This window comes from Callospermophilus lateralis, chromosome X (genome assembly GCF_048772815.1).
Source record: "Callospermophilus lateralis isolate mCalLat2 chromosome X, mCalLat2.hap1, whole genome shotgun sequence".
NCBI lineage: Eukaryota > Metazoa > Chordata > Mammalia > Rodentia > Sciuridae > Callospermophilus > Callospermophilus lateralis.
In genome coordinates, this window is record NC_135325.1 from 34,563,962 (window position 1) to 34,636,050 (window position 72,089).

Here is a 72,089-nt window from a genome sequence, read left to right on the forward strand (position 1 = left end):
AAGTAACACAAGCTCTTGGTGAAAACTTCAAACAATATCAAGGGAAATAAATGAGTAAATATAGAACCTCAGACAACACACCCCAACCCTTCTCCATTCATACTTCTTCATTTCTTCACCTTCACATTTGCAAAGAAACCTCCTTGGAGATCTTCCTCCTGGAATTGTTTCTCATCTCTGTCTCTGTTCAGACTCTCATTCACAATAAAATTTTAACACTCAAACAAACCGTCTAACTTCACCAAGGCAGGCTCCTATTATGTCCTTCCCACAAAGTGACATTCAGGATAAACAGGAGCACTGAGCCACAAGATTCAGGGTAGATGTGATCATGGTGGCTCATGCCTGTAATTCCAGTGACTCCGGAGGCTGAGGAAGGAGGATTAAAAGTTTAAGGCTAGATTCAGCAATTTAGTGAGACTCTAAGCAACTTATTAAGACCCTGCTTCAAAATAAATAAATAGATAAAAAGGTCTTGGGATGTGGTTCAGTGGTAAAGCCTCTCTGAGATCCATCTACAGTACAAAAAAAAAAAAAAAAAAAAAAAAAAAATCAGGGGCTCCGGGTCAAAAACATGGAATTCCAATTTCTGCTACAATACTTCCTGTCTCTGGGATACTGAGCAAATCCCAATCAAATGTTAGCCTTCATTTCCTCATATTTTGCCTATCTCCTAGGGTTCTAGAGAAGTTCAAGGGTACTCTTGTAATAAAACATTTCTAGAATATTGTTGAGTGTAGACAACCCTTTTCTCTACTCTCAATACACACAGTTTATCTGCTGGTGATCATTCATAAACCAGGAAGTTTTGGTATTGTAACCGAAGTTAGAAAGAAGAGTGATACTGGATGACAGGCGAGAGGGGAAACGGGTACAACTAACTGACTTTGTCAGTCTGGGTGACATCTGATGTGAATGTTCTTTGAATAACTTTGTTCAGATGTGGCCAAGTGGGAGTTGGAGGTGGAGGTAACAAAATGAGTGAGTCCTTCTTGACACTCATTGCTGACAGACTGCCTTCAGGGTGCCTGGGCTGCTCTGGTATAGTGGTGCATTCAGAATTTGAGAGGTAGAAATAATTGGGGAACATTCTGGTGGCAGAGGAGTCACCAGATTGTCATCAAGACAATCTATTATTGGGAGAGGTTGCCAAGTCCATTGGCCTTAGACTTGGGGAAGAATGTATTTTTTTCACTAGAAAAGACTGCTAGTTTACACCATTCAAACTTGACTATTTTGGATCATCACCAGGACATGGGTCTGCTTTGTCCTTTATTATATCACCAGTGCCTAATATAGTACATGGCAACAAGTAAGTGCTTAATAAATATTGGTTGAGTGAACTGATTATTCCTCATACATTTATCTCTTTTAGCCCTCAGGACCAAATGAATAATGATAATGTTCATATAGCCAATTTGTAAAGTCTGGTTTTCATAATCAGTTTCAATTTATCATCTCAATGGTCCAGTGAAGCAGATTTTTATCATCATTCTTTTTTTTTTCCTTTTTTAATGGTACTGTGGATGGGACCCAGGGCCCCGCACATGCTAAGCATATGCTCTACCACTGAACCACACTCCCAGTTCATCATTCCTACTTTATAGGAGACGTTGCTAAGGTCCAGAACAGTCAAAACGTGCTAAAATCACCCACTGAATAAGTAGAAAAGACTGAAATACATGTACTTTATCACCTACAAAGAGTTGTACTGAGATGGTGATAATCAGGTTGTGACTTAAAATATAAGAAGCCCTTATGGCTGCCAGGCACGGTGGTGCATGCCTGTAACCCCAGCAGCTCTGGAGGCTGAGGCAGGAGGAATACAAATTTGAGGTCAGCCTCAGCAACTTAGCAAGACTCTGTCTCAAAATAAAAAATGAAAATTAAGAAAAAAAAAGGTCTGGGGATGTAGCTAATTGGTAAAGCACCAATTTCACAGTACACATAACAAAACAAACAAAGCCTTATGGCTGGGTAATGGTGGTATCCACAAAGGTGGCGTACATCGGGGTAAGACCTACATCTTCAGACAGGAAACAGGAATAAGGAGAGCAAGTTTTACACAGACAGTATTCAGTAAACTCTGTATTTTCTGAGTTCCTGCTCTGTGCTAGACACTGTTTGGATGCAACGGTAAACAAGAAGCAGAAAAATGAGTTCTCTCAGGTAGTGGCAGGTGCTGAAATGGTATTCACTACATAGGAGGCTCATAAGGACTCAGGTTGGGATGAAGCCTGCGATACTCCTCCAGGGTTTTCCAAAGACTAATCTAAGACCTGGTTCCAAATTGTCCAGGAATTAATTTTTCCAAGAGTCTCCCTGACTTGACTCTTGTTTTTATTATTTATTTATTTGTGCTTGAAGGCACCCAGCGCTGTGTGTATGCTAGGCAAGTGTTCTACCTCTGAACCACTTCCCCAGCCCAGAAATGTGTATTTTAATTTTTCAAATATTTCAGTTGTACATGGACCCAATACCTTTATTTATTCTTATGTGGTGCTGAGGATCGAACTCAGTGCCTCACACATGCTAGGCAAGTGCTCTACCACTAAAGCCACAACCCCAGCCCAGAAGTCTGTATGTTAACACCCATTTCAGATGATTCTGATGCCCAGTCAGGTTTGGGAGCCATGGTCATAGGTAAGCTGGCTTCTTTTCTTGGCTCCTTTTTCTTCTCCAACTTTTAGTTAGCAAGTTCTACCCTGATCTCAGCTACAAGGCCTCTATAAGAGACATACTTGGACCAGAATATTAAAGAGTGGGGGTTGATGTCCACCATACCCCTAAGCCAATGAAGTAACCGGAAAAACATGCCCCTTAGGCAAGGAGTATGTTCTGGAAGCCAAGCCATACTGCCAGGCCCATGATCCCCTTTCCAAGAGGAGACTTCCTTCAAGGCCAATTTAGAGACCCTGAGTTTTGTTTAATCAAAAAAAAAAAAGGTAGTAATTCCTTTACAGTAAGTCTTGAGTCTAGGTCCTCTGGCTCCAAATCCTTTTCCCCATTCTTTCTATCTTCTATTTGCAGCCTTCTGACTTAAGATCTTAAAGTGGACTAGTAGAGACATGAACTGTGGGCAATGAACAGGCACCTTGAGGAGGACTAAGGGAACCCGAAAGTGGCTTTCTTATGAAATGAATGCTGCTCTCTGTTCAGAGCCCTATTATTTTGAAAACAATAAATTTTTCTTTTTAGTTGTACATGATAGTAGAATCCATTTTTATACACAAGTATATCAAGTATACAGGCATAAAATATATCTTATCCTAATTAGGACCCCAGTACCCCTCCTTTCCCTTCACTTTCCCTACCCTTGCTCCTTTCCCTCTATTGATCTTTCTGCCATTTACCCATAAGAACTTTTTTAACTTATGGTGGATCATTTCTTTAATCCTACATCCTAGGAACAGTTGTGAATGTTTATTATGAGGTAGGAGAGCCCATGGGAGGATCTATAGAAGCTCAAGAGAAGGGCTGAGCCTGAGATTCTAAGGGAAGGAACTTGGGAAACTTGAGCTAAAGTCCAAAGATCAACAGTTGATGATGCCTGAGGATTAGAATGATCAAGCTTCTTGTTTGCCTGGGATAACCTGTTTATGCCTCCTGTCCATGAGTGTCATGACTACCCTCCCCTTGTCAATTTGGCTTAGTCATGCAACAAATGATATGTCCACCCTAATAAGGGAGGGACTGGAACCTTCTTTCCCTATTGCTTTTTAAATATTTTTTAATTGTCAATGGATGTTTTACTTTATTTATTTTTATGCAGTGCTGAGAATCGAATCCAGGGCCTCACACATGCCAGGCAAGCATTCTACCGCTGAGCCACAACCCCAGCCCTCCCTGTTGTTTTTATCCAGTTTGCCACTGCGAAAAGAAACAACTTTCAGATATCAGGGTGGTTAAGCTCCTTGAAGGCAAGGACTGCCTTGTGATTGATTTTTTTTTTTTAATAATAAGAACCTGTCATATTAATTTTTAAAATAAGATCACAAACTTTATTATGCACAGTACAAATAGAATGTCTAATAAATTAATACCCACCATGTGATTGAATTCAGTTCTCTCAGCACCTAGCTATAGGTATGAATTTATGCTTCTTGCCCTACCTACCGTGGATACAGTTCCCTTCTGACCAAACCTTATCCACATCAGTACTTTAATGATTGCACTGACATCTGGTGGTCATTTCCACGTTTTTTTTTTTTTTTTTTTTCCTGGGCAGTTCCTGCACTAGATGATGGATCAGTCTTACCTCATACTCTATCAAAGCAATTTTTATCTGAGCCCTACACTGACTAGACATGAAAACCCTAATACTTAATAAGTTGTTGATAGCTGGTAACAGATGTATTGTTTTTTCCTCAAGAAATATTCACAGAAAGGGATGATAGTGTAGAAATGACTCACGATAAAATAATAAATAACATCAAGAACTGAACTTCAGGGCTGGGGTTGTGGCTCAGTGGTAGAGCACTTGCCTAGCAAATGTGAGGTCCTGGGTTTGATTCTCAGCACTGCACATAAATAAATTATTAAAAAAAACACTGAAGTTCATGGTGGGATTTAGGTTTGTGAGGGAGTTATTTTTACATAGAGATGTTCTTCCTGAAATGAAACCAAGTAGGCCAAAGGCTTTCAAGTTCTTTGTAGCAGTAAAATATTGAGTCATCTCCAATGCAGATGTGATCAAATGTTGGCTAGAGAAAACTCTTAAACTTGGATCCATGGCAAACTGCCTTATCAGTAGTGTTTGGCTAACAAGGACAGGGAGGGAGGGTGGAGGAGGTGGCTGATGTGGGGAAAATAACAAAAAAGTAGAAAAGCCATACTTCAAAGTATAGCTGTTCCTTTATTTTCTGTGTTCCAGAGATGTGTGGAAAGGGAATGGCTGCATATTCAGTCACCTCTCCATGCCCAATCCCACTATCACTACACGGTCACTACAGAGGGCTTTCCATAGGGCATATTTTATTCCCAACACACCATGAAAGGGATACTAAGAACCCTGGCATTCACTAGAGGAATATTTTAATCCCCAATCGCCCTCTTCATTTGAAGGGACTGTAGGCAAGAGCCCTGTCAAAGTCCACAAGCTTACATTATTAAAAGTTCAAAAAGAGAAAAAGGAAAAAATATAGCTCCAAGATTGTTCTCATGTCCTCAGGAAGGTATCACCAATGTATGAGACAGAACATTTAAGTAGGTATAATGAATGATGACATTCTTTGCCATGGATTCCAGGTATCTGGAATGTCTCAGAAAACACAAGCTGCCCTTCAAGGGCCTCCTTCTAGTAAAAAGAATGTAAAAATAAGTATTTAATAAGCCTTTGTTTTTAAGTGTGAGCCTCAGCCTGTTGCAGTGGCAGTACCTGTAATCCAGTGGTTTGGGAGGCTGAGGCAGGAGGATCGAGAGTTCAAAGCCAGTCTTAGCAGTGTTGAGGCACTAAGTAACTTAGTGAGACCTTGTCTCTAAATAAAATACAAAATAGGGCTGGGAATATGGCTCAGTGGTTGAGTGCCTCTGAGTTCAACCCCTGGTACCAAAAGAAAAAGAAAAATGTGAACCTTAGAGTGTGCAGTTCCTTTCTATACTACCCTCCCCCAAGCCCCACACCCGCTCCCATGTTTTCTTTTATGGTCAGAAGTCAGCAGCTACAAAGCTTAGGGTCTTCAAAAACACACCAGACACCATGCTGGATAAGGCTGTGCTTTATTACATGCATAATTACAAATATGTGCTAAGTGAAAATGTATAAAGCAATGGCGACCTGGATTTAAGCCACACAGAGAAAGGGCTGGATGATCCCATCAACCCTTCTGCCAATGTCCATTCCATTGCCATTAACATGATTGTTTCCATTTCTTACAATTTGCATAGTACTTACTTGTCAAAGTACTTTCAATTCATTGTCTCAGTTTATCCTCACAACAACCCTGTGAGGTAGGTAGGGCAATTAACACTATCCCCATTTTGCAGATGGGAACACTGAGGCACAGAGCGGTTAAGATCTCGAGGCTAGTTAGTAGAAGCATAGGGAATAAAAACCAGGTCTCCGAACTCCCCAGTCCATATCTTCCTTTTACACTATGTCACTATGCATGACCAGGGAGCAGGACAAATTGAGCAGTGAGCCACAGCTTTGGTTCAGGCTGTGCGTTTGAATAAGCAAGTGAGGATAAAGCTAAGAAAGCAAGGCTACAGGGTTGGCAACACTCAAATGACTGCTCTGAACAGCTCAGCACCAAGCTTCCCCTGGCCAACAGGCTCCATAGGCTTTGGTTGAAGCTAGCTTCGGGATGCCAAGCTAGTGCTGATGTCTATACATTAGCTTCAGCTGAACTCTGACCAACACTCAGGAATTAAAATTTCCAGACAGGTTTACTTTGGCTACTTCACTTGGAGCCGGCACTACAAATGAGCTTATTACAGAGATATTCACACAGTGGCCCGTGGGCTGGAACCCAGCCCCTCTGACCCTCCTGGCCTTAGTGGCTCACCCAATGGCTGGTATACTTCCCATAGCCAGAAATGAATGGGCAGAGGTATGAGCAGGAGGCTGGTCTTGGTCAAATGAAGAAGATTCACCATCATGACATTGTTGTCACCCTTAGGTGATGTGACCAAGATGCTATCGGGCCCATTGCCTTTCTGGCCTGTACCTGGTTAGCAGCATAGCTTCTAAAGATAGTTTAAGAGAACAAAATATTAAATATATTTTATCATGAATGGAATAAATTCATAATCATTATACAGTCCCAATGGACCAAATACATAATAAAAAAAGTAAATACTTATATAAAAAGCTGAGTACTAAAAAGGCAGGCTGATGGGGGAAGAAAGGGAATACGAAGGGGGGACAAAATGAAATGGAAGAGGGAAAAGGCGCATTCTCGAAGGATCATGTAATCTGAGGTACCCTCAATATGATAGTGAGGCTGAATATTCCCACCCTAGAAAAATCATCACAGGCCCTGCCTTCTTCCCCATTTTGCCAGTTGGCATTTCCCTCACCAAATCCTAGACTATCCATGAACTCCAACAGATGTAGACTAGTAGAAATAATGAGGTTTAGCAATGAATACTTCATGGGTCTGCCTGGAGGTGCTAAAGCCCTTAGGCTTCTTGACGAGTGTCTGTGGCTTTAGCCCCAATGGAGCAAAGTGCCCTCGGCCCCATCAATTTAGGAAGAGCTTCCATGTTCTGTTCTTAGAATCATCCTTTCTCTCCCTTCCAATGCCCACATTCAAAACAATTTACTTGTCAAAATGGATAGAAATTTGAATTCAAGGCATGATGGAGGGACAGACAGAAGAGAGAAAAGGAGGGAGAGGGAGAGAGGCAGGGATTTTTTTGTAAACTCTCATTTTTCTATCATCACATACCATTTCTCCTCAAAAAGCCAAACTCTAGGCAAAGCATTCATTCATTGTCACACAGACGCTGGAGGCCTTTGGTAGGAACTTAGAGGTAGGAATCTATGACTGTAAGATTGGGTTGGGTGATCTGATAGGTCCCATCATGGAAAAGCAAACTCTGCACATTCCTTCCTTCCTTCCTTTCTTGGGTGATTTGGCAAAATCAGATTACACCGTGGAAAAGCTACTTCCGTTGACTATATCTCTTCAAAACTTTGCCCAGATCCAGATGTTTAGAAATGAGAATGTAGCCAGCAAAAGCTGGGGGTGTAACTTCAAGTTGCTAACACCCACTTTTCCTAGAACATCTCTCCTTAGAGCAAACAACTGAAACTGAAGCAGAGCAAATTCCAGCCATCACTCAAGGTCCCTTGCACTGACTGAACTTCAAATTTACACAGCTCCTGAGCTTTCATCTGAGGAACTCTCATCTTTTTCTTTTCAATATATATAATACACACAGAGTAGGGAGCTAAAATATAAATGTAAAGAAAGATTATCATTGAGATGGTGCAAATGTCCTGGAGAGGCCTCTCTGAAGGCAGGCCCTTGAGCCAAAATGACTTTGAACCTCTAGTTTGCTTAGAAAGCACAGCTTCGGGGGATTGCTTGACTTTGTGTCTCCATGAAGTATACGATCAAGCACTTTCTGTTCATCCCAATGCCAGGATGCATGGCATGGGGTATGGGAATGTCTTTCTTCTACCTTCTTACATAGTTCATATACTTTCTCACCCAGACTTTTCTATTGTCCTCACTTTCAAATCCTTCCCCAAAAGAAATCCAGGTAATCCCAGAGGTGTTTTTTTTTTTTTTTTTAAATAATGTTTTAGAACATTTTAATTCAGCTCACATAGAGTATTTTTTCTGGGGAGGGAGGTATACTGAAGGTTGAACCTGAGGCCTTATACATGATAGAGAAGCACTCTATTACTGAGCCATATCCCCGGCTCTTTTTAAAATTTCTTTTGTCTCAGGGTCTGGCTAAGTTGCCCTAGCCAGCCTTGAAGTTGTGATTCTCTGGCCTTAGCCTCCCAAGAGAAATTTGTTTGTTTCTTTTTTTAAAAAAGGATTCTCACTCTTCCTGTAAAGGATTTACATTTAGCCTTGGGTGTCAAAGCAATTTGTTTTGAAGTTCAACCAGAAAATTAATCATTTCCTCTACCAGCTTGCAAATTCAAAGTATAGTCAATGACAGATAATCCACCAGATTTGTGGATCATATCATCTCTGCTCTATAGCAGGGCTAAGCCAGGATGCTGGGGCCAAAGAGGAGAGCATTGCAACTCGTTTCTAATTAAACAACAAAAGAGAAATAATCTTTACCACAGCCATTATTTTGTATAATCAGTCCCCTACTTCTCGTCTTTGGTTTAACTCCTCATGCACTAATTTTTTCCGCTTCCTTAAATTATTTAAATTGGAGAGCTGAAGATACAAAATATAGCAATTAGGTTTTTACAAATCTATGAACTCTCACTCCTTTCATGGCTGGATGGCTACCAGACATCTTTCCCTGGAAAATCCGAACTCAGCTGAAGCACTTACTAGTATTCCTTTGTAAACTTTTCCCTTGTAGCAGGTATTTTCTAATCCCAAATAGACTAGCCCAATTCATTCATTTTAAAAATTACAAATAATCTAGTCTTTTTCCACTGAGGTGACCACCTGAGGCTACTGACAGACCTCCATATACTGGCTTTGTTTTTCTGGTTAAGTATGTCTAACTGCTGAAATGGTATTGGCAGGAAGAACATTTTCCTTTACCTCAAGACAAGAAACTCTTGAGTGTCATGGTGCTGAGCTAGTAGTTTTGTATAGCTCTTTAGCCACAATTAGCCAAACTTTGAGCCAAACCCTAGGATTGGACATATACTGGACACCATGCATTATAGCTACTTCTAGAGTATGAGCTACAAGGATTCCTGAGAAACTGAGGTTAATGAATGAGATTTATCAGGAATGAGGTATCAAAGGGACATTGTCATTCTCTGGAGGGCCAATCGGTGCTTAGCATCTAAAGTATACCTTGGCACAGTGTTATCTGATTTCTTGAATTTATTCTCTGAATTAGCACCTTAACACTGGCTCATCTATCTAAAATGAAGAACAGAGCGTAGAAGAAACAAAGGCAAACAAGACACCCTCCATGTCACTGCTCCATGTTAAAATACGACCAAACCTCCCCTTGCCACCAAACACCAGAAATAGTCATGTTTCCCATTTTGCAAACTTTAGTGGGCAACGACAGCTAATGAGACACATATTCAACCAGAAATATACACATAAGAACTTTGTTCTCTACACAATATACAGGGTGGTCAGGCAAAGAGTCATCTCACAGGAAAGAATCAGTGGCATGGAAGGGACCAAAGGACATAAAGCTATCGAGCCATGACTATGATAACAATGTACCCTGGAGCATGTTTTTTTTTTCTTTTTCATTAAAATGCTAGAGTGATATACTTAAAAGGATAAACTCTGGTGGTTGCCTTTATATTTTTAAAGATAAAAATCAGAACAAGCCTTGGCTACATAGCTCTGAGCAATAAAAGAATTTCAGATCTTGGAAAGATAAGAAGTAGGGGTAAAAAGTCCTAGACTCAGGAATCAACAACTTTTAAAATGAGGTACACTGAGGTGATTGGGGATTGGGTCTAGGGGAATGTGCTGAGTGATTGCTGATTCTGGGCTAGAAGGATGGGAGGAAGTGCAGTCTCACTGCCATGGGCATCTGGTGCAGAAACAGAAACATGGCGGCAGCAACTGGGCCACATGGCAAAGAAAAGGGCTGTGTATCGCCTCTAGTCCATGTGTCATATGATTGCTGAGCCTTGGTTTACCATTTACCTAGCCCTAGAAGTTATTATTTGTTATTAGGAATGATTGACCAGCCATAGTGCTCGACCCCAAAGGGAGGATTCAGTTCTGAAGAGTAAGAAGGGGAACAGAATGGAAAGGGGGTAATTGCACATGGGTAAAACTATATAGAAAGAAATAGTGGTTGGAATGATGGCGGTGGCTCTTTAATTCCACCAGGTGTCCCTATAGTGTAAATTGTTTAAAACTGTTCTAAGTGTGGTAGGAAATTGAGACAGGCACCTTTTCAATTGGATACAAGCACCTTTGGTGTCACCAGGTCTTGTCCACACCCCTGGGTCTTAGGATGGATTTGCCTTTTGGAATTTTAAGGACCCCCAAGGGAGTCACAGTTGCCCATTCTGTTCCAAAGCTTTGAATATATTTGAAAGTATCCCAACCCTAATCCATGCTCATGGGGACAGCTGGCCTGTTATGAGTACTTCACACTGGGAGGAGCATGAGTGTCAATTATTTCAATCCTGGTGGTCTTTACAAAGGAATGCATGAGGATGTTGACGCAGCTCTGAATCTTCCCTGGTTTACCAGTATGCAGTCCAGACTTAGTTCCCTTTACTGTTCTTACATATTCCAGAAGCCTAAAGCACCATCATTCGTGGAGGTGGCATCTGGTAAGAGTTTCAATTAGGACCTCACAAAAATGTGAAATTCCTAGTCTTTGACTTTGCTTAGAACTTTACTCATCATTCATTTCAAGGAAGCTGGAAGAAATCATTCGTTGCTACAAATTCATGGCAAAGTCCTTGTCTACTAGCTAACAGATACCATCTGGAAAATTACCATTTTTTTTTTTTTTTTGCAGACAAGGAGAAAGCTCTATAACTTATCTTTGTGCACTTCAAAAGAGTACCAGGAACAAGCAAGCTATAAAAGTCAACCTCTCTCAATTCATTTAGAGGAGATTAACTAAAGCAGCATTATCTTATAATCAGAAATTAAAATTAACATACATAAACATAGAACAAACTAATAATGCTAAATATTGTAACAGGAACAAGAATAACATTTGAACTGAATCTTCACAGTCTAGAGAATACCATTACTATTTTCCTTCTGGCTTTCCTTTCGGTGGTTTGAAAAGCAAAGCCCCTTAGTTTACACTTCATCTTCCACCAATGACAGTTAGATCCACCAAAAGTAACTTTTTCATGAGTTTCCTGCAGGCTATAGGTCAGGACGGTTGGAATTTTTCTTGCATAGTTTTCAGTGATTGCATATTGGCTAACGATTACTTTTAAATTAAAAAAATATTTTTAAAAAAACAAATATAATTAAACCATAGCAATCTTGTTTACTCTTTCATGAAATCTTCCTAATGCAGTATCACAGAAGCCTAACTGTATTTTCTCCTAAAGAGAAGATTAATTTCCAGAGATTATGTAGTGCAACTGGTTAACTTGTAGGAAAGAGACAACACGCTAATATGACTTCACCATCCAAATATGGGAAATGTGTTTTGGGTACCCAGTTAATAAAATATATCCATGGTCTGCAATGTCCTTCCTGTTTTATATCCAGAACAACCCCGTGATTCTAGTTGAAGAGAATGGAATCAGGATCTTGGTTCGCCATCTGTGCTATATGCTTTAACACATCCTTTTTGGTAATGATTCCAAGCAAACGCCTAAAAGACAAACACAATTCGACAAAACAAAAATAAATCTACAGTTAAAACAACATTCCCAAAAGATACACTTGTCCTCCCCAGTCCTTTTCAACTTTGCCTTTAAACACTATCTGCACTTACAGAATGTTGAGACAACAGGAGTTGGATACGTGTTCCAGGCAAACAGGACAACACACAAGTCCCTAAATATATGTGAGAACTTCTACATTTGGGTCTCAGGTCCTGCAATTTCCTCTGCTCTATATATTCTCTAAATATATGAATCTTTCTTACTTACTGCAACCCAGTCCAAATGTTCCTCTTCCAGAAACTTTCCTGATCCTATAAACCAGTAATAACTGTTCTGCTCCCAGCAACAGCATGTTTTGTGCAGGCCTCTTCTATAGTAGCTGCCCTCTTTGCTACTTTCCTATAACCACTTGTGTATCCTGCATTCCCCCGTAACACTGCAGACTCCTTGAGGACAGAGAAGGGTATTATTTATTTTTGTATCTCCACAGAATCCATAATACCTTCTTACATGAAGTAGGGATTCAGTAACTGTTGAATGAACCAGTTAAGGAGAGCCCCCTTACTGATTTAGATTCTGCTAGACATCAGATTTGGCACTTGAAAATTTTAGAGGAGGGAGCAGCCAGGCATGATGATGCACACATGTAACCCCTCAGCTACTCAGGAGGCTGATGCAAAAGGATCACAAGATTGAGGTCAGCCTCAGAAATTTAGTGAGACCCTATTTCAAAAGTCAAAATAAAAAAGGCTGAGGATACAGTTCAGTGATAGAACACTTGCATGTACAAGGCCATGAATTTGATCCCCAACACCACACACACACAAAAAAAAAAAAAAAAAAAAATTAAAGGAGGGGGAAATTCTTATGTAGTGGCTGGATGAATGCAGCAGAAAATGTTCAGAAAAAACTCCACCCTTCTCCTCTCCCACCTCTCTTTTCCAGTAAAAACTGCAGGACTTCCTTTACTGGACAAGAAATATCCTGGGAAGGAAAGAGCCATGGACTTTGGAGTCAGAAGGTTTGTGTTTCAAGCTACCTCTATTGTTTATTAACTGGGGACCCTCTTATAAATCATTAGACCTCACTGAAACTTGGTTTTCTTGTCCTCAAATAATAAGAACAAAGGATTGTAAGGGCCAAATACAATAGACTCCTTTAAATTGTGGTTTCAGTTACCCATGGTCAACCATGGTCCGAAAACAACGCAGTATCATATTTATTGTCAGTATCTCTTACTATGCCCGATTTATAATTTGAACTTTATCATAGGTATAGGAAAAATATAGTCTTTTTTCAGGGGCAGGGTACTGGCAATTAAACTCAGAGGAACCCTACCACTGAGCTACATCTCAGACCTTTTTTTGTTTTTATTTTTTTATTTTGAGACAATCTCTTGCTCAGTTGGTGAGGCTAGTCTCAAATTTGTGGACTCCTCCCTTAGTCTCCCCAGTTGCTAAGGTTACAGGCATGCACCATGGGACCTGGTAAGAAAAAAAAAGAGTTTTATATAGGGTTCAGTACTATTTGCAGATTCAGGCATCTGATGGTGGTCATGGAAGGTATCCCTGAGGATAAGGGGAACTCTTGTTCTATACATATCCTACCTGATACCATTACAATTTCAGTGCTGCCTGAACATGAGAATACAGCTATTTCCTTTGTAGGCGAGGAACTCAGTTATTGATAATATGCATCTAACAACTTCCAAATACATTCTCTTCCCCAAATTCCTTTTCTGCTAATTATGATGATCAAAGTAACATATCTACCTTTATCTCAGAGCTTCAAAATGTAATACTAATATTCATTTACGCTGGATTCTTCTTTTTCTTTTTCTGTCTCCATATTCTCTTTCTTCCCACAAGCAATTTGTCTTCGCCCAAGAGTTCTTACCCATTGTGTGTAACCAGGCACTGTCGCAATCCCAGCTTGCGGAAGATATCCACTACGATCTCCATGGGTGTCAGGTCAGTCACAGTGAAGGGGCTGAGATCCAGGATGTTCCGAAGCTTCAGGGTAGGTGGAGTGTATGGTGGCATTGGAGGAGAATGCTCAGTGAAATAAATGATGGAAGTGCTCACAACTCCATCCTGTTTCTTCCGAGCATTTTCTATTTGAACAGAAAAAGGGGAAAGTTGAAAACAGGAGCACTAGTTCAATCATTCTGGCCCCTAACCAGTCTCCTATTCCCTGTCCTCCCCTATTTTGTGCTGATTTATTGAGTTACATAGTAGATTCTATGATCTCCTCTCTAAAATACTTACCAATCGAAATAATGAGATCTCTTCGGAGGACAAAGCCTACAAGTCTTTGAGACTCCCGGGACACCACCACTGGGAAGCCACTGTAAGTGGTTTCACTGATTATGGTTTCTACATCTTCCACAGTCATACTGTCCTGAGTCAGGACAGTCAACAAAGGATCATTTCTCCGGGGTTTCATCACATCCATTGCCAGGGTCTTATGAGCAAACTCTTCTTTGGCTTCAAGAAAGGGGTATCCGTTGAGACGGATATGGGCATCATAAATGCCCTCCCGTCCAAGTGCATCTGCCACCCACTTGCTTGTCATGGCTGCAGCCATCAGAGGCACAATATATTCCAAGCCACCAGTCAGTTCAAACATTATGACAACAAGAGAAACAGTCATGCGAGTCACACCCCCTGCAAAGAAATAGACACAGGCTATCGAAGGGACACAATGCACAGGATTCATTCCAATTACTGGCCTGTCACAGGCTCCACACAGGAAAAGCTACTTACCAGAACTAATGCTAGAATGGAGTCCTACCTATAACTACACAGACCCTGAGACTCTAGTAATATTATAATCAATCTGACTCAGATTTTTCAAAATAACATCCACAGAAATATAAGATACCTTTTTGTATATTTTTTTTTCATTTGGTGCTTCCTTTCCCTAATTATAAAAGTAATACATGCCATTGTAGAAAATTCAGAAAATATGGAACAAAGTCATTATTCACAAGCTCACTGCCTATTAATAAGCAGAGTAAATTTTTAGAGGACATTTTCAAGTTTTCTATACACAAAAACATAGATAAGCTCTCATTATGTATAAATATCCACCATGCTTTTCCCCTTCTTTATGTGGGGAATATTTCACATATTATTACAAATTTATTTAACACCATAAAGATTTGAACATGTTAACATCATATTTAAGGGCTGTGTAATATAGTGACATATGGATAAACCATAATTTATTTTATCAATTCTTTACTGTGTAAAGTCAGGTTGACTGGAAATGTTTCATCTCATAAATAATACTGTGATGCGTATTCTTGTGTAGCCCTCTTTGTCTAAATTTCTGATCATTTTCCCAGTGGGAGAGAGTAGAATTAGCTCTCATAAAGCTCTTGAAAAATAGCAAACACATTAGGAAATGGATGATCGTTTATAAAATTCTGCAGTCTGTGCTTAATATCACTCTTCTTTTGTATATAAGCTGGATAGCTGGGTAGCAACTTCTTTGAAATCATTGTGAACCCTACTCACCTAAGCAGGCAGCAGCCCCAACCATCGCATAAAGACCAGGGGTGATGCAATCAGCTCCCTGACTACACCAACTATTAAAGATTGTCCAGTCATGGTGGTAATAAGCCAGTTGTTCCATTCCTACTCCTAAAAGCCGACCTGCTATAGCACCAACAGCCATGCTAGGGATAAAGAGGCCAGAAGGGATCTGCAAAGAGAAAGCAAGAGATGGTTAGTGACAAATGATGCGACTGCTTGGCATACAGTAAGGACTGGAGGACTGAACCTCTGCGAAGCAAACAGGCCATTGACAATTTAACTATGCACTATGCTAGCAAGTGGCTGTAAAGATTTGTGTTACACTACAAGGACTAGAGGTTCTCTGGGATGTGCAGGCAAGGATGACTGCAAAGAAGCTTACCCTGATTCGGGGTCCATCAGGCAAGAGCCTGAACTCTCCAGACCAACACAGAACTGGAGGCAGAAATTAGGCCTTTCCCAAAGAAAAAGGAAAATAGATGGAGTTTCTTATATATGCAGACATTTTCCCCAGTTTGAATACTTATCATTTACAATTTCTGACTACAGTGGTCTATGCTGAATGCTGTACATGTAAGATTTTGTAGATTCTTCATAACAACCCCAGGAGGTGGGCATTATTATTCCCAAATGACCAAGAACCTAAGGATCAGAAAGGTCAAGAAACTCATCCAAGGTCAGGATTTAGTAAATACTGGTGCTTGGATCTAAACGGGATGCTCACAACCATGCTCATACATTGAATCCTAACCCACTGTGCACACAAAAAGGATGGTATATGAGGTTTCATTGTTTTGCAACAGCATAAAGAAATATTAAACAAACATTTTAAATAAGCAAATGGCTATGGTTGCATGCTTAAGCAAAAAAGGATACTTCATCTATCTTCCTGCTTTTTCTAGGATGCTGTAATAAATTACAAATATTCTGTTCTAATAGGGAGATTATGTCAAGGATAATAAAAACAGCAGATTGTTTTAAAATAGTCTGCATTTGATTTTGGAATGCATTTGAATCTGGTGTTCTGAGGGCCTACAAATTCCCTCTAATTTTCACCCCATTGTTTCATTGTTTTATTTAACTGAAGAGACACTGCAAAACTTTTCAGGGCCTCCATCCTATTTCTGTGTTGAGGGGCATAGATGGTTAGATGATGTCTAAGAAAGTAGTGTTGCTGAAACTATGTTGCTGTCCCTTATTTTCTGGTTTGAATCTCTGTTTCCCCAGAGAATAGAGGGAAATACTCTGGTAGTAGGGTGCTAAAGAGAAGAAACAAGTAAAAACCTAGTAAGGAGGAGGAAATATCTTAACAAAATTTCCTTTCTGGTTTCTTCTGAAATATAGAAATGATTACAGGTATTGAAAATAAAACATGCCAGCCTGAGTTTTCTTTTTTTAAAAAAAATAAATTAACACATAATAATTATGCATATTATTGGGTACAGTGTGATATTTTAAAACATGTATACAATGTATAATGATTAGATCAGGGTAATTATTATATCCATCAGTTTGAACATTTATCACTTCTTTGTGTTGAGAACATTCAAATCCTCTCTTCTGTTTTGAAATATGCAACAAATTATCGTCAACTGTTGTCACCCTAGTGAGCTATACAACACTAGAATGTATCCCTGCTATCTAATTTTATTGTGCACCAGTTAGCCAACTCTTCTCAATCTCTTCCTCCCTATTCCCCTTCCCAGAATCTGACAACCACTATCCTACTTTCTCCTGCTAAGGCCTCCACTTTTTTCAGTTCAGGGAAAACATGTCGATGTCTGCTTTTAATAGTTTCAGAATTATATTAACTTGCGAAATGGATCCCAGTTGTTGAGTAGTAGCCTTGATTCCAAGTGTAAAAAGCAACAAAAGTAGTTATATATATTGGGCTGAAACATGAAATTGCTCTTTGAAACAGCCAAAATGGTTGAGTACCATCAACTTAATGGGGTTCATAGAATATACTTTATGAATAACCTCTAAAGCCACCCTGTAAGAATTAATACCATACAGGACAAATATTGTTTTTTGGTTCTCAAGGCACCTCACCATCCTTTTTGAGGGGAAAATTGCTTCCCACAGAGAAGGAAAAGACATGTCTTCCCACAATCTCATCACTAAAATTTGCATTTGGTCTCAAAATAAGCTTGGACAACTTGAGAGATAGAGGTAAAGTTATCTAGGAAGTTATGGGAACAAGTGGGGGTAAAATAGTTTTGGGGGTAGGGTAATTACCACATGAACTACTGTAACTGTAAAATACCTTGGCTTTGCCCTTAAAAACCCACAGCTACACACACAGCCACTAAGTGCCAAAAGAATTCCTCACCTTCATGCCAAAGGTGAATATAGTAATGACAATTTTCAGGATGAGTGTCAAAGCCAGCTGCCACATGGCACTGTAGACTCCCACACCAGCCGGTCTGTCAGGCAGTTCACCGCCCTTGCTTGTGTTAAAGCGGTTCTCATAATCACACAGCTTGGAGGAGTCCAGAAGGCCACAGTCATTGAACAGCTCAGAAATGAGTTCACTTGTACTCATTCGGGTATATTCATTGGGGAAAGCCAGGATGGCAGTGATGGCTGTCACGATGAGTACCTCTATGACGGGATACTTGCCCAACTGAGTGGTCTTACGCTTCCGACACCAGGCAATGTTTGTGCGGATAAACAGAGCTCCCCACAGACCACCAAATATACCCAGCAGAATGAATGGTACAAGCTCAAAGAGATGCCACGGGGTGTGAAACTCCACATAAAACAGAACTAGGCGGCTGTTCCCAAACGGATTGATGGAGCGTAGAGTAAAAGCTGCCACCAGGGCAGCAAAGAATGAACGCCACAAAGTTTTGAGGGGAAAATAGTAGCTGACCTATAAGAAAGGAGGTGAGAAAGCAAACTCAGTCAATACACAGAGAAATGATTTCAGGGGAAAAGTTGGTGCTGCTGGCATTACAGTGGAGGATGACAACTGCCCAGGGATTTCTGGTCACATAGTAAATCACTGAGTTGGGCCATGCACTCAAGGACTGCAACATTTTTAGATATTGGCCAAAATCCTGACACACAAGCATGCACATGTCAGGTGCAGTGGCACACGCCTGTAAACCCAGGGATTTGGGAGGTTGAGGCAAGAAGACCTCAAGTTCAAAGCAAGCGTCAGCAACTTTAGCTTAAAAAAATTAATATTTTGTCTCAAAATAAAAATAAACAAATAAAAATGGGCCTGGGGATGTGGATCAATGGTTAAGCACCCCTGGGTTCAATGCTCAGTACCAAAAAAAAAATCATTACCTCTTCCAGACTGAATAACACTCCTCCGATAGGTGCCCCAAAAGCTACAGATACACCAGCAGCAGCAGCAGCTGACAAGACCTACAATCCAAAACTCAAAATTAGCAATAAAATAATGCTGCTTTTCCATGTTCAATCATATTTTTAAAGGAATGTTGTTATCACACATTTTCTTTTAAAAAAAATCCTGTACATGCTCCATATCCTCAAAAATGTAGTTCAACTTCTATTTACTTTGAGAGCAACCACTATTTCTGGATGTTGAACACACATACGTGGTTCCCATACTTATGCAGGACAAAGGGCCTTCCATTTGTGATTAATTTGGATATGGGCTGTGTTCTAAGTTATGCCCTCCATCTGCAATACACCCAATTCAGTAACTGATGTATTCATTCCCCACCTAAAATGAAGTACTTACAGTGATGTTTACATAGCACTTTGCAAAGGAACGTTTTTCAAATGAGATGTTAAAGAAGGCTCTAATGATACAAAACTGAAATTACAATTGGCTCACAGCTCTTCTGAAGCTGCATTATTTATACAACAGACATTTAGCTTTCCATACTGTGTGCCCTACTCTATGCCCATTAACCTTTAGAAACAGAAATAGGAAGGCAGCTCGATTTTTAAAGGAAGAGAAAATGCTAAATATGTTTAGGCACAGCAAGGAAAGGGGCTAAGGAGGAGAAGAAGAAGCTGTTAGAGGGAAAGAGAACGAGTGATATTTAGAGAGTGTCACCTCTGTGTGTAGGCGTGTGTGAGCATGTAAAATGTACAAGACAAACACTGATGATGGCAAACAAAGCATAGTTCCGTAGAAAGACAGAGTCCTTCCCTTGGATTCTAGTTGCTGTGGAGAAAGAGCTAATTGGGGGAGAAAGGGAATTCATAGCTAAAATGGCTTTTCATTTCAGACAGCCAACATGCAACTTGAGACAGAGGATTTCACTGTGTTTAGGATGAATTAGGGTGGAGAAGAAGGATTGAGTTGGCTGCTGCTTTAATTATCTACTACAAGGTAGAATCAATCTATGCCCATCCTTCTCAAATCGGTTTTAATCTCAGCCATCTATCCACTTGGACAAGGCCACTGGCCACAAAAGGGTACCACCGATGGTAAGAACAATAGGAAAAGATAACTGGATAGTCTAAATGAGCAGTAGGAAGTAAATTTGAGATCCAAGTATCCACGAATCTACTCAGAGAAATATATGGCATCGTACAGAGAAACAGGCAAATCAAATTTCCATTTCATAATATAGGGGAATATTTGAGCAAAAATGACAATTTTCTGGATGGAAAGTAACCAGCAATCTATAGTTTCAAACTCATCTCCACCAATGGAAAACCAGCAACAATCCACACTTTATTCTTGCCTGTTAAAATGTTTTTTTTTCCTTCAACTCTGTTGCTTCCTTTGTATATTATCTCTGTTTAACAACCTCCCCGTTTTAACATGGCCTTTGTGTCCCTCTACCACATAACACATACATAAAAGTCTACTACATAAGCCCATGTCACTTCTGCTATTTTTCCTCTCCTTTCTATGTGTATCAGGAACTTTCTCCCTTGAACTATCAAAATTTATTCCGTATTTGAAACCTCAGTGCCTTTCAGTTTCCTTCTAGGTCTTGCGGTTAACCTTTTTTTGTTTTGTTTTTGAAAACCTATTTGTTTTCTTTTGTTTTCAGAATAAACCACTAGATTCCAGATTTGTGAAGCATCTTTCTTAATGAATTCACCTTGATCTTTGATCCATTACATGTGCTTGCTTTGTAATTCAAGGAAAATAAGCTAGAACCATTATTTCCTTAGGTCCTTAATTATAGCAGGACGAAAAAGGAACCAATGGCTTGGAACATTTTAAAAATGTTCCTCTTCAAAAGAGCATACATTAAGAACTGAATAAATTTGAGAACAACTACAGCGATGCTAATTTAGCCCAGTGGGGGTGGGTGTTTAGCAGAGCTGAGGCAGGAGGCAGAGTGAGGTCTAATCCAGAGAGAAACCAAGTCAAGCGTGCCCTTAGGTAGAAATAAAGATAAAAATGTTGACACCTGAAATGCACACTGCATTTATATTTACTCTTGCATAGGAAATAAACAAGTTCTGCCAGGTGCAGTGGTGCATAGAGGCTGAGGAAGGAGGATCTCAAGTTTGAGGCCAGCCTCAGCAACTCAGTAAGACCCTCAACTTAGCATGAAGCTATTTCAAAATAAAAAATAAAAATGTCTGAGGATGAGAGGACACCTGAGTTCAATCCACAATACCAAGGAGGGAAAAAGGAATAGAAATCTTCTTCAGACAGGTGCAACAACACATGCCTATAATCCCAGCAGCTTGGGAGGCTGAGGCAGAAGGATCGTGAGTTCAGAGCCAGCCTCAGCAATGGCAAGATACTTAGCAACTTGGTGAGATTCTCTCTCTAAATAAAATACAAAATAGGGCTGGGGATGTGCCTCAGTGGTTGAGTGCCCCTGAGTTCAATCCCCAGTACCCCGCCCAAAATCTTCTTTAAAAATCTGTTAAAAAATTTGTAACTCCTTTTGTAAAGAAGCAACATATGCTTGCATAGGATTATATATAATAAAAAGTTAAAGTCATTACTTCTCTTTCCCTACCAGCTCACTGGCCAACTCACCAAAAGTAGACATTTTTAACAACTTGGGGTAAACCCATTTTCCAGACATAGTAAGTTCATAGATATAAACATTTTTGAAATGTTACTTGAATTACAATATGCATATCAGTCATGAACTGACTTTTAAAATTTAATATTATTCTATCACTAGAATATCATATGTAGGACTACCTCATTATTTTTAAGGGTTGCATAATATTCTATTGTACAGGCAGGATATTGTTTATTGGATTAGTCCCTTCTTGATGGACACTTTGGTTGCTTTGGATTTTCACTATTTTGATAAACAGTGTACTGACTATCCCCCAAAACCTGTGTGAACACACATGATAGGATGCTTGTAGGATAAATTCCTAGAAGTGAACTTTCTGAGTCAAAGGGTGTTTGCATTCACTATGGAAGAATTCCCAGATTTGCATTCATAAGACTATCACTTAAGTGCTCATGTAAAAAGTTACTATTAAGGCCATTTTTCATTACCTCTCTGCGTTTGGCTTCATTCTTCCTGTATTTGTTGAAGCAGTGGCAAAGGATGTTCCCACAGCAGCAAGCCACGTGCACTAGGGGGCCCTCTTTGCCCAGGCTCAAGCCAGAGGACACTGCCAGCACCAAGGTGATGGTTTTGATAACCAGGGTCCACTTACCCAAATAGCCCCTAATAATGAAACCACTCAAGATAGTTTTTATCTGCAGGACAAACAGAGAGATTGAACATAGACTAAGGAAGTAAAACAAGGTTAAGAAGCAAAAATCTGGGCCTCATCATAGAAACCATACCTTTTGAACAAGGGAGGTATAAATGCTTGATTTAAAGTGAACCCAGTTTGGGAGGGAGCTCAGGAGTTCAAGAAAGGTGGAACTATTCTTCAAGCTTTCATGTCCCCCCTCCCCCTTTTTTTTTGGTGGTGGTGGCGAGAATGGGAGCCATGTGACATCTGGACAAGTGCATACTATATATGAGAATAGATAGCTGGAGAAATTTGGGAAGGCAGATGGTGAGGAATAGATGTTTCCCTTAGTTTACAAAATGGTGGCCTAAGGGGCATGTTCTGAGAGAGCAAGGTCAATGTTCAGAACCAACCTGAAAGATTAGATATAATCTTGATCTCCTGCCAAAGAAATGACTACTACTTGGTCAAGAAACAGACAGGGGCAAGGTCATTCTGGTGACGTAAAATTTCAGTGGTTTTAGTCACCATAAAGCAACCTATATCAAAAGTAGTTAGAAATAGGAATTCCCTTTAGCCTAAACTATATTATGGGAAAGGTAGGGAAAAATTATAGTGAAATGGTTTTATTTTTTTTGCTCTACCAGAGTTGATAATTCCACTGTTTTTTGTGGTCAGAATCTTGGGGCTTACCCTGGGAACTTCTTGGGTAAGGACTGGGGGAGGTGTTTAGGAGCCTGGTTTAACAGGAACCCTCAAGAGACTCAGAATCAACCCCTTTTAATTTCCAGGTCACCTAGGCTAGGAGAAGGCTTCAGGGATAACTTAAAGAAGCCTCAGGATATAACTCTGTTTAATATTTACCAAATTATGGAACAGGCTGGAACACATTAACAAAAGCTTTTAACCAAAAAGATTAATATTGTTACCATTCATAAACCATTTTAACATACTCACCTCAGGAATTCCAGAACCACAGGCGTAAGGTGCAAACACCTTGACAAGAGATACAGCAAGGAAGGCAAATAGGAGAGCCCAGAGGACATACATGAAATAATTGACTATATAGGCAAAGGCCCCCTAGAACAGGGAAAAAAAGAGAGAGAAGTTCATTTTAGCTGAGATTACCTCAGTGAGGCATGGGGCTTTTCTGAGTCATGGTTTCACAGGAAAGAGTTCATAAGGAAAAAGGTCTACATTAATTTGCTCAAATATTTCTTTCCAGGTTGTTCAACAAAATAACAACTGATACCGTCAGGCCACTTGGTATTGAAAATTAAGATGCTTTGTAACACCTAAAGGATATTCACAATGGATTTTAGGAATGGACAGGAAGAAGATCAAACTCAAAACCCTGAACCAAAATTCACTGTTTATGTGAGTGCTTTGATAGGTTTTATAGTCTAATATATATGATCCTGTATCAATTTTACCAAGCATTTTATCAGTTCATTTAATGAAATGGCCAAACCCTGGATACACATTTGAAGTGAAGTCCAGCTCTAAAATTTCATTACATTCACCTTTGGCTACCTATCTTGGTGTCAAAATCTCACCGGATATTACAGTGACTAAAATTCTTGGGTAGTTTTCCTTCTATCCTCCATCCCATTTTTCCCTTCCTTTTTTCTTGTGGTACTGGGGACCAAACCCAGGACTGCTCCACTACTGAGCTACTTTCCCAGCCCTTTTCTATTTCTTTTGTGACAGGGTATTGCTAAGTTGCTGAGGCTGTCCTTGACCTTGTGATCCTCCTGCCTTTGCCTCCTGAGTCTCTGGGATTATAGGCATGCACCAGTGTGCCTGGTGATTTTTCTTGTTTATTGCATATGTTTAAAGTATACAATATAATGTTTTTCATTTTGTTTTGTTGTTTAGGTGATGGGGATTAAACCCAGGGCCTTGTACATGCTAAGTACATGCTCTACCACTGAGCTACACTCATGGCCCTGATGTTTTCATATACATCTACATAATGAAATGATTATTACAATCAAACAGACATACATAATCATCACCTTCCATTGTAGCCTTTCTTCATATGTGTGGTAATAGCATGTAAAATCTCTTAGCAAAATTTCAGTAATTATTATTATTATTATTATTATTATTATTATTATTATTGCATTGGGGGATTCAACCCAGGGGTGCCCTATCACCAACCTACATTCAAACCTTTTTTTTTTAAATTTTTGAGACAAGATCTTGCTAAATTGCTGAGGCTGGCTTTGAACTTGCAATACTCCTGCCTCAGCCTCTTGAGTAGCTAGGATAACAGGCTTGTGCCACTGAGCCCAGCAACAATATTAACTATAATCCTTACATGTTATATTAGATCTCTAGATTTAGTCATCCCACCTAACTACAAATTCATACCTTTGGCTTACTTCCCATCTCCTTCTACTCTTTGTCCCTAGTAACCATCATTTTAACAACCTAGTTTATTTAAGATCCCATATATAATGATGACATCTTTAGAGATGCAGCAACAAGTATGTGAGTAGAAAGTTTGATGACATATATTTCAAAGAATAAAATGACAATATTTCTTATGTACTCAGCATTGAACTCAGGGCCATGTATGTTAGTCAAGTGTTCTACCACTGAGCTATATCCCCAGCATCTTTAACTATTTTTAAAATGGAGAGAATATACCTTTGAAACTATTCCCTTTGATAATGAAGTATGCTACAAAAGAAATCTAGTCTGGACCACAAATAAGGATTCATTAAAATTAATGGACTGGTAAATAAAAGTAATTTTGGACACTAGGAGGTTATGCTTGTTGGTAGAAATATTAGGAGTTGAAATTCATTCAAATTACATGGAATACAAAACTCAGTGGACTTTTTGACTTTTCAAAATCAAAACATTATTTATATAATTCACTGACCTAGACAAAGAGTGCTCAGGTTTTTTTTTTTTCTATGCTATAAGCTTGATACAGGTTTTCCATGATTTTAGCTCCTCAAAGGCACAGACAATTGGTATCTCCTTGCCTTTCAAATGTAGCCTGGGAGCAAGGAGACTCCAGAGGTACAAAACAAAGAGGGAAAGGGAGTGAAGGGTAAAGTAACAAACAGGCCAGAGGCACAGATGATGCCAAATTCTTGGCAGAAGGTTTCCTAAAACCTAGAAGACTCTTTCCCCAGGCTAGGATTTCATTCATAAAAAGGAAAGCCAGAGATAGTTGTTGCTCAAGCAAATCTCAAGCTCCAGATCTGGTTTGACAGTAACTACTGGAACACACACACACACACACACACACACACACACACACACACACAGACCTATATGGGGACAGACAGTATGAGGGAGCCTTGTGGTCATAGAACTGTCCTACATTTTCACTGTGCTGGTGGTTACACAAAACTACACATGGGATAAAATCACAAAGAACTATCTCAAATCAGTCAGTGTAAAACTGGTAAAATTAGCTCTGTGGTTTGTACCTAAGTCAATTTCTTATACTATTTGTCATCATTATGCAAGGTGTTATTCAGGGAGGCTGAGTGAAGCATATAGAGGATCTCCTTGTACAACTGTTTTAACACTTCCTAGAAATTTGTAATTACTTTTTTCAAAAGTGTCTCATCAAAAGCAAGGGAAACATATGCATCCACCCATCTTCACTCACCCTGAATTCCAGGACCTCTCAAACTATTCTACCCAGGTCCTTCTAATCTAAGCCAGTGCATAGGGTAAAGGGAGGTGGTACCTGGAAACAGAGCTAAAACAGAGATCTTGAAGTTTCTATAATCACCCTCTGTGCTGAAGAAAGAGAGTATTCCTTCTATCTAACTGGATTTTGGTACCCATTATCCAACCTCTCTCTCCCCAAATCCCCCTCACTTCCCAGCCTCCAGTGCCCACTATTTTGCTCTCTACTTCTTTAACTCTCTATTTATATGTGATCTGTTTTCAAAAATAAAATTTCAGAGTATAAGCATATGTCCTAGTCTTGCTTTCCCCACTTTACCAACAGAGTGGAGGAGTAGGGAGCTAAAATGGTACTCAATGTAGTTGGTGAAAGAGTGGAATTGGGAGTTGAGAATTTGTTTTATGTGCTTTCATTTTCAGTGGGAGAGAGCTAACATAACAAAGTGGTAAGAGAAAGGAAATGAACCAAAAAACAAAATCACTTGTGCACCAAAAAACACATGCTAGGGGACAATAAAAATGTTGATTTGATTGCAAGATGTGACTATAAGCAATTTTATTCCTAGGTTTCTGTTATTTAAAAAAACATTTTTATTTGTAGATGGACATAGTACCTTTATTTTATTTATTTATTTTTATGTAGTGCTGAGGATCAAACCCAGTGCCTAACATGTGCTAGGCAAGCACTTTACCACTGAGCTACAAATCCCAGCCCAGGTTTCTGTTATTTTGACATGGAATATATCATATGTTTTAGTATTCTAATGTGACACTTGGGAACCAATCACTTTTGGTGTTCATATGATAAACAGATTTTAAATGAAATTTTTTGTGTGGTGCTTGGGATCAAACCCAGGACCTTGAACATGCTAGGCAAATGCTCTGCCACTGAACCACTCCCCTAGCCCGAAACACATTTTTAACCCATTCCCTCCTTCATTAGAAATCATAGCTTACCTGTTGGGTGCTTCTAACATTCCCATTGAAATTATTAGGGAAAGACATATTCAGTTACATTGTATACTAACAACTCAGAAGACTTGCTGGGCTTATTTTAAACAAACCAACATTTTAAAGATAAGCAACAACTGATTGCCCATGTCAGAAGAGATGGAAATAGGATTGTGCATAAACCACAGAACAAGGCAGCTGGCATGTGTTCCCCTTTTTATAAAAAGAAATACAGGGGGAGATTCCACAATAGACACAAGTACAATATCAGAAATGAAATAAATGTAAGAATAAAATCTAGTGATTCCGAAATCATCACTGTATGTTACCTCATCTGTGTTGATGATAAGTTGGGACCAACTATTCCACTCTGGACATTTGTCTCTGTCTTCAAAGGTGACATGTTCAGAGTTCCAGCAACAGTGTTCATGGTTAAACCAGAACCCTCCTGTGCATATGCCTTCTTTTAAGTCTGTCATCCAATGAGCAGAGATGTCTATCAGACCAGCTAAGGAACCTGGTTTGTGAGGGAGAGAAGACCAAAGTTAAATTCCATTTCTGATACTCTGTTCTTAAGTAATCAAAGTTTTGTCAGCAAAAACAAGAGAAAAGGAATCAAAATAACTGACGAGCACATACATTGGCTTGGTTTTCACTCATTATCTCCCCATGAAACACTGGTGTCTATATACAAGAGGGACTCGGAGAGAAGAAGAACAGTTGGTTGGGAGTAAGGGGCTATTGGATTTGTCTTTAAGTTGAATCTACCTGGCCAAGACACTGCTTTGATTTAGACAGTAATGTTTATTCAAGATTATTTCATTCTCAATATATATGTACATGTATGCTTACACACACACACACACACACACACACACACACACAGTTGAGAAAACATGACTTACCCATATTGATAAATATTCTAATGGTGGTTATTGGAGATGGGGAGGAGAGCTGGTAAAGTTTATAGAAAGAAAGGCTGATCCTACGTAGCAGGATTTTATTCCACAGACAAGGGAACTAGAGCAATGGCAGGAAGGCATTTTAGGCTAAGGGAACTGCATTTATAAAAGCACAAACTATGATGTGCATGGAAAATTAGATACATTGAAGCCTTCTGAACCTCGGACATGAACATTCTGAATTTTTCTTAGTGAGGAGGAATAAATGCTATTATACATGGAACATTCTTCCAAAAGAAAAATAAGAAAATGAAGAGTGAACTGGGGACATATGTATTATAGCTAGTCCACTGATAGGGTTAAGATAGTTATAGTGCTTTAGATTCTGGCCTTCTCTTCATTTCTGTCTTCCAGATGAAGAAACTCTGGCATAGAGAAATTAAATGACCTAAAGTCATGCTTTAGGGAAATAGTAAAGACATCATAAAATTCACAGCCCCTGAATTCCCAGACTGTTCTTGCACTCAAGACACACTGCTTCTATTGTTACTCTCCAGTGCTTAAAAACAAAATACCCTTGTGTATGAGGGAAAGAAAAATAGTCACTGACCACCTAGTGACAAGAAATACATTAAAAAGTGGAGGATATGACGCCTACATTCCACCAGGCAAGAGGCCATGTCATGTGTGTGTTTTGGTAGGTGCTAAAAGTGTTAGCACAGGCTATTTACATCCTTGAATACCCTAGTCAAATCTAGCACGTTGTTTGACACCTACTTTTGGCCACCCCACCCTCCAGCCTTCACTTCTTTCTAACTCATATTGAGTCATAGTGAGTCTGCCTGGACTTAGAAAATTAACAAGATGTTATATAGTTTGACTTTTTCTCTGGTTATTTCATGTGTGCGTGTCTTATTTTACCCAACGCTATTACCCACCATCTTATCCTTCCTTTTATTTCTACCTCCCCTCCTCCTTCTCTCAATCAGCCCTTTCTTTGCTGGTTACAAATTTTATTAGGTTTCCCCTGCACCAAAGAATAAAATGCTATCCCTTCTCCTTGTTATCATTTTAAGATTTTGCCCCTCCTTTTTTCCCCAATGACTACCTAAACCTCTACACTAGCTTCTGTGCCTTGAAATATGGCTCTTTTTATATATCTGAGATGATTTTTCAAGGTCATTGATGTGCTCCTAACTTCTAGGCTGTATATCCTTTTCCCGTCACCTTCCTTCTCTTTAGCTCTCTGCAATATTTTGCATCACAGACCACCCAATTCCAAACTCACCATGCTCTCTCACCCTGTATGAGTCAGAAAGAGCAGAGTTAACATCCTAGACCATGGGTTTGCAAACTACTTCCCAAGGGCCAGTCCTTTATTTGTAAATAAAAACGTCCTGGTGGCAGCCAAGCTCATTTGTTCACCTGTGATCTATGGCTGCTTTCATGTCACATCAGCAGAGTGGAATAGGTGCTAAAATATTTATTAGCTGGCCCCTTTATAGAAAAAGTTTTCCGACCCCTATCCTAGATAAAAAATCTAGCTATGGATATAAGCCATTTTTTTAAATTTAAAGTAGCCATTTTCTACTTTGTGGCTCATGAATCATTATCCCTTGGTAACAGCAGCATTATTAACAACTGGGCACTGTGTTAAGTGCCATATCCTATTTAATCCTCACAGAAACTCTTAATGTAGGTACTGTTATTATCTCCATTTGACAGGTCAGTAAACTAAAGCTTCTAGGGGTTAACAAGAAACTTATCCAAAACCACCAAAAATATAGTGGGACTGAAATTCAATCTCTAGCTACCTGAAACTAGATCCTGGACTGTTACCTACCCTCTAATACCATCTCTTCTAGCTTTTCCACCTGATTTCTTCTATTTTTTTTTTCTTTTTTCCGTACCAGGGATTGAACTTAGGGTCATTTAACCACAAAGCCATATCCCCAGTCTTTTTTTTTTTTTTAAATTTTGAGACAGGTCCCTCTAAGTTGCTTAGGGACTTGCTAAGTTGCTGAGGCTGGCTTTGAACTTGTGATCCTCCTGCCTCAGTCTCCTGAACGTCTGCGATTACAGACATGTGCCACCTTGCCTGGACACACATAATTTCTATTTCAGTCTAAGATTCTAGATACACCTAGGCCCCATCTTTTATTTTCAATTTATTTTCTGGTATTTGGGATTGAGCCTACCGTTCTCTACTTCTGAGTCACATCCCCATCACTTTTTTTTTATTCTGAGACAGGATCTTGCTAAGTTTCCTAGAGCCTTGGTAAATTGCTGAGGCTGGCCTTGGATTGTGATCCTCCTGCCTCATCCTCCCAAGTGCCTGGGATTACAGGTATGTGTCATTGTACCTGGCATCATTTAATGCTATAAGTACATACCTTTTGGCATCTCTGCCTGGCATCCTTGGCTCTCTGCTTCCCCCATAATAGAAGCCTATTTGAGAACTTGCTTTAAAGCTATATTTGCATAGCATATATACTAGTTTTACTTAGACTGTATACAGTTTAAGAATCCCTAATCTGGAAAGCTCCACAATCCAGAACTTTCTGAGCTCCAATATATCAGCAAAAATGGAAAATTCCACATCTGACCTCTGAAGATGGACCATAATCAAAATTCATATGGTCTAAAAATACTGTATAAAAATTACCTTCCAGCTATGTGTGCAAGGTATATATAAAACATAAATGGAGACTTGGAATGTAGTTCCTTATTAGAGTGCAAGAGTAGCAAGTACAAGGAAGGCTATGTGTTCCATTCCCAGCACAACAAAACATAAAATAAAATAAATAAATTTCAAGTTTAGATTTGGGTCTCTTCCTCCAAATATCTTATTATGTATATGAAAATATTCCAAAACCAAAAAAATCTGAAATACTTCTGTCTGCAAGTATTTTGGATAAGGGATACTTAGCCTATATTATTTTGAGTGGTAAAGGAAGCTGATGGAGCTAATAGAAAAAGATGGTATAAATAAATAAAACAAAGAAAGAGGTGGTACCATCTCACTGCTCAGCTACCATGAAAGAATGCAATGAGAAATTCCTTGAGAGAATGGACTACGTCACATGCCTTTATATACCACCAAATGAAAGAGTAGACAAAAGTTCAAGAAACAGCTGTCTCAGGGAATTCTTATATGCATCTGCTCTCCTAAATTCCATTCAGAATACTTTTTAAAAAACTGTTTTTAAATAAAAATTGGTATATATGTGTCAAACAAAACAAAACAAAACAAAACGTCTGATGATCTCTAACAGAAGGGCTCTCCCTCAAGAGAAGTACTAAAATGCAGGGTGAACATCACCTTAAAGTGAAAATGGGCCAGGCCCGGTGGTGCACACCTGTAATGTCAGCTGCTCGGGAGGCTGAGGCAGGAGGATCATGAATTCAAAGCTAGCCTCAGCAATTTAGCGAGGCACTAAGCAACTCAGTGAGACCCTGTCTCAAAATACACAATAGGGCTGGTTGAGTGCCCCTGAGTTCAATCCCTGGTACCCACCCCCCAAAAATGAAAATGGTATGTTATAACAGACAAAAGATGTTTAAATGCAGTTCTTCATTTGTTTAAGGTAGGAGATTCATTTCAGGTAGAAAAACAGCATACAGGCCAGTTCATAACTTGGGGGAGGGGCACAACACAATTTTCAGAGATTTGTTTTGAAAACTACCATAGTTGACCATACCTGATAAAAGTCCAATAAGGAGCATCAACAACCAGCCGGAAAATGCATCGCTCACACTGTGAATTAAGGCCCAAGTTGACTCTTTGCTTTTATTGGTGATCTAAGAGAAAATGAAAAAAAAAAACTACTGGTATATGCTATACATACTCTTCCTTCACCTCAAAATTGCTAAGGAAATACAATGATAATCACCTGGGAATAGAGACCCATGGAAAATTACTTCTCATACAATCTTTATCTGAACGGATTTCACCAAGAACTTTGAGGTTTCCTGTACTCTGCCTTCATCTGTAGTACTGTGTTGCTCACAAGTACCTTATCTAAGGCTTCCCTATTTAGTCAGTAATTTCTTAGAATGTCAATCTTTTACTTATTGTAGGGATCTCTTTCTGTCTTGGACATCAGCTATCCCAAGGACAGTCACTTGAAACCAGAAAATAGTTTGTCTCGAAAATATAAACAAACAGAGACTTATGTGAATGATGAAAGTACAATCTATGGTTTATTTCATAGAGCCATGTTTCAGTTTAGGCAAGTTCTAACATCCAATCCCATGAACCCCTAATTTTATATTAATCACAGATACTTAGTGATACCAGAGATGTGTTTCTTTCATTTTTTTAGAAACCTGAAGGCACAAGCTAAGGCTATCAGAAGATAAGGAAAGTTTTACCTTTTATTCCCAGCCTGGTCAATTTAACCTTTCAGTGTCCATATTTTCAAAACCACATTCTGCCAGTTTTGTCATGGGTACTTGTCCCTTTTCTGTACCATTATTTATTAGACCGGAAGTAGTTGATTTAGCTGTCCTACCTTCACCTACAACATCACAATAAGCTGAAAATTTCAAAAGGAATTTAAAAATGCATTTTGATCTATGACACTGTTTCCAATATCAGTGCTGAAAATAGATGAGGTTACATTTTTTTCCCTGTGGCATTATTTCCTTTCTGATAACGAATCATTAATGCTAGGGGGAAAAAAAGTTCCCATAGACCATGTGATAAATGCACTTCAGTTTTGGATTCCTAATTGTTATCATTTATCTCAGATGCAACCATTAATAGGAGAAATATGCTCTTGTCATATCACAGGTGACTCTCACAATTTGAATAATGTGAATATGTAACTGATGACAAACTGAACTCTGAAAGCAGAAATTCTAAAGCCAGCAAGATTCTCAGTTCTAAAGTCTGCCTGATTAATTGATATGATAAAAAGATTATGGAGTATACTCCAGAAATCTTAGGAAAAACACATAATGCCTTATATGATCACCCTTTTGAGTTGTGATAACTCAGTAGAATTACCACAATTCCACGGATTAAGAAGGAATTTCTCAAAGCCTGTATCCAGGACAACCTGACTCCCAGGGGTTCAGGTGGTCCTGAGAAAATCAATCAAGAGCTGGGAAAGGGCTTAAGAATGAAAGGCAAAGGCTGGGGGGTGTGGCTCAGTAGTGGAGCACTTGCGTAGCATTTACCAGGCCCTGGGTTCCATCCCCAGCATTGAAAGAAAGAAAGACAGAAAGATTTCCACCTGACCGCTCAAGAGATTTGCTTGGCTCTGAAAGGAGGAAATTGTTCAGCTGACCCCATTCTCTCCTGAATTCACAATCACATTTTTAATTTGAGTCAAAGTAGAAATAGTAAAGGAAAAAATACTACTACTGGGCTGGGGTGGTGGTTCAATAGTAGAGAACTTGCCTAGCATGTGTGAAGCATTGGGTCTAACCCTTAGTACCACATAAAAATAAACAAATGTGTCCCTCTACAACTAAAAAAAAAAAAAAACATTAAAAATGCTACTACTACTGTGGCCTAAAGAAATGACTTGCCAGGGGATCACCTACTGACAATTGTTGGGCTAAGGTTGGACACTTACTATTTTTTTAAGTTTTTTACTTGTAGATGGACACAATCCCTTTACTTATTATTTGTTTATTTATTTTTTAATTTATTTTTATGTGGTGCTGAGGATCGAATCCAGGGTCTCAAAACTGTGAGGCAAGTGCTCTACCACTGAGCTATAGCCCCAGCCCTGACACCTACTATTTTTAATGAGCTCTCCATTGTGGCCCTTATGCAAACTAGAAATTTGGATTCCCTAAGTTAAATGATACACAGCAACAAATTAAAGGCAAATGACCTTGGCAGATTGCTCTGAGAGTTTTCCACAATACTTTGAAAAGAGAAAAGTGTGGAAATCCTCTTGCCAAATTCAAAAGAACCTCTGCCATAACCCTAATTACCATCTATTACCTATTGCATTAAATTAATGTCCTTAATATGAACTAATTGGTCTTGTGGTATGAGTTGAATACATGAATTTATTTGAGTTTTATGGTTGTACAAGAGCTATAATCATAAGGAATTCATCCCCTATGATTCAGTAAACACCAGGGCTATGAGAATTTTTTTCTTTTATTCCTTTAAAAGGAGCCCACTAACTTATTTTAGTTTTAAAATTCTTGCTTCAAGGAAAAACCCGCAAAAGGGAGATGAGAAGGGGGAGGAAGATCTTTGACTTTAATTTTGCCACCCTCTTTAAAGATTGTTTTCACCTCTTCAAAGACACTTATACCCATTCCAGGGCTGTAAGGACCATTTTTAATCCCTTATTTTAGGAAGACAAATCATCAATAAATACAATTTTGTAAAGCATCTAAGATAAAAATAATATTCAAGATGTCTTTCAAAATAAGTTAAAGATTAAACCCTACATTGATAATAGATATCAAATTCAGTCACATCCAGGACTGAAGAAAGGAAAAAAAATAAAAAGTATTTTCTAACACTTCCCCCAGTATTTCCTAACACTCACGTACCATCCTTTGTCTTACCTCTCGGTGTCTATCCCGGTCTCGAGACTTCTCTCTCACCCAATCAATTGTGTTGAAATCATCATAGGTACCTACACCTGGTATTGGCTCCTCCAAGAAGTCCATGATCCTATTTGAAGAACCTATTCCTCCACCATTGTATGACTTGTTCCCTATATTGAATGGGAAACAGACATTTTACTTCATTTTTAACACCTCTTTTCTCAGCTCCAACAGGTGAGCCTTTAAACTATCAGATGACTACAGTAAGAGTGTGCAATATCCTTACCTGGTAGGTACGTCCATCACATTCAGACGTTTTGTGATCTAGGCCCATTTGATGAGTAACTAAAGGCAGTGTGAATGGAAAGGGACAGATGAGAGCAAAAGTACAAAGAGAGTAATGACAGGAGTTGATCTGCAATGAGAAAGGATTTACAGAAAAAACAGGAAGGAGTTTGGAGCAGTGTAGTTACTTCAGTTTATGGAAGACAGACAAAAGGGTCAAAGGTCTTTGCAGACATATCACATCAAGAACTATTTTACAATTATAAGGCAGTAATTCAATCCTATGAGATGGCTTTTGCCTAACCAGGGACTCCAAAGAAAGCATGTAAGCCTCTTCAAGAGTTAAGCTACCTGGAATGTAAAAATTTCCCTTCAATAGGCAGAAGACTTTGATTCCTAATATAATGGGCTCATAGAAACTCTAACATGTCAGAAAGTCGAAGATTTCCAAGTAGAGATTTAGAGAACAGTGCATGGCTCAGTGATAAGATGTCCTTCTCTGATCTTTCAATTAGAAAAATAACACCCATTTGTCCATCTCTCATGGTCCTTTACTTGCTTCCCTTTCAGCATTTCCATCACAATTACTTATGTGTATTTTTTATCTTCCTTTCTAGATTAAAAGCTGGTAGTCCCGTATCTGATTCATCATTGCCTTCTCCACAGTGCCTGGCACATTCCTGATACTCAATAAATATCAGCTGAAACAAGATGCATGTATTTGATGGATGGCAGGGACAAGGGAGAAGTATGGAAACAGTTGTACTCACACATGGTTAGTACTGCTTAACGTACTTGTTCAAAATATTTTGGCAGAATCATCTGATGAAACAATATTTAGCTATTAAACACAAAATGTGAAACAGTATTGAGAAATTTATGCAAATTGCACACAGGAAGGAAAAATGCAGAGTAATGCCATCATTTAATGCACCGAGCCAAAGCTCATATTTGCAACAGGGACAACCTTGGCAGGACAAGGTTTCATCCAAACTGTTTGGTAATGACTTCTTCTGCAGAGAAGGCCCGAGTGGGCCGCCACTGACTCCCTTCCCCCTACTGGCATGCCCACTTTCACTAGAAACTCCTACCAGACAACTTCAGCACGCTCATGGGGTAAGTTTGAATGAATACGCCAAGCTGTATGTGTTTTACCAACTGTAATTCTGCTGAATGTCTAATTCAGCACACTTTACACAAGCAACGTACACATTTGAAAGGAAAAGCTCAGCAGAGTTCATATCATCTGGAGGAAGCGGGTAGGACAGGGAGGTGGCACAGGAGGTGAACAAGTTAATCTTAAAACCCCAAAGCAAAGTCCTTTCCATATCTTCACTGGTACCTGGCTGTAAAATGGATGGCTGCTGAATCACCAGCCCAGCATTTCCTATCATGTCAGTGTCATGCTGATAAAGATGAAAGCTGGTGTGTTGTTTGAGAGTTTGGAGAGGAAAGCCAGCTAGGAAATAAGGGCAGAAAGAGAATAAAGTGCATATGGGGGAGAGGGGGACTAAACTGTTTCAATTCCTAAGTCAAATGCTGACACGAACACAGGACTCCAGACAACCAAAAATTGACTTTTAAAAGCAGCTTAAGGCTTCCCTTGAATTTTCTCTGGCTTGAGAGTTCTTTCAGGAAGAAAAAAAAGGGGGGAAAGAAAGAAAGAAAGGATTTTGTGAAACTGATTTTTAAAAGCATCTGAAAGCTATCTAATGTTACTCTCTCTCTCTCTCCCTATATATATCAAATGAGTCCCCCAGCTTTAAGGATCTTAAAGCAAAATGAAGATCTGCAACAGCGTCCTGGCAGGAAAGAAAGAATTCTATTACATCACTAGGTAACATGAGCACCACCGCATCATCCTCCTTTGTCGTAGTCGGTCTCCTGTTAGAGACGCAATTGTCAGGCCCCTCGCAAAGGGCAGGCAGTGATTAGAATCCTACTACAGACTGCTTGCGATTCTCCAGATCCCCTGCTCCCGGGGGCATGCTTCAGTCCTGAGTCAGGCTCAAGTCTGCTTACCTTCAATCACAGTTCTCTTTTTTTCTGCCTCAAGGAAGAAATAACCTTGGCAGCCTGCATTTAGTCATTTAGGTTGAGGCGCTTTTACAGAAGGAGCGCCGCTGGCTCCCAGGCGCTTCAGAAGGGCACTTGCTGCGTTCTCCGCCTTTCACAGCAACAAACGCCACCTAAAGAGCCACCAGTGCTCCCCGGCGGTCAGAGTGTGATGTCACTGTTGGGATCACGTGATCAGACCCTTGGACCAGCCTTGGAGAAAGGAAGATTTTTAACCGAGCACGGAAGCCTTAAAGATGTAGTCTCATCTAAACCAATGATATCAAACTTGGCGCAGTCAGGTCAGCTCAGAAAACTGGGGTCCAGACAAAGTTTTATCCTTTAGACCAATCATTTAGCAGAAAGTCCCAAATCATTTACAGTTACAGGGGTCCTAACTAAAAAAAAAAAAAAAAAAAAAAAAAAAGGAGGGAGACAACAGAGAAAAGGGGTTTTAAAAATGCACTGGGTAGATATAACATGAATAAAACCTTACAAACTCAATGCTGAGTGGAAGGTTCCAGAAGCAAGGAACACACAACACTATCAGTCTATACCTGTAAGTTCAAAAACAGGCAAACCTAAAATATATCATTTTAGGATCCATTGATTACATTATAGAGAGAAGGAAGAATATGACAAAATGAAAGATTGGATTTACTCAGAGGTTGCCATCTGGGAGGAGCACATGGTAAGGGTAGGATTTTTGGAATGCTGGTCATTTTTCTTCATCCAGGTGGTGGTCACCTGAGTGATTACTTTTAAGTACCATTCAAAGTGTACACATGTTTCCTATCTTAGTTGCTATGGATGTATCATAATTAAAGAAAAATGTGAAGCTGGGAGCCATGGCACACTCCTGTAATCCCAGCAATTTGGGAGGCTGAGGCAAGAGGATCACAAGATGGAGACCAGCCTTGGTAACTTAGTGAGACTATGTCTCAAAATTAAAAAATAAAATAAAATTATACAGGCTGGAGTTGTAGTTCAGTGGTAGAGTATCCCTGGGTTCAATCCCCAGTACTGCAAAAAGGAAAGAATAATGTGAAGTCAAGTGCTGTTTTATATATCTATAGTCCTAGTTACTCAAGAGGCTGGGGTAGGAATATTGCTTTGAGCCCAGGAGTTGGAAGCCAGCCTGGACAGACCTCATTTCAAAATAAAAAGTATTTTGGGGATGGGGATGCAGCTCAGTGGTAGAGTGTGTGCTCAGTGTGCATGAGGCCTTGGGTTCACTCTCCAACACTACAAAAAGGAAGAAATGATGGAAGGAAAGAAGAAATACATGGATAAACTAAATTGCATAATTACTTACCATACAAGGTCAGTTCTTTAATAGCACCCAGACACTTTGAAACCTCAGAGTACAATCAATAAAATGAGTTATTTCTTAGTAGTAATACTCTCTTTCGGGTGTGGTGAGGCACATATAATCCCAGAGACTCAGAAGGCTAAGTCAGGAGGATCACAAATTCAAGGCCAGCCTCAAGCAACTTAGTAAGACCATGTGTCAAAATAAAAGTAAGAATAAAAAGAACTTGGGATGTAGCTCAGGGGTAGAGCACTCCTGGGTTCATTTCTCATTACCACAAAATGAAAAAATAGTAGTAGTGCTTGCCCCAGAAAGCAACATTGACTTTGACACTCATTAATCTCACCTGGGTGAAAGCAGTTACAGCAGCCCTGACAATAAATTCAATACTATATTTCCATTGTTTTAAAGGCTTTCCCTTCCCTGGCCCTATTCCGAAGGCTATTTTTAAGCAGGTCTTAATTAATAGTGCAATAAGGCCAGTCCAGTAAAAGAATAAAATTGCCATCTTAAAACTCCCTAAGTGAATCAAGAGGACAGCCACTGTTAAACATTAACCCAGACACAGTGCGCTCCAATAATCAGACTGTACATGTAGGGCTCTGAAATGTTATTAGTTTCATCAGCTCTTAAGGTCCAATATGACCTGAAATGTTAACACAACAAAACCTTATAAAATGTGAGGCATTGAAGGAAATTTGTATGCTTTCAGTTCATCATAATTTTAACATTTCACTTTCTGGATGAACTAATATAGCATTAATGAGGAAAATTTACATTATTTGGCAATTTATATTAAGTGCCGATGAATTACAAACTGTAAAATAAATAAACAGTCATCTATGGCCCAAGTGTGACTGTCTTATACAATTAAAATTTCAGAAAACTAGGTATATTTTATTCAAAGAGGATTACATGCCCAACCTCATAAGCTCCTTCAAAGTCACTCTTTATTAAATAGGATTTTATCTGTAATATCTGAAGACCTCTGCAGAATCTACTCACATTATTTAATAAGAGTTATCTTGTTGGATTATTTCACATTTCAGCAGATACAGTACTAGCAACCAATGTAGCAAAAGAACTCTATTTTGGGGGTACTCAAAAATACATAGTTCTATAGATTATATAGCTGGGCCCACGTTAATACCTTTTACTGAAATTTCTGGTGTTTTTCAAATGTTCTATCAGTGACTCTAAGGAAAGGACTTTTAAAAAAAATCTCATGTAAGGTTGTTTTCTTTAAGTAGGAGAAAGCTGGTAGGTATGATGCAGTGTTCATGCTAAAATGAGATTTACTTACACTTAGGAATAAGAAATGAAGCAGAAGTATTCAGAGTCTGACATGCTATATTTCTTTCATTTTTTTTCTGTCTCCATTCCCTACTCTGCCAAATTTGTAATCTTTAACATATGTTCATTTTACAGACTGCTCAGTGTAGAACAATTGCTGTTTTTTATCTTTTGCAGTACTGGGGTTTGAACCAGGAATGGTTATCTCCAGTCCTTTTTATTTTGAGACAAGGTCTCACTAAGTTGCAGAAGCTACCCTCACATTTGTGATCCTCCTGCCTCAGCCTCCCAGACACTGGAATTACAGGTATGTCACCAAGCCTGGTGGACAATGGTTTTATTACGAAATTAAGACAAAATGTTTGCCAATTTTAATGCAGTTTATGACAAATACCCAAAAGTTAATATTTTGGGGCATGCAGACTTATCTTTTTGGAATGCAGATTTGAATAGATCATTTCCTGGTTTCTAAGTTGTTGGAGGCTCCTACAACAATGTTTTGAAAATATGTTCAGCAGCAGAACATTTAATGAGAATTTGGCACATGTGTGGACTAAGGATTTAAAAATATTCATAGTAATTTTTAGAGTAGGAAAACTAAATATTTTAAAAGTATAATGATAATGATGATGATAATGACACTACTACTCTTTTAGGTTTCATCAATGAGAGAGATTAAATGGTTTATTCTATTTAACCAAGGTGGTCGTGTCTGACTTTGTGGGTGGAGGGGTTTGAAACCAGGGGCTCTTCATCACTGTGCTACATCCCCAGCCCTTTTTTTTTTTAATTTTGAGTTGGAGTTTTTTGTTTGTTTGCTTGGTTGGTTTTGGTACCAGGGAGTGAACTTAGGGGTGCTTAACCACTGAGAAACATCCCTAGACCTTTGCATATTTTATTTAGAGACAGTGTCTCACTAAGTTGCTGAGGTTGGCTTTGAACTCACAACCCTCCTGTATCAGCCTCCCCAGTTGCTGGGGTTATACGCATCTGTGACTGTGTCTGGCCCATATGTGATTTGTTTACAAATAACTTAAGCTATTAATCGTATTCCACATCTGGTTGGTTTCTTTTGTTACCATTTTTAAAAATTTAATAGCAAGAATAACTTCATAAAACTTAGCAGTCAAGAATGGCAGCAAGGGGCTGGGGTTGTAGCTCAGTGGTAGAGCACATGTGAGGCACTAGGTTCAATCCTCAGCACCACATAAAAATAAATAAATAAAGGAATTATGTCCACCTACAACTACAAAAAATTTTTAAAACAATAAAATTTTTGAAAAAAAAAAGAATGGCAGCAGGACCAAATAATGAGGTACAGACAAAGCAACAAAATGCAAAATGCTTTTCAAAATACAGTGTTTAAAGAGGTAAGCTTCTTGTATGTACATGTACTGGCAAGAAAAACAGAGTAAAATTAAACAATGAGCCTAAATGTCAGATTGGACTCCAGTTTCTCTTCAGATCACATAAATCGTTTCCTCTTTTACCCTCACATTGGGGTATTTAGGTGAGTCTAGATTTTTGCCTCTGATAGGAAAAAGAGTAAAACTTATGTCAAGTTTTGAAGGCACAGTGAATGTTATAGGTAAAATAGTTTAATGCTTTTACAGGAAAATAATTCAAGTTAAAGTACAATTAGATCTTAAATTGAATGATAGAAGAAAAGCCCCCTAAGGGCTAATTTGCCTTAGCTGAGTCCAGGGAAAGCATACAGTAAACTATTCAGAAAAGAGTCAATATTGAAACAGTCTTCCCCGTAGGTTATACTTAGGTTTAAAGACTTTTTAACAATGGGTCTTTAGAAACACACTGCTTGAATGAGGAGGCATATAAATGAATGCATTTAACCTATTTCTTATTATGGAAACCACTTTCTAATTTTTTTTCTAAAAAGTCACCTGATGCTTAAGGCTAGAAACACTCCATGAAAACAAATTCTGATTTGAGAATAATGTTTACTTCATTCCTTAACCAAGAAGCCATTAGAAATTTACCTGGGGGCTGAATAGTAACTGATTAAGTGAACTAGTTAAACACTAACAAAGACACAAGGAGAAAAAGCAGAAAAGGAAACCTCAGCATAGATCTTGAAGTACTGGCTTTAGTAAGATCACAGTTGTTGGGAGGGCTTAATTGTTGACAATAGCCTAGAGAAAGAAATGAGCACTCAAAGAAATGGGGTTGAGGTATTGGTATGTGTCACAGGACCTCAAATGATCCCTTTCAAAATGTATTTCAGTTTCCCAGGGATATATTGTATTTTTTCATAGCTGGAACAACGACCACATCAACAAAAAAAATCAACATGATGCCTAGCACACATCAGCAGATATCCATCCTGTGGTCATTTAAATTTTGCCTCCATATAACAACAGCAAACACTAAGAATCTATTATGTATCACTTATCTCCTCCATACTGGCACACCCCACTTCCCATTCTTGGACTGCTTTGACCATTCTAAGATCTCCCAATAAGTCATAAGCTTTCACATTTCATTTCATCTACACATTTGAGAAAATATTACAGCTAAAACACTAAAATTAATCAACATCTGTGAGACCCTTCTATCTTGTCATTTATGCCTCTATTTTGCTTTCAATCTTGCTTATCCAAATCCAGTCACCAAAAAGCAAATATTAGTGGAGTAGCTCTCCCATCTAAACCTTGGATAGTACTGCTGGATCATATTATTATCTTTATTATTATTATTATTACTACTACCAATATTATTACTACTATTATTCAGGGCCTCATATAAGTTAGGTATTCTACCACTGAGCTACATCCCCAGTCTTTTCTATTTTTTGAGATCGGCCTTGCTAAATTGCAGAGGCTCACCTTGAATTTGTAGTCCTCCTGCCTCAGCCTGCCCAATTGCTAGGATTACAAGTGTGTGCTCCTATACCCAGCCACATTATGGTTTTTTAAAATATTTTTTTCTTAGTTGTAGGTGATCACAATACCTTTATTTTATTTATTTATTTTTATGTTGTGCTGATGATCAAACCCAGGGGCTCACACATGCTAGGTGAGCGCTCATACCACTGAGCCACAACCCCAGCCCCTTGTTTTTGTTTTTGATACCAAAGATTGAAACCCAGGGACACTTAACCAATGAGCCACATCCCAAGCCCATTTTATTTTTTATTTTGAGACAGGGTCTTACTAAGTTGCTGAGATTACACGTGTGCACTAATGCACCTGGCCCACATTGTATTTTAATGTTCTATTTTAGTTTGACCCTGGAAAACTTATTCAGGGAGACTCTTCTATTGGTATGCATTCATATGACATACTGGCCATTAAATACTGAAATACCCCTGTAGCCATAGATAAATAAACTCTTTCCTGAGGACCCCCCTCTCCACCTCCACTGTTCCTTAGAAACTCCTGAAATTTTCCTGAATCCAGCAGCTAGAACCCCAGGAGGCCCCAGGATTCATTCCCAGTGCTGTCTGACATTCAGTCTGGGATAGGTCAGTGTCCTGTGTTGATTTGAATATCACCTCTGCCCTCCTCTCATTTAGGGAACCACTGCTTTTGTTCTTGCTCACAGCAGGTTTAAACTTGCAAGTTTTAACCTAAGTGTCGAAGACACCAGAAGGACAAGGAAGAAGAAACTCTTTACTAACTCTGCTGAGAGCTAGACAATATAAGGGGTGCTGAGGAAAATTGGTAATGGAACTGTAAAAACTGCAACAAACCTATGGTATATAGTATTGACATTATTTCCAAGAGTTAAGAAAACAGGAAGATGAGGCATAGAAGAAAGGGACAGGGGAAACTAAAAACAAGAATGAATCTAGACTCTAATACCGACTCTGGCTCCTAATTTCCAGTTGGACACAGTCCTATCCCTCCTGGGTTGTAGGCATTTGCTTGAAGGTCTATGTCTTTTATACCTCCCACTCCCGGCATCTGCTACAATCTGGAAGTTCCCAACCTGCTATACCAGTACAGCCAGGGTGCTAATTAGCAGAGTTAGGACAAACAGCATGAGGATTTTTGGCTTGGCATCTCCAGGATCCCACTGAACAGAAAGACACATAAATCAATGTAGAATTGGAAGTAAATGGGCTAGATTTGTCAAAGGTGCACAGAGGGCTGTCCATATAAAGAAAACAGGTCTGTGCTCTATTATTTGCTCCTCATTCATTCCTTCCCAAACTGACATGTTTGGAGGGCTGACAAGGGGATGCAGATTGTGATGGACAGTGAGCCCAGAAACGTACATTACATGCTATAGTGTTGGGAAATTCTTCAGGTAGCTTGATTTTTTATAAAGATACATAATTAATTTTTAGAAGCAGTAATACTCTCATTTTTTCTATATTAAACCTACAATGGTTTCTCTATTAATATCCAAAAAGAAGTCCCCACAAGAGAGTAGCAATTATTCTCTAATGGCGGAAAATACTTCCAACAGAGGAAATACCAATCAGGAGACTTTTCTCAAATCACTGAGAAGACTCTGATGTCATAGACAGAAAAGAAAAATGAATGGTTAGAACAAAGCACATATCCCATCTGGAAATTAGCCTTAAAGAAATAGTTATACTTTTTCACACCAATATGTATATGTAATTCAATGCAGTGCTGTTTGTATTAATGAAAACCTAGTATTAGTTTGTATTAGTAAAATACTTGGAAACAATGAAAGTGTCCAATAATAGGGGACTAGTGCAAGGAAAGAAGCAGACAGATGGGTACTGAAATAAAAAAAAAAAAATATCCCTGACATATTGCACGTGAAAAAAGCAAGTAAAAATCATAATTAGGGCTGTGGTTATAGGTCAGTGGTTGCCTAGCATTAGTGAGGCACTTGCCTAGCATGAGTGAAGCACTAGGTTCAATTCTCAGCACCACATAAAAAACAAATAAATAAAAATAAATGTTAAAACTTAAAACAATCATAATTAAAATATGTTTTTATGTGTATCTGTTTGTGTGTGACTGGATGGAGAAACAATTGAAAAGAGCATACTGATTTTTTTTCAGCAGTTGGGTTTAGAGTGGAGACTTCCACATCTCATATATATGGGTGCTATTTGAATCTTTTATAGTGAGGTGCATTTATGTGTTATGTAAGTTTTTTTGTGTGGTGCTAGGATTGGATCTAGGGCTTCATGCATGCTAGATAAAGATTCCACTACTTAGCTACACATCCAGGTCCCCCCAGTGTAAGTGATTTTGAAAAGAAAAATAGTTCAACTCAGAACAGTAGAGACAAGACATGCAGAGCAGTCCTATATTTTGGGCAGCAGACCACTGTGATATTTAGGAACAGATACATGATAATTGCTGTTGAATACTAGGAGGAAAGCCTGGTTTATAAATGAGAGTTAATGGAAAAAAGCCTTTGTGATTGGAGGGACCTATTTCTCTAGCAATGAGAAGATATGAATTCTAATCCCATCTCCACAGCTCACTACTTTGTCACCTTGGGCAACTTCCTTAATCTTGCTGAGTTTACAGGTTTTCCATCTATAAAATGGAGGGATATGAGCAAGTATGATTTTTTAAGGTCCCTTCTAACTTCATGCTTTATTATTTGAACAATGATTCTTGATATGATCACTCATGTACTGTATGGAATGATTTCTGTGAAGACCTTATCTCTGAGGAATTCTGAATGGTATTGCAATTGCATAGTTATCTGAGAACATTCTTCAGGCAAGACCATAAAATGGTGCTACCAATCCTTAGAAGAGAGGTAAGATTCAGTTTGTCAGTCAAATATAGGACAATCTAGTGGTTTCCTGGGACCCAACATTTCTGGCAAATGGTTAACTAGGGCTACACCAACATGGTTAAATTATCTCTGATAGCCACAGACCCTGGAACATGCAAGCCACATCCCTGAAGCATTACCACAACTCCTCGATCCACATGGCATAAATTAGAACACGGTGGGGTGGAAAATAATCCACTCAGGAATTATAGTACTACCAAATGCCCTTAAAAATATTATATTTCTTTCAAGAGTAGACCAAAGTGTTTCACTGATTGGGAAATAAATGGAGGGACTGGGGTTGTGGCTCAGCAGCAGAGCACTCACCTAGCATGTGCGAGGCACTGGGCTCAATCCTTAGCACCACATAAAAATAAATAAAATAAAGGTATTGTGTCCAACTACAACTAAAAATATATATTTTTAAAAAAATAAAAATAAATGGAAAGCTTTCTGACTCAGTCCTACAAGTAAACAGCTTAAAATTTATCATGCTCATCCTTAGAAGAAAAGATTAGACAAACCGAAAAATCAGTGACTTTTTCCTGGACCCATCAGAGAAATGTGGTTTGCAAAATAAACAATCAACCCAACATCTGAAGATACAGACTTATCCAAAGAGACACAGAGACACATCTGAGATCTGCTTACCTTTTGTAAAGGCTGGAGCCATAACTTGGGTAGAAAAGCTTTAAATGACAACTTGGACGAACTGCTGAAGGCTGCGTATAGACCAATGTGAGTTTAAGAAACTTCTGGGATCCACGGTCTGGGGCAGGGGGATTGTCTAAGACCAAACCTCTACTTCCAGGAACCTGACCAAGTTCTCACAGTGAAGGTCCAAGAAAAAATCCCCTCTTCATTCTTACTGGGGGAGGAGAATAATCCTCATTGTGAAATATGCCCCAGGGCAAAATACTTGGCCTGAGTCTTATCCCAACCGGGGTAAGGGCATTCCTCCTAACTCCAACTCCTTCTAGCTTTCTAGTTTCACCTAAGGGGGAATATAACAAGGGACAGGGTTTCAGGTAAATAGATAGATTGCAAATGATAACAGTCAGGGAATGGAATGGAAAGCAGGGAGAACAAAAAGCTATATATCACAGGTGAAAAACTTGTGAAGGTCACAGCTATAAGAGAGTCCCAATAAAACAATGAGAATTAATCAGAAGAATACAGAACTGCTTCCTCACCCATACTTTACCACCATACCAAAGAACTCTAATATAATAATAGTAAATTACAGTTGAAAGAATTCAAAACAGAGAATCTCTAGAGGAAATGTACTTAGGGAAACTCAAAATCAAGAAGGGTGATGAAAATAAGAACAATATAGAAATCTGGCCTGACACCTAGTTATACCATACAGTAAATATGACCCAAGTCATAGGCAGTTTGCCATAAATCCTAACACAATGAAATTAAAATAAAAACTAGTAATGGGAAAAAATGCTAGGCCAGGAACGGGTGACAAACACATGTAATCTCAGTGACTCAGGAGGCTGAAGCAGGAGGATCACAAATTCAAGGCCAGCCTTGGAGACTTAGTGAGGCCATCTCTCAAAATAAAAAAAAAAAATAAAACAAGCTGGGGATGTGATTCAATTGATAAGTGCTCCTTAGTTCAATCCCAAGTACCAAAAAATAAAGAAAGCTAGAAAATCTCTAAAGACCTGGAAATTATAAATAACCTATGAAAATTCCAAATAACCTATTGGCAAAAAATGGAAAAATTTTTAAATATTTTGAAGTGAATGAAAACACAATATCCAAATTTGTGGAATGCATGAAAAGCAATGCTTATAGAGAAATTTATAGCATTTAATATTAGAAAAGAAGGCAGACTTAAATCAAAGCCTAAACTTCTACCTGACAAAGTCAGTTTCTCTGGCAAGTGCTTCTGAACACTTAAGGAAAAAAATAATACCAATTTTTCACAATCTCTTCCAGAAAATAGTAATATAATGATATCAATTAACACCAGAAATATTTGGGAACACTTCCTGACTTACTCACGAGGCCATTACTCTATATGAAAACCAAATAAAGATATTACAAAAAAGGAAAACTACAGTAACTGGAGATGTAGCTCAGTGTACAGCACTTGCCTAGCATGTGCAAGGTTTTACAGAATCCACTGTAAAAAAGAATGAAAAAGGTAAAAAGAATGAAAAGGTAAGCCATGGGCTTGAAAAATATATTTGATAAAGGACTGGTATTCAAAATACAAAGAAGTCTTAAAATTCATCAGTCAGAAAGCAACCTAAATTTTAAAATGGGCAAAAGACCTAAATCTTATCAAAGAAAAAATATACGTATGGCAAATGGTAAATGAAAAAAAGTAATCATCACCATTTGTTACTAGAGGAATGCAAATTAAAACAATAATGAGATACCACAGGATTAGAATGGTCAAAATCTAAAACAATGCCAATTTTGAGGAACTTACATTCTTTGTTGCTATGAACACAAAGTGGTATAGCCTGGAACTCAGCAAGACCCTGTCTCAAAATAAAAAAAAAAATAACAAAGAGCTAGGGGTGTGGCTCAGTGGTTGAGCACCCCTGGGTTCAATCCCTGGCACTTAAAAAAAAATGAGCTAACAATCCACACAAAGACATCTATGGATTTATTTATTTATTTAGGTATTGGGGATTGAAATCCAGGAGTGCTTTAAAACTAAACTACATCCACAGCCTTTATTTTTCTTTTAATTTTGAGACAAGGTCTCACTAAGCTCCTTAGGGCCTTGGTAAAGTGCTGAGGCTGGCCTTAAACTTTCAATCCTCCTGTCTTGGCCTCTGGGATTACAGGAATACACTATTGTATCCCACAACATTTGTGAATTTAAATGTATATTGCTAAGTGAAAGAAGCTGGTCTGCAAAGGTTACAGACCATATGATCTCACATATGTGACATTCTGGAAAAAGCAAATTCATGGAGATAATAAAGCAGATTGGTGGTTTCTGGGAGCTTGCAAGGGTGGGAGTTGAATAGGTAAAGCATAGATGTTTTTCAGGGTAGTGAAAATATTCTTCATGCCACTGTAATAGTGGATACATATCACTCTGCATTTGTCAAAACCCATAGAAATTCACAGTACAGAGTCAACTTTAATGTACGCAAATTAAAAAAATCATTTAGGAGTTTAGGATCCCAGGGTGGAATGCAGAATGTGACAAAAGAATATCTGTATCATAGATTAATGAAACAGCCTCACTGAAGGGGATAAGAGGAGAAGGTGCTAAACCAAGTAACTAGAAAGGAATCTGAGAGTAAAGGCAAAAAGAACTGTGCATAAAAACTGCACTCTTTGGGCTGAGGCTGTAGCTCAGTGGCAAAGCACTTGCCTAGTACATGTGAGGCACTGGGTTTGATCCTCAGCACCACATAAAAATTAACAAATAAAATAAAGGCATTCTGTCCATCTACAACTACAAAATAAAATTTTAAAACTGCACTCTAGTAGATAAAGTCGTCTCTCATAGAGGGTACTGGTCAACAATTCCAAAACCACTATACATGTATACTAGTCATGAACTAATGGATGATGGATGATAGGAGCCAGGTTTCTCTTTGTTCCAGAGAAAGGTAACACAGATAAGTAAGTGTGTGTGGGGGGGAGGCTAAGATGATCCATGTAGTGATGGGTTAGAATTAGAATCAGTTTAAGTTTTTAGCTTAATTTAGACTCAAGTTTTGCTTACACTTCATGCTTAGCTTTAGACTCAAGTGGATGGATGGATAGATACATAGATACATACATTCACACACATACATACATACATACATACACAATGGGGTATTTATTTATGGTGCTGGGTGATTGAACTCAGGGTCCTACATATGCTAAGCAAGTATCTGAGCTGTATCACCAGTCCACATGCTTTTGTGTGTCTGCATACACACATATATTTCCTTAGTTGGCTGAGAGGCCTAGTAGCAAGAATGTCTTCATAGAAATGAGCAAACATACTGCCCATTGCTTGGTTCCATAGTATTTTCTAAATAAAGGAACCAGGGCTCCTTGGAGAGATGTTTGATTCTAGTATTGGAGCAGGAAATATATAACACAGGTCTGGAGCATATTGTAGTGTCCAAAAGTAAGGGAATGATTTAAAAAAAAAAACACACAATAATAGGGGTTTATCAATGGGAAACAGAGACAACTAAAAGAGCTCCCAATGGCCCAAGCTGGAATAATTTGAGCAACAACATAGGGTAGAAATGAATTACAACCCAAAGTATAAAGTAAATGAATCCATGATGTAAATGATTGACTAAATAAATGAATGGAAGAAAACATACAAATCTTACATGCAGAATAATCCTAAATAATTTCTGTAGATGTTTTACCTTCAAAGAGGTGAAGAACTTAAGTGTGGACTACACAGTGACTTCCTTCCAATGAGTATACTATGGAATGGTGGAAAAAAGAATAGTTTCACAGTAGAGAAACCTGACAAGCAATCAATCATTGAGGCCATTGAGGTTACCATCAACAGCAGTAAATCGTGTTGACAGGATGGACCTTTGATATGATGTGCTGAGAACGGCACTTGACCTCAATGGTCTCCCTCCTCAAAACCTATAATCCAGTCTAATCATGAGAAAAACATCACATAAATTCCAACTAAGGGACATTCTACAAAATACCTGAGCAGTGCTCAAAACCCTTAAGGTCACCCAAAAAGAGGCAAGTCTGAGAATGTGCACAAGACACAATATATTCTATGTAATGTGAAATTCTGGATGAGATATTAAATAATCACTAAGTAAATCTGAATAAAATATGTACTTTATTTAATTAAAAATAGAAATAAATAAAAGGGTGAAACATTAGAGGACATCAATTCTCAAAGCTCCCCATATCCCTGTGAAGTAACCACAAGCCTACAGACAACATCATAGATATCATTTTAAAGATTTAGCATATGGCCCCACAGAGGTTTAGAAATGGGACACATTTTTTTAAGCTTAAAAAGTAGCAGTTAACTGCCACCCTCCCAGACTAAGTGTCCAGGGGAGTTCCAGAATTATGAGGATGATGGATTTTGAAGTACTTTTTCTTCTCCTCCACACTCAATCCACACAATTGCTTTAGTTGGGCAGCTCAGGGGAAGCCTAAATGAGGTTAGAATGGTAGGTTTCTCCATGAGCTGGAGTCCAAGATGTTTTCCATTTCTCTCTGGAGGAAAATTATGACTTTTCTACAACATGGCAGAACAAACAGAACTTTTTCACAAGTTACTTGATGGAATTCAAGTTCCATCATGTTTTCATTGACTATTCATTTCATTCAACTGCTATGATTCTTGTTCTGCTCTGGGACATTGGGAGGTTATGCTGAGTTTCAACAGGTGTTATGTGGGAACACAGCCTACCTCATAATATACTTCAGCTTTGAAGTTATCCCTGACCCATTTCTATTTTATTCCCCACATCTAATCGGTCATATCAATTTCCCCTGTGAAATTTCTCCAGAACCTATTATTCCTTCCTCTTCATTCCTTTGTCTTCATTCAGGCCTTTTGATCTTTTGCCTAGATTTTTAAAATAACAACAGCTTTACTGATCTCCCACTCACTGACACTTCCTCTCAATCCATCCTCTATACTGCCAATTCTCTAAAACTCAAATCTGATCATGGCATTCCTCTGATTTTAAATCATTTGAAGTGACTTGGTTACAATATCCCAAAGCACACACAATCTGACCCCACCTAGATTTCTAGCTAGCTATCTAGCCTATCCCCTGCTGCCCTCCCTTCTGCTCCAACGGCCACCATCCTCCACACCCCAGGAACCTTAGACTTCAGACAGGCAGAGTCTGTGTTTCTGGAATTCAAAAGGCATTCTCATGCTGCTGCACCTCTACGTGTGTTGCTCTCTCTGTCAGGAATGTCTCCTCATGCAAATAGTTAATGCATTCTGGGTAGAAAGACAAGAAAGTGAGGGAAAGCAGGGAATGGGAGAGCACTACTAGAATAGCACAGTGCTGGGCTCATGTCTGGGTTCTCCATAAATACTAAATGAATGAATGAATGCGGTGCTGACCATGAGGTCTAGATTGCAGAGGCAGGGAGTGAGAACAGATGGACGATGAGAACAGCTCTGAATGTTTCCCTTTTTCTATTTTCCTCCCCCTCTGCTTCTTTCAGATCTCTGTGTTTATGTTTCTTCTAATTTACAGACTACTATAACACTACCTCAGATGCATTTAGCCATGCCATGCATAATTTATTTATTCATTCCCCATAAATCAATTCCTCTAGCCATCTGGAAAACAAGAACCACTTTTACTGCCTTTCAAGCTCCTTCCAACTAATCTTTTTAGTACGTGCTATTGTGCCTGCTACAAAATGTAGTATTTTATGCACAGTTTCACCATCACATATCAAGGACGTTGTGACCATTTTTCTGTTGGTACTGTCTATTAGGAAACCCCATGTGAAAACATTAAATAAAGTAAGAACGATTTGAAAGCAAAGCAAGAAAACTGCATTACTAGAGATTATAGTAAGTGGACTGATTTCTGCATGTGGCTCATAGAAAGCAGCCACATTATTTTATGGTCAGACTTTGAAAACCACAAGCAGTAATTCTCCTATAAAAGCTAGTAAAGAAGGATGAAGGAATTCTCATGTAAAAGTCCAATCTATAATCACAGGCAATGTGAAAAAAGAATCTTAATCTGCCTCGGTTTTCTACTCTATGAAATGGGAATAATGAACTGTCGCTTGCCCCAATCATCACTGAGACCAACACGAATACACAATGTACTTTGGTGATATGGATGCTATGAGACCATTTTCTATTAGAAGCAACCATGATAACTAGGTAGGCCAAACTGGCTTAGCCAGATACAGCCATGATTGCTATTATAACTGACCCACTATGGATACTAAATGCATATAAGTACAAGTGATGTGCAAACACAGTTTTCTTTTGTAGAAGTAGGCAGATATGAAAAATCATTAAACACTAAACCATGAGTATCTCCCTTTTGTGAACTTTAAATTCAGGGTTGTTACCTGCTGGCACTTTCCTGAGTTATCACTCGTAGGCAAACTTCTGTTCTAGGCAAACTTCTATTCATCCTTTTTAACCTGTGGTTATTATACTGAAAGGCTTACCCCAAATTCATTGCTTCCTCAGAAAGAGGCATCCATTACTTAAATGTTATTCCTAAGTTATTATCTATTGCCATGCAGTTTATTTCCATCCTAGTACTTATCACACTGAGTAATTTACTATGTAATTTGTCTACAATTGGCTCTATGTATTCAAAGGTTTCCACATCTGTGGAATTCAGCTGAAGATTGAAAATATTTTTAATAAACTGTGTCTTTACTAAATATGTACACTATTTTGTCATTGTTCTCTAGAAAACACTACAAGTATTTTATAGCGTTTACTTTTTGTGGTGTTTTTTCATTTTTGTTTTCTTGTGCTGCTGGGAATTGAACCCAGGGCCTTGTGCATGTGAGGCAAGCACTCTACCAACTGAACTATTTCCCCAGACCTAGCATTTACTTTTTACCAGGTATGATAAGTAATCTAGAGATGATTTAAAAAATGAAGGAGGAGGGCTGTGGTTGTGGCTCAGTGGTAAAGCACTTGTGCACATGTGAGGCACTAGGTTAAATCCTCAGCACCACATACAAATAAATAAATAAAATAAAGGTATTGTGTCCATTTACAACTAACTAAAAATATTTTTTAAAAAAGAATACAGGAGAATGTGTATAGGTTCTATATAAACATTATGCTATTTTATCTAAGGGACTTGAGAATCCACAAATTTGGAGTCTGAGGACGTCCTGAAACCAATACCCGCCCTGATACCAAGGAACAACTGTATTTACTCATTTATTATCTTCCCTCACAAGATCTAAGTTCAGATCAATATCTGTCTCAGTTCCACCATTGTATCCACAGTATCTACAATAGTGTTTCACTCACAGTAGGTGTTCAAAAAACTATTTATTAAATAAATAGATGAAGGAGCTTTGTCCTTGCAGTGATAATAAGGTTAAGGTTAATTAAAAAATTTTTTTTTCAGTACCAGGGATTGAAACCCAGGGTGCACTACCACTGAGTAACATCTCCAGACCTTGTTTATTATTTTGGAACAAAGTCTTGCTAACTTGTCCAGTCTGGCAATCCTCAAACTTGCAATCCTCCTGCCTTAATCTCCTGAGTTGCTGGGAACTTAGGTATGCACTACCATGTTCAGCTAATTCAACTTCTTAGCATAACATGCAAGATTCTGACTTAGTTATTTGAGCTTACATTCTGTCTTTTTATACCTCTGTATCTTATGCTTGTTGATATCTTTCTGCAAAACCTTACTTTTTGTCTGGCATGTTCTCCTTCCTATAAAACAACTAATCTTTCAAGTACCTGCTCCAATATACCCTTTTTTGTGAAATTTCTGAACCACTGTAGGTACACAGACACACACAAGACATAATTTATAGAACTTATGCTATAGAATTATAGCAGTAAATAATAATGTAACAACGATATCTAAATTGTTTGAGATAGTATCTCACTATACAGCCCAGCTGGCCTCAGATTCCTGAGCTCAAGTGAAACTCCTGCCTCAGCCTCCCCAGTATGGGAACTACAGGAGTGCAACATCATGCCTGGATGATCCTTAATATTTAACTCTATGAGCATTTAACTCTATGCCACGTACAGTTATAAGTACTTTATAGTATTATCTCATTTAATCCTAAAACAACCCTAAGAGGTAGGTACTATCATAAATACTTTGTGTGGCTGTTTAGCTAGCTAGAATTAATTTAATGAAGGTAAGGAAGGTGTCAAAGTCCTGCTGATTCCCATAACCTAAAGTGTCTACAAAGTTGCATGTCCTTAAAACAAATTTGCTAAGTAATGAATTCTGACAGTACTGCCTTGTCTTCTGTCTTTGAGAATAGCAACACTGGTCAGTTAAAATACCTGACAATAGTTTTAAAGTAATTCTACAAATTTAATCTTAAAGCTATAAAGTCCTTTCTAAAAGTACAAGAAGAAACACAGAAGTCCCCACTTTTGTGGGGATATAACTGACTATATAAAAATTAAAATATTTGTAGATTTGTGAAAACAAAGTTATAAAATACAAACCAGTAATGGAAAAATATGTCCAACCTATATCAGACAAAGAATTAGTAATAATATAGTAAAGACTCCAATAAATTAATAAGAAAAGATAATCAGACCATTAGAAAAACAGAAACATCATATGAACACGTGAAATAACATAAAACTCCATTAAATAAAAATTATTTTTAAATGGCCGGGCATGATGGTGCACACCTATAATCCCAGGAACACAGGAGGCTGAAGCAAGAGGATTATAAGTTGGAGGTCAGCCAAAAAAAACCTTAAACAGTCTGGGGATGTAGCTCAGTGGCAAAGCATCCCTAGGTTCAATCCCCAGTACTGAACAAAATAAAAGTATTTTAAATGAAGATTAAAATAATAATGGAAATTATTTATTTATCCTATCATATTATAAACTTTTAAAATGATGATATTCAACACAGTGAGATTGTCAGAGAAAAAAGCACTATTACATTCAAGTTGCAAAAATGCTGTTCATATGCTTAACAGATATGTATCTATAAGGTTGTTCATTGCAGTATTGTTTGTAATAGCAAAACATGGTAAACAACTAAAATGTGCATTAACACAAGTTTAGTTAACTACAGTACAACCGTATCATAAGATTGTATACAATCATGGGAAAGTGGGTAACCAAACAACTTATTAGGAGAATTTTCACTTTGTAGATGTATTCTAGTTAATAAAAATCCAGTTACAAAATGGGAAAAGAAATTAAACACATACTTCATCAATGAATACGTAAGGCTGGTACATAAGCACATGACATTGATGTTAGCCATTATTAGCCATTAAAGAAATTAAATTGAAACCATGATTAACACTACATACTTCTTAGGACAGCTAAAATAAAAATTAGTGAAAATACCAAGAGCTGTAAAGGATGTGAAGCAAGTGGAACTGTCATGACTATAGCTAGTTCAGATGCAAAATGGTATAGGCAGTTTGGACAGTGGTTTGGCAGTTTCTTATAAAGTTAAACATACTAGCTCAGACATGTGTGCTAAGAAATGTGTTAAAACTCAGAGAACAGCATACCAGAAAGTAAAGAAATTCCAGCTACTTGGGGGGGGGGGTGGGCTGAGGCAGGAGGATCCCTGGTTCAGGGTCAACCTGAATAACTTAGTGAGATCCTGATTCAAAATAACATATCAAAAGGTCTGGGGATGTAGCACAGTGGCAGAGTGCCTCTGGGTTCAATTCCCAGTATGTATGTATGGATGAATGGACAGATGGATAGAAGGAAGGAAGGTAAATATACATTTACCATATGACCCAGTGATCCTATTCCTGGGTATGCTATTCATTTAAAAAAGATAACTCTCTAAGGCATTAACTTGAGTAAAGAAGCTAGTCTCAAAAGGTGACATGTGATTTAATGTATATGACATTATCAAAAAGAAAGAATACAGGGACTGACCAGTGGTACCAGAGGCTAGAGAGGAGGGAGGTCTGACTGCAAGAATTCTTTATGGGGTTGAACCTGTCAGAGGTGGAGGTTACAAGAATCTAGGCATGTGTTAAAATGCAGAGTCCTGTGTGTCAGAAAGGAAATTTTACTGTACATAAATCTAAAGTAAATTTTAAAAAGAAATTATTGTTATCAGTAATGATAATACCTTCTATTTCTCGGTCTAAAGGAGGAACATCATCTCTCAAGGAGAAATCCATAGCTGTTCCTGGTATGTCCATCAAGTCTTCATCACTGGAGCTGCTCTGGAAGCTACTAAAACTCCCCTGCTGAAAACCTCTGTTATCCATGGCTCCTATAAAAAAAGAAAAATAGGAGGCTTATAATAATGACATCTAAGTCCCCAACCCCTCCTTTTTCAGTTGTGGTAAACACACATAAAATATAACATCTGAATCATTTAAAGTATGCAATGCAGGAGCACTGAGTACATTTGCAATGCTGTGCAACCATGACTACTATCCATTTCTAGAACTTTTTCATCATTCTAAATAGAAACTCTGTACCCAGTAAACAATCACTCCCCATCCCTCAGTCCCTGGTAACTTCTATTGTACTTTCTGTGTCTATAGACTTGCTGACTCTGGATATTTCATATAATGGAATCATACAGTATGCAGCTTTCTGTGTCTTGTTTCTTTTACTTAGCATAATGTTTTCAAGGTTCATCCATGTTAGGGCATACATTTGACTAATTTTTGTGGCTGAATATTATTCAACTGTATGTATAGGCCCTATTTTATTTATCCATCGATTAGTTGAAGGACACTTGGGTAATTTTCCCCTTTGAAGTTGCCACTTATCCTTTTTTTGGAGGGGGAGGTACCAGGGATTGAACTCAGGGGCACTTGATCACTGAGCCACACCCCCAGCCCTATTTTGTATTTTACTTAGAGACAGGGTCTCACCGAGTTGCTTAGCACCTTGCTTTTGCTGAGGCTGGCTTTGAACTTGCGATCCTCCTACCTCAGCCTTCTGGGCCACTGGGATTACCGGCATGTGCCACTGTGCCCAGCTGAAGTTTTCACTTATCCTTATGCCTTATTTTGTATATTTACTTTGACAATACAGAACTGTGAAGTACTTACTTAATATACTCAGTCACCCTCTAGTTATGTACCTCTAGACTATACTAAATACTAAGTGGGGGGCAGGGTTGAGAACCATTAAAATGAATATAAAACCAAATAAGGACCTGTGTACAAATATAAATGGAGTTCACAAATAATTGAGATTAAAATCAGATACAGTATTGAGAAATGTACTGGTCATATTTTCTTTTTTAATATTTATTTTTTAGTTATAGTTGCACATAATACCTTTATTTTATTTATTTATTTTTATGGTGGTGAGGATCAAACCCAGGGCCTCACACATGCCAGACAAGTGTTCTACCGCTGAGCCACAACCCCAGCCCCAATACTATAAATTTTCTACCTCCCAAGTGAAAATTCCCAAATTGTAACTTTTACTAAAAAAATAATCAGCATGCTGTTTAAAAGAAAGACAACATTATGCCCAACTATCTGTAACCCTACCCTTTCCCCCATTTAAAAAAAAATGAAGTCTTAGTAAAAGATCATCAACAGTAAAGTTCTATTGAATGAAATAATACTTGTTCTGAGGTTTCCTATTCTTTTATAAAACTTCTTTGTCAGGCATGGTGGCACACACCTGTAATTCCAGCTACTCAGGAAACTAAAGCAAGAGAATTCTGCATTCAAAGCTAGTCTTGGCAAAATAGCAAGATCTTGCCTCAAAAATAAATAAATAAATAACTGGAAATGTAGTACAGGGGTAGAGTGCCCCTGGGTTCAATCCCCAGTATCAATCAATCAATAAAAATTTCTTGTTCTAGGTTGTTAGAATGATGCTTGATGAGTCTGGTAAGAAGAAAATTAGGATAACTTCAATAAAGGATAACTTCAATAAAAGACCTAAGAAAGTAGAATCAGAACAGATAAATATTTTAAACACTGAACACAAAAGAAGAACAACCAATATTTGCTAGGTACTTATCCATTTCCAGGCATTGGGCTATGTGCTTCAAGTAAATTCTTTCATTTAATTTCTCCATCATTTCTGTGTCTTTTTCTTTGTGTGTGTGTGTGTGTGTGTGTGTGTGTGTGTGTTGCTGGGGATTGAACCCAGGGCCTTGTGCATGTGAGGCAAGCACTCTACCAACTGAGCTATATCCACAGCCCTCTCCATCCTTTTTATGCTATGGCATTATAACTCTTTTTAAAAATATTTTTATTAGTTATAGATGGACACAATGCCTTTATTTATTTTTATGTGGTGCTGAGAATCGAATCCAGTGCCTCATACATGCTAGGCAAGTGCTCTATCACTGAGCCACAACCCCAGCCCACATTATAACTCAGACAAGAAACTGAAGCTTGGAAATGCTAAGTAATGCCCAGTTAAATTTTTCTGAAGTTGGGCTCCAAATCACATATTCAATTTCACAATACCTCCCTTGTGATAAGTGACCAGCCTGAGTTAAGTGAGTGACATTTAAGAACCATCTACTATGTATAAACATTGTGGGATACTGGGGCAGATAGAATAATGATGCTGTGTAGGCTGAATGAGATGACTGGGAGGCAAAGATTTGGGAGTTAATAATGTTGAGGTGGTGGTTGAAACTAAGAGATCAAATACCCCAAGGGAAACTCTGTTTACTAGTGGATAAGTATGAATGCAAATAAAAGAAATGCATTCTCACTATTCTGCTATATGCACAAACAGTTTGAAATCTGTGCACATTGAACTAAATATGAGGTTATACTGGGACATTACTATATTTTATGATATGCAGTGAGGTAGGGAAGGGAACAAAGCTACTTTAAGGTACTAATAATATATAAAATAATTAATCATAACACCCTTTTGGTATTAGGGATTGAACCCAGGGGTTTCTACCACTAAGCTACATCCTCAGCCCCATTTTTTTTGTATTGGGGACTGAATTCAGAGACACTCCACTACTGAGCCACACCCTCAGCCTCATTTTGTATTTTATTTAGAGACAGGGTCTCACTCAGTTGCTTAGCACCTCCTCACTTTTGCTGAGGATGGCTTTGAACTCACAATCCTCCTGCCTCAGCCTCCAGAGCCACTGGGATTACAGGGAGGCACCACCAGCCTAGCTGTTGTTTTATTTTGAAACAAGTTCTTGCTACATTGCTGAAGCTGGCTTCAAACTTGCAATCCTCCTGTCTTAGCTTCCCAAGTCACTGGGATTTCAGGTGTGTACCACTATGCTCAGCTGATTACAAAATCATTTCTTTGGCTACACAAACTTACTTTGCTGTGTGGATTAAATGGGTCATAGGATACTAATAATCCATGTTTTGCAAACTCTACCAAGCTCCTTTACACCTCACCAATTTATCCTTGCTGGGCTTTCCCCCCTCTATACTGCCTCCTTCACTCTCCTTCTCCTGAGAGGACCCCTCCATAATGCTCTTACACAAAATTCTCTGCCTCAGCTTCTGCTTCTAGAAAGCCAGACAAAACAGGACTGTTAGAAATTTTTTTCCTATTACTTAAAAACACATAGGAAATCTTTACTCTGTCTTCACTCCTCCCACCCAGGAAAAAAATGTCTTTACTATTTAAGAAAAAAATATTTTTTTCTGTGTTGATGTTAGTCAAACTGATATGACCGCATTCAAAAGCATCTTCACTTTGGACTTTAGGAGAACATGCTGTCTCATATAAGCTTATTTCCTTTTTTAAAAAAATAGTGAAAATCTTTTTTTGGCTTTGCAAATAACTGTTCTCCATAGTGAATATTGCATTACTCAATGAGAACACAACTGGCAAACATTGTTGGGAAGTATTCAAATAAATTAAAATTTGGATCTCCTAAGCAAGGTCAAGAACACTATACAGAATTGCCGACTAAAGGATTTATTTCACTTCCTAAGCTTGTTTTTTCTTGGGACACCGTGCATAGGATTTGAGTAAAGTACACTATGCACATAAACTTATTACTATTTATTTTATTTACAAGAATGACTTTTAGCAGCACACAGGGCCATAGACACACACATATCTAACAACCACATATCCCAGGCTAACTGCTTAAAACATGACTTTTTCCTCTCAGAAACTCCTGGCTTCCTTTCTGAAAATGTAGTTCCTCAACTTTTAACTGTTTCCTTCTTCCTCCTCTTATTTTTACTATCATCATCATCATCATCATCACCACCATCTGCAATGCTAGGAATCAAATCCAGGCCTTGTGCATGCTAGGCAAAGGCTCTACTATTAAGGTACACCTCTAGCCCTCTGTCAGTGTTTTGTACTCTTGCTTTGAACTTGACATGAGTGGATTCCTTCAAACCATCATGATTTCTATGTTGAGTGCTTCTTTTTTTTTTTTAAAGAGAGAGTGAGAGAGAGAAGGAGAGAGAAAGAGAGAGAATTTATAATATTTATTTTTTAGTTTTCAGTGGACACAACATCTTTGTTTGTATGTGGTGCTGAGGATCAAACCCAGGCCGCACGCATGCCAGGTGAGCGCGCTACCACTTGAGCCACATCCCCAGCCCCAGAGTGCTTCTTTCTCACTTCCTAATTTCTCAACTTACATTTGGGGGGATACAAAATTTGGAATAATACTAAATTTCTGGAAAAGTGACAGAAGGAATACCTACATGAAATTGCTATCTGGAACAGATCCTATCTTGAGGTTATAATGTTGACAATCTTGAATATAGGCTATTTATTTGTGGACAATCTCTCAATTTTGGTTTGTTTGATATTTACTCATGAGTAGATTCAGGTTATATATATCTTTGGCAAGAAGATCAGAGATCTTAGGAAAAGCTTTGTTCTCCTAATTGTTTCTTATCAGAGGGCACATGTTTTTTTTTTTTTTTTTATTTGTCCCATTCATGGTATTTATTTGATAACTTGATACAAGTTGTGTCTAGCTGGGCCAGTGACACATGCCTATAATTTCAGCTACTTGGGAAGTTGAAGGAGCTGGATCACAAACTGAAGTACACTCTGGGTGACTTAGCAAGACCCAGTCTTAAAAAAAAAAAAAATTGGGCTGGGGATGTGGCTCAAGCGGTAGCGTGCTCACCTGGCATGCGTGCGGCCCAGGTTCGATTCTCAGCACCACATACAAACAAAGATGTTGTGTCCGCCGATAACTAAAAAATAAATATTAAAAAAATTTTCTCTCTCTCTCTCACTCTCTCTCTCTCTCTGTCTCTCTCTCTCCCCCACTCTCTTTAAAAAAAAAAAAAATTAAAAGCACTGCGGATACTCAGTGGTAGGGTACTTGCCTAGCATGCACAAGGTCCTGGGTTCAATCCCTAGTACTGCTCCCCCCACAACAAAGTGTTATATTTCAAGCCTCTTCACTGTTAATATATTATTTGTCTCCTTATAATAATGATTATTTTCTGATTAAGTACATTAATACTAGGCAAATAAACTATTTCTTATAAAACATTTTATTCATTCAATCTTTATATAGATATGTAGACTCTTATTTTGTTCAATGGATTATAATCCATTGCTATTATTACATTCATGTTCAAATTTTATAAAATTTAGCTAGTGGGAACCTCTTTCATGTGCATTTATGTACCCTTTCGACACATTCCTATCGTGCTTTGACAATTCTCTTAATCTCTGTCACAAAAGACATCCCAGACTCATCTTGTACTTTTGTGCTCCATTCCTAGAACCAGTCATTTCTTCAAAGAATCCTGAATCCTTTTACTTCAGAATGGTATTTTAGAAAGACATGGTATAAATATGTTCATTGTTATTGTGTGTTGCTATTACCAAACTCTCTTAGTGGACATAGGTAGGAATACATATTTTCATATATATTTCCACATCCATACCTATATATTGACCAAAATGCTTTCTGCATACTTACATTTTACATATATAAAATATGTTTTTATATATTATATACACACACACACATAGTATACCATAAGTACTCACTTATACCTCTAATTTCTATTAAACATGATAGGGCTCAACCTAGGTTTTTTTTTCCCTTCCTATTTTTGTACCTTTTTTCAACTGGCAATGAAAAATATAGATCCTATCACCCCAATTTCTTTTTTCTTTCTTGAACAATGTCCCTGCATATAACCAATCTCCCATCTCCTTCCCACCTATTTTCCCTACATGGGTGTTCTCATACTTGTCAGGTTCTCACTCACAAAACAGTCACTATCTCATGTAGGTGCCTTCTTTATCCTTTATCCTGCTCAGCTTCTGACACTAAAGAGGGCCCCGTGTGATGTCCTGACACCATCTTTAATATATTTAAACTCCAACACCCCAAACTAACACCCTTCTGAGTTTGTGCCCTTCTTCACTTGGACTCTGATGCCCTATTCTGACCACCCACATGCACAGCTGTCCCTTTTAAACACCAAATAAACAGACAAATAATTTTTAAAAGATGAGCAAAATTAGCCTCTCCCCTTAACTCTGGATCTTAGTCTTAATTGACTAAAATAAAAGATGCTTCCCAGCTTTAATCTTATTTACTTGTTTTATCCTTTAAGAAAACCTTCTACAGGTTGACCATCCCTAATCTGAATACCTGAAATCTTATAAATGCTCCAAAATCTCAAAGTTTCTGAGTGTCAACATGACATCACAAGTGGAAACTGGCACATGTGACCTCCTATAATGGATCACTGTCAAAATGAAAGCACACTAAAAATACTACACAAAATTATCCTCATGTTATGTGTATAAGGTATACATGAAACAAATTAATTTCATATTTAGACTTGGGTCCCATCCCCAAGATATCTCATTATGTATATGCAATATTCCCAAATTTGAAAAATTCTGAAATCTGAAACACTTCTGGTCACAGCATATTGGATAAAGCATACTTGACCTGTATCTCTAGCTCTTATTGCTCCCTTAAACTCCAGTCCTAAATTTCCAGGAATTCCATTTGACACCTTTGTTGCTACTTCAAACTTAGCAGGAGGAAAATAAAATTAAAAAAACAATGGAAACAATATTAACCTAAACACAAAGCATAAATAAGACATGTTCCATGACCTCAACCCCATGACAACTTTCCTTTTTAAATGCAGGTGGCATCAACATCAGTATTTTCAAAAATGCTCATCTGGTTTTAGGGTTCACTACATTCAACAAATCTACAAAAAGCACCCAATCTCTTCAGGAGGCACTCCAGGTGACTAGAAAGCTTATCTGAAAACCACCACCATTTTAGCTGATGAGAAAAACCGAGGTTAACAGAGTAACACAACTCAAGAAGTTTTCTTTTAGTGTAAATTTATTAAATGCTCATGAGTTTCATACAGTAAGTAGAACTGAAAGAAAGCAAGAAAGTTTGTAAGGCGATGCAGAGTCCCTTCCCCCTCTCCCTACTGGTTATGTATTTCATTCAGGAAGTGATTTAATATACATGGTTCCAGCAACTCTATATTAGCCACACAAATCATAGGGAGAAAAAAGTATGGGAAATCCAAAAATAATTTAAGTTTGGCTTTGGAATGTGTCCTGTAGTCATAGTTTCAAATGGGTGTACCTATTGTTCTGGGAATTCATTAAAACAAAATAATGATGCTACAAGAGAAGATCTAACAAAGGAGAAACTGGAAAACTTCTCATTTTTCCCATAGGGACCTTGAAAACTCCTTCCTGTAACCCACTGACATGGAACAATCAAGCTAAACTGAACAGCCTCATTTCAAACATTTCCTGAAGCAGCTCTCTGGTTCACTGTTTGGGTTATAAAGTGTTTCCTTAATAAATACATTGAAAGGAAGGGTCAACAAAAGAAAGTTAGAAGCAGTGAGTAAAAAAAAAAAAAAACAGATGCTAGGGATAGGAAATAAATTCAATCAGTAAAAGTGAAAGTGGCATTTGTGCACAGATAATTCATTCAGATAGTGCTTAGTTTTACTTTGCAGATGTAAAGATGTTCATGAAAAATTAAAGCAGTATAATTAGGAAACAACTGAAAGTTCCTTAAACTTGAGTTTTGATCACAAGTCCAGCTGAACTCCAGGCCCAGTGCTTTTTCCATAACACCTTGGGGCTTCGCTATGACATATTAATCCAAAGAATGGCATATCTGTCCAGGGATGGTGGCACACACCTATAATCCCAGCAATTTGGGAGGCTGAGGCAGGAGGATTGCAAATTTGAGGCCAGTCTCAGCAACTTAGTGAGATCCTGTCTCAAAATAAAAATAAAAAGGGCTCTGGATGTAGTTCAGTCGTTAAGCATCCATGGATTCAATCCCCAGTACCAAAAAAAAAAAAAAAAAAAGGAACAAAAGAATGGCACATCTGGAATAAATCAAACTTCCAGACAGCACAAGCCTGAGGTCAGCCAGAATTTGGGGTAGGCAAGGAACAATGAAAGGGAATTTAGTTATTGGCCCAACTAGAGAACATGGAGGACTAAGTAGGAAAGCAATCAAGGGGAAATGCTGAATAGTTGACACTTGTGTTACAAAGCTGACAAATGCCCTTTGTCACTTTCTCGCTTAAAATTATAAGCTATTTCCTCACTGCCTACAGGGTCAAGTTTAAATTTCTTTGCGTCACATATTCAGGTCCTATCAAATCTAGATCCTATCTACCCAGAAAGACTTATCTCCTACCACATATTTGTTATATCCCACCATAGGCCATGAAGGATCTCTGTCTATATCTCTGGATATCCTATTTGCTAAATCAACCAACCATAGATTTAAAGTATTTGGAAAAAAATGGCTCTGTACTACAATGGCAGCCTTTAAATTCTTGTCATTATTCCCTACACGATGCAGAATAACAACTATTTCTATAACACTTACAATGTATTAAATATGATTAATAATCTAGAAATAATACAGTGGGTACAGGAATATGGGTGTAGGTTCTATGCAAATACTATGACATTTTATATAAGGGAATTGAGCATCCATAGATTTTGGGATCTGTAAGAGGTCTCAGAGAGAACCAATCCCCCACTGATATGGAGGAATGGCTGTAATTTTAGGTCTTTATGCCTTTATACAGGCCAGATGCTATACATGGAATCCCACCCATCCCCACTTCTGTTCTCCTTCCAGTCTGATGAAATCACATTCAGTCCATCTAGGGCCAGTTCAAACAGGCTTTTCCCTCAATACACCCTTTGTTCAGACATCTATGTTGACTGCATAATCTCTTTCACTTGAGCCTTGTGATTACACAGTGTCCTTCTCATTTCTGTTGTTCCAGCAACTCCTGTGTTGTCTCAGAGTAGGTATTCATTAAGTGCTCACTGAGGAGAATTCCAGTAGAGGAGGAAGAGTTAAGAGCTAATCAACTTATTTATATGGCTAACACTCAATAAATTTATACCTTTCATTATGAGGGGAGGGAACTGAGGATACAAAAGGAGTTTTATTGCCCTGTCCCTAACTTTCAAGGAATTTATGGTCTAGAAGAGGAAAGAGTCTTCACTTAATGCAGGGGCACAACAGGTATGTGTTCAATGGTTAGAATAAAAGTGCAGTTGGTATTCAGGAAATGGAGAGGAGAATATATGCTAGAGAAGATCTGATGGAGGAGAGAGGGTATTCCAGGCCCAGTGTCAGCTTTTTCACTTCTATGACTTAAAGACCCAACTAGAACAACTGTAAGGAGGAAAAGTTTACTTAAGGGCTCACTGTTTCAGAGGTCTCAATCTATAGACAGCCAGCTCCATACCTCAGGGACTCCAGAAGGGGCTGAACATCATGGCAGAAGAGTACGGCAAAGGGAACCAGCTCACATGGTGATCAGAAAGCAGGGAGAGACTTCCTCTCCAGATACAAAATATATACCCCATAGCCACACCCCCAATGAACCACTTCCTCCAACCACACCCCACCTGCCTCTAGTTACCACTCAGTTAATCCCATCAGGTATTAATTCACTGATTATGTATATAACCCAATCATTTCTCCTCCAAACCTTGCATCATCTCACATGTGAGCTTTTGGAAGACACCACATCTAAACCATAACACCCAGGAAACAAAATGGCCAAAGACTTAAAGATGAGAATGAGGCTGGTGTTTGTACCTGACTAGAGGACAGTAATCTTGTGTGCTACTGCATAATGGTGGGTCATAAAGGACCTGGAAAACCAGTGGAGTCACTATGGTTTTTGAGAAAAAACACAATAAAAAACTGACACTGGGGCTGGGGCTGGGATTGTGGCTCAGCAATAGAGCACTCGCCTAGCACAGGTAGGACCTGGGTTTGATCCTCAGCACCACATAAAAATAAAGGCATTGTGTTGTGTCCATCTACACCTAAAAAATAAATAAATATTTTTTTAAAAACTGAGGCTGTAGCTCAGTGGTAAGAGAGCTTGTCTAGCATGTGTGAGGCACTGGGTTCAATCCACAGCACCACATAAATAAAAATATAAGTATTATGCCCATCTACAACTAAAAACAATATATATTTTTAAAAAACTATTTTAGGAGGTAAGTGTGGCAGCAATAGGGTGGAATAAAGAGAGTAGAAAAGGGCAGGGAAAAGTTTTGTTACTTCCAATTTCAATGCAGGTGATTTCAATGGAAGAGGAGCAACACAAGGAGGAACACACATTCCCATCAGTTGGTAGTAAGATAAAGGTAAGAGCCAGGTGTTGGGTATGAACAGGGTGGTGCCAGTTTGTGGTAAGGCATGTTGGTATCCTGTTTTACTAGTGTCATTGACACGTGTTAGTTCAAATATATTAATATTCTCAAGTAACCCATTTAGCAAATACAAATGTATAAACCAATATGTGGGTGGGCTGACACACATGACCCCTCCAATGAAAATATAAAGCATGTCACACACTTCAACACTAATAAGCACAGAGCAGCAATAAACTCTATTATTTCTTGGTTTTACTCCAAAAATATCTGTTGACCTGCACATGGTATTCTGGGAAAGTAAAATATGTCAGATACTACAAACGTGAAAAGGGAGTGCGAAAGATGAAGAAGGGGGTATAAAAGAGACAATTTAAAATTGACCAAGAGATGAGTACTGTCATATCATTTAATATAAAATATTAGGACAATCCTAAGTGTAACAGTGAAAGTTATGAAAGTTGACACACACATAAAATCATCTGTCTGCCCATTATACTTTGAGGTACTCAAGGACAAGTTTACTTAAATCTGTGTTCCCAAATACATACTGCCTCTTGGCTCAGAAAGTAATCCAATCTAGACTCTAATCCCAGTTTTAGTTATTTTATTTTTTTAAACCTTTATTTTATTTATTTATATGTGGTACTGAGGATCAAACCCAGTGCTCTACCACTGGGCCACAACCCCAGCCCTTAGTTATTTTATTTTGAGAAGCAGAAATAAATGCAAATCTTGCATGTTCATCTCTTACATGCCTTAGAAAGTGCTTATTTCAAAAGTTTGGTATAATACTTAGTCCAAGGCATGTTTCTCACCTTCCAGAGTTGCAGGTATAAAGCCCCAGAAGGAAATCATAATGCTGCTTCTTACAGTGTGGCCTTCATCTGAGAGTCATCCTCACAAATGGGCAAGGATGATGAGAAATGATGATATGTCTCAACAGGCAATAGCAGAGCAGCACTTCTTAAACATTTTGGCCTCAGGATTCCTCTAGTCTGCAAATTCTTTTCCTTTTTTTTTTTTTTTTTTTGGATCAGGGTGCTTTACCACTGAGCCACATCCCTACCCCTTTTTATTTTTTATTTTGTGACAGGGTCTCCTATAGTTGCGTAGAGCCTCACTAAGTTCCTGAGGCTGGCCTTGAACTTCTGATCCTACTTGTAAGCCTCTTGGGATGCTGGGATTACAGGCGTGTATCACTGCACCCAGCCCTAAACAGCTCTTATGTACAGAGATTTTATCTATACTTAATTACTGCATTCAATATTAAAATTTTGAAATATTTAATGATATATTTATTCACTTATTTCAATGTAATAGAAATGGGGGTATATCTCAGTGGTAGAGTGTGGGCAGGGTCCATGTTTCCATCTTAAGCACCATTAAATAAATAAATAAAACAATGAATAAATAACAATATTGAACTCACTATGTTAGCATTAATATTTTTAAAAAATAACTACATTTTCCAAAATAAAAATGAGAAAAAATTTTGCAAATATCTTTAATGTTTGGCTAAATAGAGGACAGCTGGATTCTGCTTCTATTTATTCTCTTGGCCTTCAGAGCAATGCCATCATCACTCATCATGTATCCTCTAAAAATTCGACTATATTTGTAAGAAAATGAGTAGAAAATACAAATTACATTTTAATATTAATATGAAAATAATTTTGACCCTACAGCCCCCTCCCAGAAAAAGATCTCAGGAACCCACAGACCACATGGTAAGAACTGCTGAAGCAGAGAAAAAACTTATCTTAGAGAAATTGTACTTGGACAATACCCATGATTGATGAGAAGGGAAAAGAGGACATACCAGTCAGAGTTTGACAGCTGGGAAAGTGAAGCTGATGACAAACTAATACCTTATGAAATTTTTTTCCAAAGGAGAAATAGCCTTGATATATAAAGTGATTGTTTAAATCATTATAATTGAATTCCAACAGATGATTAGCTAAAACTAATATCTTCAAAATAGCCACATTCCCTCATTTGTCGAAGATAGAAAGAAAAAGGGTGGGGGGAAAGAATAACAAGAAAATAGAAGGGAGACCAGTACAGAAGACAAAGGAATCTAGGGAAAGGAAGAAGGAAGGAAAGAGGGGAGATACTGGGGAATGAATTGATCAAATTATGCTATACTGGGCTGGGATTGTGGCTCAGAGGTAGAGTGCTCGCCTAGCACGGGCACGACCCGGGTTCGATCCTCAGCACCACATAAAAATAAAGGCATTGTTTTGTGTCCTAAAAAATAAATATTTTAAAAAACTAAAAAATAAATATTTTTAAAAAACTAAAAAAATAAATATTTTTAAAAAAATAAAAAATAAATATTTCAAAAAAATTATGCTATGTTCATGTATGGATATCTTGATATTATGTATGATTATGCACCAATAAAAGTAATTAAAAATAAAAATGCACCAATAAAAGTAATTAAAAATAAAAATAGCTTTAATAATTCAGAAAAATTAAAATTAAACAATAATATACTATCTTCCATTAGCAGATAAGCTTTTCTTTGTTTTTATCTCAGAGATTCTTCAGATAATAATAACTATTCTGTTACACAGGCTTTCAAGTGTGTGATAAATGGGATGACTACAGAAGCACCCTGGAGGTTCAAAAATAAGGGACTGCCAGGCCTGACAAAGACAACACTAGACATTTACAGATCATTTTTACTATGGTACACACATGTAAAACTACTAAATAAACTTTTAACAAGCTGAATATAGCATCACGTTGAAAGATTTCTCTGTTATATATAAGGAGGACTTATTCTAGGAATGTAAGACTGGTATCACAAGGGAAACTGTTAACATAAGTTATCAAATGAACAGATAAAATTTTTTCAATTCATAATTATCTCAAACAGATGTCAAGAATGGACTTTTAAAATATGTAGTCGGGCTGGGGTTTGTGGCTCAGCGGTAGAATGCTTGCCTACTATGTGCGAGGTACTGGGTTCCATCCTCAGCACCACATAAAAACAAATAAAATAAATGTATTGTGTCCAAATACAACTAAAAATATTAAAAAATATATGTATAGTCATTTTGGATCAAATTTTTAAAAATATATTCCATATTCAGGATTTCTTCCCGAATATGACAGAATATTTATATTAAAACCAAAAATCAAAGTGGGATGGCAATGATACTTCCTGGTGTCAATTATATTTAACATAGTATACGAAAAACTTTAAGAGTAAGAAAGTAAGGCATGCGTATAGGAAAGGAACACTTTAGCTATATGGGTTTCTTATTTTTCCAAATGAATTTCAGAACTATTTTTTTTCTAGTTCTGTGAAGAATGTCATTGTACTTTTGATAGGGATTGTGTTGAATCTGTATAATGCTTTTATTAATGTGGTCATTTTGATAAAATTAATTCTGCCTATCTAAGAAAATGGGAGGTCTTTCCATCCTCTAAGGTCTTCCTCAATTTCTTTCTGCAGTGTTCTATAGTTTTCATTGTAGAGGTCTTTCATTTCTTTGGTTAGATTGATTTCCAAGTATTTTTGAGGTTATTTTAAATGGGATAATTTTCCTAATTTATTTTTAAGCAGATTCATTATTGGTGTATTAGAAACATGATTGTTTCCTGAGTGTTGATCTTGTATCCTGCTATTTTGCTGAATTCATTTATCAGCTGTTGGAGTTTTCTGGTGGAGTTTTTTGGGTCTTCTAAATATAGGACCATGTTGTCAGCAAACAGATAATTTGAGCTTTTCTTTTACTATTTGATTCTCTTTAATGTCCTTCTCTTGCTTGATTGATCTGGCTAGAGTTTCAAGGAGTATGTTGAACAGGAGTGGTGAAAGTGGGCATTCTTGTCTTGTTCCTGTGTTTAGAGAAAATGATTCAGTTTTTCTCCATTAAGAATAATATTGGCCTTGGGTTTGTTACATATAGCTTTTAAAATGTTGAAGAAAGTTCATTGTGTCCCTAGTTTTTTGTAGTCTTTTAAACATGAATGGATGCTTTACTTTGTCAAATGCTTTTTTCTGTATCTATAATTATGTGATTCTTGAATCTAATCGATAAGTGGACAAAAGAACTAAATGGACACTTCTCAAAAGAAGTTTAAATTCTCAGCAAATATATGAAAAAATGTTCAACATCTCTAGCAATTAGGGAAATTCAAATAAAAACTACACTGAGATTTCATCTGACTCCAGTCAGAATGGCAGTTATCAAGAAGACAGATAATAATAAACATTGACAAGGATGTGGGGTAATAGATTTATAGATTGTTGGTGGAACTGCAAATTAGTACAACCAATCTGGAAAGCAGTATGGAGATTCCTCAAAAAATTAGGAATGGAACCACCATATGACCAAGCTATCCCACTCCTATATATATCTAAAAGATTTAAAATCAGCATACTACAGTGACACAGCCTTATGCAGAAAATGTGACATATATACACAATGGAGTATTACCAAGCCATAAAGAATGACTTTATGGTTTTTGCCAGTTAATGCATGGAACTGGAGATTATCATGCCAAGTTATATAATGCAGTCCCCAAAAGCCAAAGGTCAAATGTTTTCTCTGATATGCAGAAACTAGTCCAAAATAAGGGGAGGAGAGTAAAAAAAGAAATAAAGACAGAGAAAGGGGAAAAAGTGAATAAGAAATTCCATGAAATTAGAGCAAAAAATCAATAGATTAGATGAAGGGACTGAGGAGGAACAGGAAAAGGGAAGAAGAGTGGGATGAATTTGACCAAACTTTTGTATGTGCATGCATGGATGTGGCACAGTAGGTACTGGCATCAGGTATATCCTCAGAACACTAATTTTTAAAAAAAAAGTAAACTGCAGATGGATTGAAGAGGAATTGGTAGAGTGGAGGTAGGGGTAAGGGTAGAAGGGAGAGTCCTGGGAATCAAATTGGAGTAGGTTGTGTTCCAAGATTTTGTGATTATGTCAGGGTATATTATGATGAATTTTTTTAAAAACTGACACTAACAGTCTACTTACCTTAGTTACTGCTTACTCAGTATATCCTGTCCAGCTCTCAACAGAAATCATAAGGTATACCAAAAGACAAAAAACAACAAGGTTGGAAAAAAAAAAACTATAATAGAAACAAAGAATGCCTTAAATGGGCTCATCAATTGGACACAGGAAAGGAAACAATCAGTGAGCTTGAAGAAACATCAATGGACACTTCCCAAACTGAAATGCAAATTGGAAAAAAATACAGGGAAAAAAAAACCAAAGAAAAGAATACCCAAAAACTGTGGGACAATTACAAAAGATGTAACATGCATAAAGGGACTACCACAAGAAGAAAGGAACAGAAGAAATATATGAAGTGATTATGACTGGTAATTTCCCAAAATTAATAATGGTACACTAAGCACAGGTTTATGAAGCTCAGAGAAATCTAAGAAAGATAAATGCCAAAAAATTCTACATCTAGGCAAATCATATCCTAACTGCAGAAAATCAAAGGATAAACATCATGCAATTAGCCAGGGGAAATAAACACTATATATATATATATATATATATATATATATATATATATATATATATATAGGCAAGGGTAAGAATTACAAAAGACTACTCTTTAGAAAAGGATATAAATATATAACATGCTACCACTAATCTAAACAAATCTGGAGTAGGCTATTAATTTCAGGGGAAAAAAAAGATTTCAGAGCAAAGAAAATTATCAGAGATAGAGGGAGCATTACATAGCAATAAAGGGATCAAATTTCTGAGAGTATGTAACAATCTTTAATTAGTATGTGCCTAAAAACAGAGTGTCAAAATATGTGAACCAAAACCTGATATACAAGGAGAAATAGATGAACCCACTATTACAGTTGGAGACTTTAACACTCCTTTATCAGTAACTTATAGATTCAATGGGCACAGAATCAATAAGTACACAGTTTACTGAAATAAACTATGAATAGCACCATCAATCAACTGAATTTTTCCTTGACATCAATGGAATACTTTGTGTAACAACATAAGAACACACATTCTTCTCAAGC

At 38.0% G+C, this 72,089-nt stretch overlaps 1 protein-coding gene across 1 annotated transcript; it reads right to left on the reverse strand.

Moving 5' to 3' along the window:
- Positions 1-11,352: 11,352 nt before the first annotated feature.
- Positions 11,353-55,670, reverse strand: Clcn5 (chloride voltage-gated channel 5). Its single transcript, XM_077106623.1, has 12 exons — positions 55,567-55,670; positions 34,146-34,297; positions 31,304-31,403; positions 27,030-27,217; positions 23,047-23,169; positions 21,902-22,108; positions 18,778-18,858; positions 17,813-18,355; positions 15,463-15,649; positions 14,209-14,607; positions 13,838-14,054; positions 11,353-11,928 (listed from the first exon to the last, which is right to left on the reverse strand). The coding sequence occupies exons 1-12, from the start codon at positions 55,637-55,639 to the stop codon at positions 11,838-11,840; spliced, it is 2,361 nt and encodes a 786-aa protein (XP_076962738.1). The 5' UTR covers positions 55,640-55,670; the 3' UTR covers positions 11,353-11,837.
- Between the last annotated feature and the right edge of the window lie 16,419 nt (positions 55,671-72,089).

Excerpts from the sequence above, each read along its gene's own strand:
- Clcn5 (XM_077106623.1), bottom strand. The coding sequence starts at position 55,639 with ATGGACATACCAGGAACAGCTATGGATTTCTCCTTGAGAGATGATGTT. Across the intron at positions 18,859-21,901 it reads ATGAAGCCAAACGCAGAGAG|GTCTTGTCAGCTGCTGCTGC; the intron begins GTAATGAAAAAT and ends TTTGGATTGTAG. Across the intron at positions 14,608-15,462 it reads TGGGGCTGCTGCCTGCTTAG|GGGGTGTGACTCGCATGACT; the intron begins GTGAGTAGGGTT and ends ATTTCTTTGCAG.